This window comes from Scyliorhinus torazame, chromosome 15 (genome assembly GCF_047496885.1).
Source record: "Scyliorhinus torazame isolate Kashiwa2021f chromosome 15, sScyTor2.1, whole genome shotgun sequence".
Lineage (NCBI taxonomy): Eukaryota > Metazoa > Chordata > Chondrichthyes > Carcharhiniformes > Scyliorhinidae > Scyliorhinus > Scyliorhinus torazame.
The window spans coordinates 67,608,656-67,680,744 of NC_092721.1; positions in this window are offsets into that span (position 1 = coordinate 67,608,656).

The window sequence follows — 72,089 nt, forward strand, 5'->3', positions numbered from 1 at the left end:
ACCAGCCCTACATGATAGAGATCCAAGAAAATCCATATTCCCTTATTTTGCATTATGTAATGTTGGCAGGAAACTATGAGCAACATGTGTTTCCAATACACACTGCCAGTTTTAGATGCTCCCTGCTGCAAAAATATCCTCTCAAAATATGAACTGAAAATATTTTTTTTAAGCTTAGAAATGACTGTTGGATTTATAACCTTAGGTTCAATTGAATGTATTTACTATTCGAGAAGTAGCATTAATCCAAGCATTGTACACAGGAATTACCCAGTTTCCTTCTATTATCAATGACAATTATTTCCAGGTACAGGAATACTAGGTACAGGAGTCGGCCTATCTGCCCTTTGAGCTTTCTCTCCCATTCCGTTAGATCATGGATGATCTGAATAGAACTCCATTCTCTTGGCACGGCTCCATAACTGCTCATGCTTTTATTTTTTTTAAATTACTTTTTATTTGTTTTTAATAACTTTAGAGTACCCGATTCATTTTTTCCAATTAAGGGACAATTTAGTGTGGCCAATCCAACTACCCTGCATATCTTTGGGCTGTGGGGGCGAAACCCACGCAAACACGGGGAGAATGTGCAAACTCCACACAGACAGCGACCCAGAGTCGGGATTGAACCTGGGACCTCGGCGCCGTGAGGCAGCAATGCTAACCACTGTGACACCATGCTGCCCAACTCCACAATCTTTTAGGGGAGAGAATTCCAGATTTCTCAACAGGCAATAACCTTTCTGTGAAAAAGTGCATCCTGATTTTCCTCCGAAATCACTGAATTCTAATTTTACGATTATGTAGAAGAATCATTAAAAACAACTATGGGTGTGACTTAACCACTGCGTTGCACCCGGCGCAGATTTTGGCGCACCGATTAAATAGCAGGAAAGGGCAAAAATCATGATTCACGCCAGGTGCGAAACAGGTTGCTACCTAATGGGCCTGCTTCCGATGGCGAGTTCCAGATCTCACCCAAATATGACGAGCATATCATTCACCTTAATTTGCATTAATTCCCATCAAAAAGGTGGCGCAATGGCTGCTGAGGCGGTGAGTAGTCATTTCCACTTTCCTGCATGTAGGTAAAGGGCACCTAAGGTGTACAGGCGTTGTTGGTCCTTTGAAGAGATGACAGACGGTATGTGCCGCAGGAGAGTCCGTCTCAATAACAGAGACAGTGCGGCACCTGTGCCATGTCCTCGCGGATTTGACATCCCGTGGAGGAGGAGGACACCCACTCCCAGTCACCGCAAAGGTCACCCCAGTCCTGAACATTTATGCAACCGGTTCGTTCCAGGGCTTGAGCTGGACTTGTGCATCATTTCACAAACTACAGCCCGCAAGTCCATCTGTGAGGTCACAGATGCGTTGTAGCCCCGAACAGCAGACTATATTAACTTTGAGCTGGACCAAGCCCACCAAGATGCCTGGTAGCAGGATTTTCCGCCATCATGAGATGCCCTAGGTCCAGGGGTTAATTGATGGCACGCATGTCACCTTGCGCACACCAGGGCATCAGGGTGCATCAGGGAATGACCTTAATTTATAGGAAGGGATTCCACTCCATGAATGTTCAACTCGTGGGTGACCAGAGAGCATGCATGACAGCTACATCCTGGGACATTCGGAGATTCCCAACATCTTCAAAGACCACCCCAGGATGATGAGTTGGCTCTTGGGGGAGGTCCTGGATGATGACAATGACAACAGTGTGGAGGCCGGGGACTGATGCGGAGACCCGATATAACGAGGCCCATGTTGCTATCCATGCTGCAATCGAGCGATGCATTGGACTGCTGAAAATGCATTCTGCTGCCTGGACCGTACCGGTGATGCCCTGCAGTACACCCGCCAGAGGGTCTCCCGCTTTGTGATGGTCTGTTGTACCCTCCACAACCTGTCACTGCAGCGGGGCAACATGGTGGAGGAGGGGAGGAGGAGGTGAAGGGACATGCGGCCTCGTCTGAGGAGGGGTAGCAAGACCAGGAGGGCATGGTGGATGGACTCGAGAAGGAGCCGGAGGGTGGAGGACAGGCAGCGGCATGGATCCGGCATGCCTGGAGGACTTGGGAGGTGAACATTCCAGCCCGCATCTTATAGAATAAGGCTCTGTCTGTTACCTCCCTCTTCCTTCCCCCCATTCCCCTCCTTTCGACCCAATTCCCCATCTTCCTCCCCATTCCCCAACCCCCCTCCTGTGCTGTATTCTATTACACCATGATTCTACCATGATTCTATGTCCCAATGTCCTTGACGTAATCAGCAAATTAAATAGTTTATCTCGATCTCCATCATGCCTCCAGATTTTCCCGTCCCGTCCCTGATAAGCCGGTGACAGGGCTTGAAAGTTCCACCCGAAATACATTGGTGGGGCAAATGTTTACACGTCCATTGAAGCGAGTTGAGGTCATAAAATACAACGAGCCGTTCAAAACTCCATCGAGTTCGGCTGGCACGGGAATGCCACCGAGGGGAAGGCGCTTAAAATTCTGCCCATAAAATTCCTGACAGTTTGAAAATGGCAGCGTACACAGGAGATAGAAGGCAGCAAAAAAAAGTGAAGTGAAAATTAGGAGGCTGTTTGTTTCTGAGCTGCTCTCATACTCTTCTTCCTTCATATGAGACCTAAAGCAGCATTGGCTGACTCCGAGCAGCTGACCACGTATCCACCAGCTGTCTTCGTTACACTTGCTGTAAATCCCAGAGAAGAAAAATAAAGAGAAACGTACTTAGGTTAACACCTCTTGGGGGAAAGAAAAAACCCAATTCATATTTATGTATAAAATGGAACACAACTGAGGTTTAGGACCTCTCTCCGTCTGTGACATAAACTCAACTATAAATAGCAGCTTTGTGAAATGATAATCGAGTTGCCAATCATCAGTAGCAAATCTTGAATTTTTCCATCCAGGCTTGGATCTGCTCTGCTGTTTTTTCCACATTGCACTATTTACATAAGCCAGACAATATCTTACTGTACGGTATGCTGCTGAAATAGTCAACACGTTGTATGTTTTTCCTTAAGTGCAAGATCACATTGAGTAATAGCATTATCCACCTGTATAACATTTACAAAACAGTAACGTTTACTTCACCAAAGGCGAGTCGGTGAATGGCAATTTTGAAGCTCTTGCAGATTGGACACAGATGGGCCCTCCTCAGAAATACCACTTTTGACACATTCCTTTCTGTCATTTGCCCAGTGGTTATGGAATTCTGGCCAATATCTAAGAAAAGGAAAAGAAAGACTTATTCTAAGTCCAGTGTCTAATTCAAAGAGTTTGTATGAGGTTCAAAATCATGCACTCTGATGCTACATCAGTCAGTCATCGACAGGATGGATGGTCACACTGCAAGGACCGATATGTCATTATGCTCCCATATACATTTATGAAGCTAAAATGAGACCACAATGGATTTACTCCTCTTTCCCATAAAAACAGGTATCAAAACTAGTTCAAGACTTCTCAATTACTAATCTAGTGACACAACCACGAGGCAACCATATCTAACTGCAATGGGATGACTGGAACAAAGACTTAGGATGTGACTTAAATGAAACATTTCTAAATGTAATTTGGGCATGATTGGCAGGGTTTTTCTCGATGCCTGCGTTAGTGAGATAGCGGCCCATGTATAACGACAGTTTGTGCCGCCAATGAGCCCCTTCGAGCTTCTCGCCATTACTGGCTGTTTCATCGTCTGATTCAACAGACATCCACCTCAGTGTCTTGCTGCTAACACGAGGGAGCTGCTTTTGAACGCATCCTCACTACTCACTCCAGTCAACACACAAGCATGGCAGCAAGCAGACCTGCTCCTCGTTTTGGCAATGCCGACCTGGACAGGCATCTGAATGCCATGGATGTGAGATGGGATATCCTGTTCCTCCAAGGAAGACCAGCAGCAGGGTCACCAAGGAGGGCCAGCCTAGGAGGCAGTGGCAGTGGCTATCAATGCGACCAGCATGACCAGGAGGACCAGCGTTCAATGTTGGAAGAAGACCAACAACCTCCACGGAGCTGCAAGGGTAAATTACCACCTCTCTGCTGGCATTAGTTCCACCTGCCACCCTTCAAATTCTCAACTCCACCTCCCCCCCCCGCCACAAATCACTGGCTGACACCTCGTACCTTCCTCACATCTGACCTTTGTGCTTGTTCCTCAGCAACCCCTGGTATCCACCAGCACAACCCCTTCATGTCCAGTTGCGATGCCCACACATGTCACCTGCCATTGACCCCACCTGATCCATCAAGTGCACGGCTCACAAAGCCCTCCCTTTGTTCGCGCAGGAGAAGGTGGCTCATAACAAACAGGAATTAACCAAGAAGGGGGGCGGAGTCCCTGAGTTCCGAGGCCTCACCTCCTATGAGAAACAGACCCTGGAGATGATGGGGTTGACCGACAAGAGAGCAGTCACTGTCAGTGAAGTTTGTCTGAGCCACAGAGGTGAGCATCCACTGCCACTTCACCCAGATGGCCTGTTTCAAGTCAGTTGCTCATGTCAGACAAAATGATCCTTCCCTCTCACTGACCACATGTCCATTCTCTTGCAGGATGTCCATCTGATGGGGCCAGGCCATCCGGAGTCGTTTCCACTCCCTCTCCCCCGCTGCCCAAGAGACTACCTCGGAGGTGAGCTTCGAGGAGACCACCATCGAGGCATCACAGCTATCACCCCAACCTTCCAACATCGCAGAGACAAACACCTCGGTGGGCAAAATTAGTAGAGTAGCAGAGAATCCCATGACTCAACTGAGTCCCAATCAGATGCTTGGAATGAATCTCGATTGGCCATTCCTGCAACCTAACCCGCCCTAAAGTTATCACAAGATTATGATGAAGGCCAGAATTGGTCAAGCAAGTAGAAGGTAGATATGCAATGAGATATCACCAACTCCAGGCTACTGTCTTACTTACATAGGCAAGAGAAGGGACGGGGATTTAAAACAGGAATTTAGGGAGCTAGGGTGGAAGTTGAGAGCCAGGACAAACCATGTTGTCATCTCTGGTTTATTGCCGGTGCCACGTGCTAGTGACGTGAGGAACAGGGAGAGAGTGCAGATAAACACGTGGCTGCAGGGATGGTGTAGGAGGGAGGGTTTCAGGTATGTGGATAATTGGAGCACATTCTGGGGAAGGTGGGACCTGTACAGAGGGGCACCAATATCCTGGGAGGGAAATTTGCTCCGGCTCTTCGGGGGGGGGGGTTTAAACTAATTTGTCAGGGAGCTGGGAAACCGAGCTGTAGTCCAGAAGCCAGTGTCGAGAGTAGTGAGGTACTGAGGAGGGTATGAAGGTTGCAGGAGTGTACTGGCAGACAGAAAGGTGGGTTGAAGTGTGTCTACTGCAATGCAAGGAGCATCCAGAATAAGATAGGTGAACTTGGAGCGTGGATTGGTACTTGGGACTACGATGTTCTCCATTACGGAGACATGGTTAGAACAGGGACAGGAATGGTTGTTGGAAGTTCCGGGGTATAGATGTTTCAGTAAGAGTCGGGAAGGTGGTAAAAGAGGTGGAGGAGTAGCATTGTTAATCAAGGATAGTTTAACGGCTGCAGAAAGGCAGTTTAAAGGGGATCTGCCTACTGAGGTAATATGGGCCGAAGTTAGAAATAGGAAAGGAGCGGTCACATTGTTAGGAGTTTTCTATAGGCCCCCAAATAGTAATAGAGATGTCGAGGAAGAAATTGCAAAACAGATTATGGATAGGTGCGGAGGTCTCAGGGTAGTTGTCATGGGAGACTTTAACTTTCCAAATATTGATTGGAATCTCTATAGGTCGAACAGTTCGGATGGGGCAGTTTTTGTACAGTGTGTGCAGGAGGGTTTCCTGACACAATATGTGGATCGGCCGACAAGAGGGGGGACCACATTGGATTTGGTACTGGGTAATGAACCGAGCCAAGTGTTAGATTTGTTTATGGGAGAGCACTTTGGAGATAGCGACCACAATTCGGTGTCTTTCACTATTGCAATGGAGAGGGATAGGGCCATACAACAGGGCAAGGTTTATAATTGGGGGAGGGGTAATTATGATGCAATGAGGCAAGAACTAGGGAGCATAAGATGGGAACAGAAACTGTCAGGGAAAGGCACAAATGAAAAGTGGAACTTGTTCAAGGAACAAATACTGCGTGCCCTTGATAGGCATGTCCCTGTCAGGCAGGGAGGAAATGGCCATGTGAGGGAACCATGGTTCACAAAAGAGGTTGAATGTCTTGTCAAGAGGAAAAAGGAAGAGCATGTAAGGATGAGAAAACAAGGTTCAGTAGGGTCGCTTGAGGGTTACAAGGTAGCAAGGAATGAGCTGAAAAAAGGGCTTAGGAGAGCTAGGAGGGGGCATGAGAAGTCCTTGGTGGGTCGGATCAAGGAAAACCCCAAGGCTTTTTACTCTTAGGTGAGAAATAAAAGAATGACCAGGGTGAGGGTATGGCCGGTGAAGGACAGTAGTGGGAACTTGTACATGGAGTCAGAAGAAATAGGAGGTGTTAAATTAAGACTATTTTTCAGTGTTCACAAAGGAGAGGGGCCATGTTTTTGAGGATGAGAGTGTGATTCAGGCGGGTAGGCTGGAGGAAGTAGATGTTCTGAGGAAGGATGTATTAGCAATTTTGAAAAACCTGAGGATCGACAAGTCCCCTGGGCCAGATGGGATATACCCAAGGATTCTTTGGGAGGCAAAGGATGAGATTGCAGAGCCTTTGGCTTTGATCCTTGGGTCCTCGCTGTCTACGGGGATAGTGCCAGAGGACTGGAGAGTGGCGAATGTTGTTCCTCTGTTCAAGAAAGGGAATAGGAATGACCCTGGTAATTATAGACCACTTATAGGTCTTACTTTGGTGGTCGGGAAGATAATGGAAAAGGTCCTGAAGGATCGGATTTATGACCATTTGGAAAGATGCAGCTTAATCCGGGATAGTCAACACGGATTCGTGAGGGGTAGGTCTTGCCTCACAAATTTGATTGAATTCGTTGAGGAGGTAACTAAGTGTGTAGATGAAGGTAGAGCAGTTGATGTCGTACACATGGATTTTAGTAAGGCAGTTGATAAGGTTCCCCATGGTCGGCTCATGAAGAAAGTAAGGAGGTGTGGGATAGAGGGAAATTTGGCCAATTGGATAAGTAACTGACGATCACATAGAAGACAGAGGGTGGTGGTGGGTGGAAAATTTTCAGACTGGAGACCAGTTACCAGCGGTGTACCACAGGGATCAGTGCTGGGTCCTCTGCTATCAGTGATTTTTATCAATGACTTGGAGGAGGGGGCTAAAGGGTGGGTCAGTAAATTTGCTGATGACACCAAGATTGGTGGAGTAGTGGATGAAGTGTAGGCTGCAAAGAGACATTGATAGGATGCAGAGCTGGGCTGAAAAATGGCAGATGGAGTTTAACCCTGATAAGTGCGAGGTGATTCATTTTGGTAGAAAAAATTTGAATGCAGATTACAGGGTCAACGGCAGGGTTCTGAGGAATGTGGAGGAACAGAGAGGTCTTGGGGTTCATGTCCACAGATCTCTGAAGGTTGCCACTCAAGTGGATAGAGCCGTGAAGAAGGCTGATAGTGTGTTAGCGTATATTAACAGGGGGCTTGAGTTTAAGAGCAGTGGGGTTATGCTGCAACTATACATGACCCTGGTGAGACCACATTTGGAGTATTGTGTGCAGTTCTGGTCACCTCATTATAGGAAGGATGTGGAAGCATTGGAAAGGGTGCAAAGGAGATTTACCAGGATGCTGCCTGGTTTGCAGGATAGGTCTTATGAGGAAAGGTTGAGGGAGCTAGGGCTTTTCTCTTTGGAGCGGAGGAGGATGAGAGGCGACTTATTAGAGGTTTATAAGATAATGAGGGGGATAGAAAGAGTGGACGTTCAGAGACTATTTCCTCGGGTGGATGTAGCTGTTACAAGGGGGCATAACTATAAGATTCAGGGAGGGATGACCGAGTAGGTTCTTTATTCAAAGAGTGGTTAGGGTGTGGAATGGACTGTGATAGTGGAGTCGGACACTTTAGGACCTTTCAAGCGGTTATTGGATAGGCACATGGAGCACACCAGAATGTCAGGGAGTGGGATAGCTTGACCTTGGTTTTGGACAATGCTCGGCACAACATCAAGGGCTGAAGGGCTGTACTGTTCTATGTTCTATGTTCTATGTCCATCATTCCCACTGTTGATAAGTTGCTATCCTTGCCTCTCTAGTGTTTTTGTAAGTGTCCCTAAGGAGCCTCCAAAAATAGTCCAGCACCCGAACACATAAGCCTGAATCTTTTGGCTGTCGGGAGAGCTCACTTGGCTGGGCCTGGAAGCAGACGGTTGGCCCCGGAGCAAAGTTTCACACCGACTGGCCTATTAGCGGCCATCGAGCATGAAGCGCACTCTGTGAAAAGCTGGGCGATGCCCGTGAGGGCAGGAGGAGGGGGGAGGGGGCATGCCAAGGATCGGGAGAGTGTGGGCTCGTGTTTCAAATGTGCTCCCTCAGGGGTACAGCCACTGCAGTGTTGTCTCAGGGAGTTGCTGACCTGTGAAAAATAAATATTGATGTTAAAATAATGCCACGGCTGTCTAGGCAGCACAATCATACACAGATCTCAGTCCCTAGAGACATTTGTTAACTTTATTTGAGCCCTGTCAGTTCATACTCCCGTGGATACAGGTTGCAGCTAAAGCTTAAAGGCCGCCTGGTCAGTCAGCCGCCTGCCAACTATGAAAGCAGAAGGACCTCGTAAAATTGTGTTTCACTGGCTCCTTGAGGGGCTAAATTACCTGCTTGACTGTTGGCGGGTGCACTTCTGACTCCTGTGGGCAATCGGCGAACAAAATATTGCGCAATGCCAGGATGCACGCCCGATGCCTTCTCGCACGATTTTGCACGCTTCTGGGTCGGACGCACATCCACCCGAGCAACATAAAATTCTGACCCTCATTTCCTTCTCTCACTCCCAAAGGAACCACTGAAGTCCCTTTCTTTATTCTTTTGAAAATCTTCACCATTTAGTTCCCTGCCAGAAAGAAAAATGTCAATCCAAACAGGTTACAACACTTCAAATGCATTCTAAACTCCCTGGCACGCAAAATGTGAAAACAACCTGACAGTGATAACCAGAATTGTTTTTAAAAGCACGAGCAAAACAGGAAACCAATTCAGCGAGGAAAATACAATAAAATCCAACAGGGAGACACAGCAAAGACGTAACATAATCAGGCCCCTTCTATTTGTTTGAGTCACCACTGGTCTCCCACTGGAGTTACAATGGAAGACTGGCAGAATCGCTGTGAAATTTCAAGGCCTTTTATCTCACCAGTCAGGACTCCCAAAACTTGCTGGGATTTAAGGGCCTGGTACTGACCTAATAAAATCTCATAAAAACACTACATCGGCAGTAACATGGCCTAGGCACGTCCTCCTGATGAGATCATGACTGCACATAAAGAGGTCATTGTGCATTTGCCTTCTTCCTCCATATATCCTCTGCAAGGTGATGTCCTTGGCTGATAAGATCATGACCCAACTATATATTGCACAAGAGCAAAGGCAAATTGTCACAGTCACTTCACACTCCTGCCCCTTTCCTAGTGGTTCATGAGAAGGCTGGTGAAACAACAGAATGAGAAGTCATAGAGACAAGGTTAAATTTGAGAGATTTAGGTCAGAGAACAAGAGAAACAGTTTTTTTTAAAAACAGTGTTATCTATCTTTGGATTGCACTGCCAGTGGCAACATTTAAGAATAGGTTAAATAGGTGTTTCAAAAGAAAGGCTATAAAGAGAAATGGAAATGCATAGGCATGTTTGGCACTTGGATGACAGCTCTTGTGGAAAATAAAACTCAGGATATACTGTTCGGCCAACTGGACTATTGCCCTGTTATAATATCCGTATCATTCAAAAGCAAATTTTGGAAAAGAACATTATCAGAACACTTTCACTAAGACCTGGGATGATTATAAAAGACCCAAAAAAACAAAAAATGAATCAACCTGAAAACAATGGGTGCAGGCCAACTGAGCCTCCAACAGTGCTATTACAGCTCAGCATGAATAACCGCAAGCTGGCTAATCTGGCCAAAAGGCTGCTCACACCGTATTCACAGACTATGATGTCCCCTCCCGACTCTCTACTTCCCATAGTGGGTGTCATAACCTGGGATTAAGCAGATCAAGGAACACTAATGAAACCTTAAGCATGTCATGGGACACTTATGAGACTGGGGGATTAATTATGGGGAATACACACTCCCCCACTGAGGGCAGTGTAGCCCCTTCTACATCCTGTATATAATCGGAGGGCCATGAACTATGAGCTGACCCCTGTAGTAGAGTAACTGCTCTGGATTCTTGTTCTGTTTTTCCATTGACTCAGCCTGTTCGGCTCGGTGTGGACTCCTTTCCAGACTTTACAATAGCTGATTGCTTGCAAACCTCTACTGATGAAAGTGATCTCCAGGACAAGCAGCACAGGAGAGGAATTTTAGGGGCATTTAAAACATATATCATTTTTATTTAACTCTTTCATTTGTTACTTATAAATATATTGAAGGCAGAGAGCAAAAGCTGTTTTAAAGGATAGCTTTAAACCCCATAAATGAGTGAATGTGTAGGATGGATTCTAAACTTGAATTAACCCACCACAAAGTTGGTCACTTCCGATTTCAATAGAGTTGGTAAGGAGGTCAGGGAGCAATGAAAACACCTCCAGGTGGCACACTGCTCATTTAAACATTTTAATTAAGCTACATGCCTTTGATGTTATTTCTATCCCAGCTTCAATACTGTCTGGCTGGGTTTCTCACGCCTCAGAAAACAAGTCACCTAAAGGGAGGTGAGGACTGATGGGTGGAAGAGGAAAGTGCTTTCACAGCTCTGCTTGTGGGCCAGGAGGAGCAGGAGACAGGTTAGAGTGAGTGAGGGGAGTAGAGAAATTAAGATGGCCAATGTCACATTGACAGCTCTCAATGAGAAGATTAAGAGTGGGTAAAAGGCCAAAGGGTGGTGTCTCGGGAGGGGGGGGGGGGGGGGGGCGGGGGGGGGAGGTATTGGAAGCAGGTCAAAGGTTCCACTGAGCCAGAGAAGTCCTCCTGCCCTGTATACCTCCATCTACCATCAAGACTGTTGACTGCTATTCATTATAAGCCCATCGACTCCCAGGGCTACCTCGACTGTACTTCTTCACACCCTGCTTCCCGTAAAGGACTCTATTCCATTCTCCCATTTTCTCCATCTCTGTTTTGATGATGCTACCTTCCACAACAGGGCTTCCGACATGTCTTCCCCTGTCGTCAATTGAAAATTTCTCCCGCCTTCTCCTAGACATCCCCCCAACACCACTGCTCTTGACAGGTCCCTCAGCCATGCCTATAGACCGAATGTTACATGATGATGTGATGACGTGGCTACAATAGAGGTCACATGTTGGGAGCATGGGAGTTCCCCCCGAGAGTGCGGGCAGAGTCCAAGCCTGAAGTAGCTGCTCAGCTTGTGAATAAACTACTCTTCGTTATAACTCTTTGTTATCTGGATTCCAGAACCCAACACGTTTCTATAGTGTCAGGAGTTGGCATTATGGCACAAGAACTTTGCCGCATTGACCTGCTCGTCTTTGATAAAATATTGGGCTAGTTCAGAAATGTTCGAGAATGAGTGGCGTATTTCCTGCTGTGCTGCATTGTCTGACAAGTCAAAATGGCACCGGCTTATTATACCTTGGTAAATGTAATCGGCACAAAGGCCGTCAAAAAGTTCAAGCTATTTGTTTTCCAGGTGGCGAAGTAAAAAGATGACCCTGAAATAATCCGAAAAATGTTCGGGAGAACGGCAATGATCCCTGGGAGCGCAGACAGAGCACAAGCATGAAGTAGCTGCTAAACTAGTGAAGAAAGTATCCTCCATTAGAACTCCTTGTTATCTGTGATTTGGGAACCCAGATGAAATAACAATTTGCTTGCACTACTTTGAACTTGGTATACTGATACTGTATTTACTGCGTACAATGCGGTTTCCTCTGCAGTGGACAAAGCAAACAGAGACTGGATAATAGCTTTGCAGAACACTTCAGCTTTGGCCACAAGCATGACCCCGATCTAGAAACAGAAAATGCTGGATAAACGCAACAGGTTTGGTGGCATATGTGGAGAGAAACAGAGTTAAGGGGTGCGATTTAATGGGAAAAGGCCTAAGTGTAAATCAGGTGAGACTTCCCGAGTGCTTCCCCATGGCCAAATTGGCGCGACCACAGTCAGTATTTAATGGCACTTAATATCTTCACGGTGTAACTGGCTGACTTGCCAGCTAATTCACCTAGTCACTGAGGAGCTTCGCGAGGTCGTCAACATCATGGTGCAGACTATGGGGAGGCGCAAGGACTGACAGAGCCGGATGGCGCAGAGGCTTCGGGAACCCACTCCAGCTGCTTCTCTGTCCCACGGAGACCACCAGGGCCCTGCGGGCACCGTCCAGGAAGAAAGGACACTGGAGGCCGACCCAGCGCCTGCCACCATGGAGTCGACGGCAATCTCCACCTCACCCGAATCCTCCCCCCCCCCCTGACACCGGCGTGTCTCAAGGTCAGTGGGCAGAAGAGGGTGGAACTATGATGCCAGTGACACTGTAAGTTGGCAGGTTACCGCAGGCTCCAGCCCCTCAGAGGAGGCGCGCCCTGATGTGCATCCTGGGAATACAGCTAGACATAATGGTAGAGCACAGAAGATGAAGAAGATTGTGCAATGCATCACTGAATGGTCACCGGGGGAGGGGGAGGGGCACTGGGGGGACTCAGGTGGGTGCCATCAGTAACTCAGGAGATTTGGAGTTTTGAATGTTCACTATTAAAACATTTTACACCTGATACATAGAAAGCCTCTGGCACATTATGTTCCACAGCGGGCTTGCCCGCACCCCGACCCAAGCTTCCCTCTACTCCCACCACCCCCAGTACCCCAGGCACAGTGGTCCTACAGCAAGAGCCCCTGATGCAGACTCCGTGTACATGGTGGGTGTGAGCACGCTGTCTCCAGCTTCTCCCAAGGGTCCTCCTTGGGTTTGTCCTCCAACCCCTCCTTGTCCAGTCCCTCTTTATCCTCCTCAGATGAGACCTCATGCTCCTCTTCCTCCAGCATGTCTCCCTGCTGCTGTGGCAGGTTTTGGAGGGCATAGCACAAAGAGACCCTCTGGGGGGTGTGCTGCAGTGCACCACCAGATCCATCCAGGCACTGGAACCTCATTTAGAGCAGTCCAATGAACCGCTCATTGACAGCACGGGTGGCAACATGGGCCTCGTTATGTCGGGTCTCCGGCCACCGCAATGACGACATCAGACAGGACCTTAGCGGGTACCCCTTATTTCTCAGGAGCCAACCTGTTATCCTGGGGTGGTCCTTGAAGACGCCGGGGATGTCCGAATGTCCAAAGATGTAGCTGTCATGTACACTCCCTGGGAAGCAAGCACACACGAACATGATCCAGAGGTAGTTGTCGCACACGAGTTGAACATTCAGGGAGTGGAATCCCTTCCTGTAAATAAAGGGCATTCCCTGATGCTCCGGTGTGCGCAAGGTGACATGCGTGACATCTATTACTCCCTGGACCTGGGGCATCCTGGCGATAGCAGAAAGTTCTGCTGCCCAGGCATCTTGATGGCTTGGTCCAGCTCAAGGTTAATAGAATCACCTGCCTAGTCAAACAGGGATTCAGTGACTTCATAGATGTACTTGTGGGCTGTGGATTGGGAAATGCCGCACAAGTCCCTGCTCGAGCTCTGGAATGAACTCATTATATAAAAGTTCAGGGCTGCGGTGACCTTCACAGGCACCGGGAGCATGTACCCAACCTCCATAGGTGCCAAGTCTGCAAAGATATGGCACAGGTGCCGCACTGTCCCTTTGCTGAGACGGAGGCTCATGCAGCACCTGCCGTCCGTCATCTCCTCGAATGACCATTGAAATCTGTACACCTTGGGCTATCACTGGCATCCCCCTCTGAGTTCCTCCTTGGCCAGATGGGCGGCCAGGTCTTCAGGGTGTGCATCGGCCCCTGCATATTGGGTCCCACCTCCAGCCTGAGACAACACTGCTGCCTTCTCCTGCGTCTGGCCGCCTGGGCTGCCACCAGCACCATGAGCGCTGCCTCTGTGGGGTCAACAACACCATCCACCTTGGTTTCTGTAATGAACTGGAGAAGGAGGGAGACCAACAATCAGTTAGGGCCTCTGCCCCGGGACGCACATATCCTACAGGCCTCCCCCACCCTTACATGTCCCGCCTTCTCTCAGAGTGCCATCCTTTGTGCCAGCTGCACTGGAGGATCCCGCTCTGCACACTCACCCCTGGCCACAGCAAGAACCTCTCGACCCCTGCTGGGAACATTCGGGAAACCATGCTCTGGTGCCCTCCACTGCTCCACGCACTCACCCTCGGGTTGTGGGGATATCTCCAGTGCTGAAGCCTAGCTCTGGAGTGTTTGATTGTTGGCTGCTACCTATATGGTGCTGATGCCTCCAGTGATCAGGCAAAGTGTTGAGGCCTCACACTTTGAATGTTAGGTAATAATCCAAGTCTGAGACATGACTCGCGTACCCACGAGAATGCACTGGACTAATATTTCTATTCCCATAAATGGTAAACATTAACAAAGATTTAAAAATCAACTATGTAATATTCCACATATTACCATTGATCAACCAGGAAACCTCACCGTTCCAAATTGGTACCAATACAAAGCTGTATCAGCTAATTTTCATGAAAAAAGCAAACGCATGGTATCACTCCTCCCAGGTCCTCAACGCAAACTGAGAATAAGTCTGAGAATGTTTTATCATGTCCAGAACTTTGTCATAGAAATGATCTGTCCATCAATGTGTGACTTGATCTACATATCAGTGCCACTCTCCGTCCAGGAGCCACGCTATGCAGGCCCTCCCACATGGCCCAGTCTCACCCAAACCAAATCCTGGCATCCACATATTCCACTGTTGTTCAAGGTGCAATTGAACATCTTTGGCTTCCAATGTGTGTAATCTGCCAGTTACATGCAGCACTTACCACACAGCAACAAAAGCATCAGCAATATGTAAAAGCATTTCTTCAACATCTTCATCAGGGTGCTCATTTAGATCAATGTCATGCATCAGGTCCGGCAGAGTCTTCTTGCTTCAAACCTGATTGCCTTCTGGACTCATACCCCCCCCTGAGTCTGTGTTCCAGGTTCCTGATATCTGAGAAAAAAATGTCCTTCTTTCAAGCTACAGAAAAAGAAGAAAACAGCAGCAGCCTCCAGGCATTTGTAGCCACAAGCAGCAGCAAGCAGCAAACACAACCTTCAGCACCACTTGAGAGTATTTTGTTTGTTAAATGGTCAACAGTACCCTTGTACAAAAAGATGAAAACAAACTACATCACAGTCCATACATCACACAAACCATTAACCAACAGGAAAAAGGTACTGCAGCATGACGCATATATATAATTTCATGACAGAGTATCAGTACGAACACAAAGATACAGCAGTTCATATAAAAATGAAACATTCAGCATTACAATAGAGTCATGAGCAATCTACAGAAGCATTTCTTCAACATCTTCATCAAGTTACTCATTTGGATGAATCCACCTCTCTCTCCCCCTCCTGCAGCTCCCAGCAGTAGACTTACAGCAGTAAAAGTCACTCGGGGGTGCATAACTAACACCGGAAAGTCACACTGGTGCAGAACACACCAGAAGAGAGAAAGACTTCCCCTCCCCTTCTCCAGCACTGTCAGCAGGTCGTCTTACATCCTCCCTTTCCTTACTCCAGGCCACAGAAGCAAAAGAGGCATCAGAAAACAAACACACAACCTTCAGGCATTTTCAGCTCCCAGCAGGAGCAATCAGCAAACACAACCTGCAGCACCCCTTGAGAATATTTTGTTTATTAAATGGTCAACAGTAACAAAGATTTGAAAATCATCTACGTAACATTCCAAATATCAAACAAACCATTAAATAACAAGGAAACGTTACCGTTCCATATTGGTATCAGTACAAAGCGGTATCAGCTCATTTTCACAAAAAAACAAACATACGGTATCACCCCTCGCAGGTTCCTCAACAGAAATGAAGGATAAGCCTAAGAATGTGTTAACATGTCCAGAACTTTGTCGCAGAAATGACCTGTCCATCAATGTGTTTCTTGTTCCACGTATCAGTGCCATTCTCCGTCCAGGAGCCGCAGCTGTGCAGACCCTCACACAAGGCACAATCTCACCAGAATCAAATTCTGGCATCCACGTATTCCACTGGCGCTCAAGGTGCAGTTGAATATCCTTGACTTCCAGCATGTTTAACCTGCACTAACATGCAGCACTCACCACATCAGCAACAAAAGCACCAGCAATCTGCAAAAACATTTCTTCAACGGTGTTAGCAGGTAGCCCATTTGGAACAATGATGCGCACCAGTCTTCTTGCTTCCAATCGGATTGCCCTCTGGACTTACACATCCCTCTGAGCCCAGTGTTCCTGGACCCAGGTATATTTGAAAAAAATGTCCTTCTTTCCAGCTACAGAAAAGGAAGGGAACAGCAACAGCAGCCTCCAAGCATCTGCAGCCGCCAACAGGGACAAGCAGCAAACACAACCTACAGTTGTGAAGTGCTCTCACAACAATAATGCCAATTCCTTATTAGCACGACCCTTCAGCTGTGCAGCCAGAGGCTGCTCACAGCCAAATGGGGTTAAAGTGACCATTGGCGTATAACCCCAAACAAGCTCTGTCCTGGAAGTGTTTGGTAGGAGAGACAGGCAGCAGCTGCAGTTGCCCTAGTTATGGGTGTGCAGAATATTGGAGGATGTCTGTAGGCCCAAAGACGCCGGGCTTCTCACTCTTCGAGCCCAGGGGTGGCCCTGCCCAGTTCTGTCCCCCCCCCCTTAGCCCAGGCTCTGGGGCTGCAGCTCCAGTGCCTCTGGGCTGCATACAGGGCGTTGGAAATAGCTGCTCACCTCCTCAGCTCTCCTCAGCAGCCATTGCGCAGCTTCACATTTTTAAATAGGAGTGCTAAAGGGCGTGACCTCTCGTTGGAGAGCCGGTTAGTTCCGGGAGGCCGTTAGATTGGGCTTCCATCTCGTTAATGAGTTGGAGATTGCTCTTAATTGGTCTCAATTGGTGACTCGCTACGTCTGGAAGGATCTACAACCCGCCAACAGGAGTGGGCCAGTTAGATCGCAAACCAATTCACGCCTGTCGCAGATCACAATTTCGGCCTCTCCTGCCCATTTAACCACTGCACATGGATCCATGCCAGGCGCAATGAAGCCAGTAAATCGCGCCCAATGTTTCGAGTCCAAATTATCCTTCTACCGACCTTCCGGTAACTTGCCATTTTAAGTAACAACCTGCACTCGTTCACATTTCTTTTTTTAAATAGATTTAGAGTGCCCAATTATTTATTTATTTATTTCCAATTAAGGGGCAATTTAGCATGGCCAATCCACCTAACCTGCATATCTTTTCGGTTGTGGGGGTGAAACACACGCAGACACGGGGAAAATGTGCAAACTCCACATGGACAGTGACCCGGGGCCGGGATTTGAACCCAGGTCCTCAATGCTGCAGTCCCAGTGCTAACCACTGCACCACCGTGCTCCCCTCTCATTCACATTTCTGCCTTCGATATGCTGGAATGTTCCAGTGAAGCTCAACGCGAATATAACGCCTGATTGAATGTGTAAAATTAAAAAATAATTAGACAAACCAAATAAACCAATCAGAGAAAGGTCTCTCAGAGCCTTGGTTGCTGATAGGCTGTATCAGCATCCAGTGGCCCAAGGACCCTTGTTCTGATTGGCCCATTTGCTTTCTTTGATCTCACTGTTGCTGGACAGAAAGGTTAGTGGCCAACAGCGGAAGAGAGTCAGCGTGATGGGGCCTCAGAGCAGGAGGGTCTCGGATTGGGCGAGCCTTGGAGCGGGCGGGTCTGAGATTGGCTGGTGTGTCCTTGGATAGTGTGGGTGGGCCTCGGAGCCAGTGGGAAGGCCTCATAACGAGTGTTTGAGAGGTGAGTGTGTCTGAGAGAGGGGTGAGTGTAAGTGAGAGAGGAGTGAGTGTGTGTTTGAGAGAGGGGTGAGTGCGTGCATGGGAGAACAGGTGTGTGTATATGAGAGAGGTGAGTGTGTCTTTGAGAGAGAGGGGTGAGTGAGAGAGGGGTGAGTGTGTATGAGAGGAAGGTGAGTGTGTGTACAAGAGGGAGGGGTGAGTATGGAGATGAGAGAATGGTGAGTGTGTGTGAGAAATGTGTGAGTGTGTATATGAGAGAAGGGTGAGTATGTATGAGAGGACGGTGAGTGAGTATGAGAGGGGTGAGTTTGTGTATAAGGACGAGGGAGGTGAATGTGTCTATGAGATGGGTGAGTGTGTGTGTGTGAGAGAGGGGTGAGTATGTATGAGAGAGCGGTGAGTGTTTCTGAGAGGTGTGAGTGTGTGTGTAAGAGAAGGGTGAGTGTGTGAATAAGAGAGAGGGTGAATCTGTGTGTGAGAGAGGTGAGTCTGTGTGAGGTAAGTGTTTGAGAGGTGTTTGTGTGGAGAGAGATGTGCATGTGTCCAATATGAGAATCAACTTTCCAGCATCACTCCTCCCATTAAAAATGACAAAAGGTAAAAATTTATAATAATTTTAACAAGAGAACTTTTTAATTATTACATGGTTAGCCACTCCGGAAGTGGGTACCACTTCCTGGGGTTAATGTTAATTGGCCATGATAGGGTTAATGTGAGGGGGCCACATAGCTTGTGAATGTACCCTTTTTCATCAGCATAAAACCCATCACATTTCTACCACTCTCCAGTTCCAAAGAAGGTTCATACTGGACTCACAATATTAAACGTTTCTCTCTCCACACTCACAGATGCTGCCAGACTTGCTGAGGTTTTCCAGCGCTTCATGTTTTTATTTCATTATTTCTGACATTTTGATATGAACATTCCCTTCACTAAAAACATATGCTAGCTGCATTTCCCCAATTGCGAATAACAACGTAAACGTACATGAAAAAATTGTTTGTGGATGTGGTTTTGGATTTCAAATGAGGTAATCCAATCATATCAAACCCATAAGCTGTTACAATTATCTATTATTAAAGCACTCCTTTTGCTGAACGTCTTATTCATTAACTTGTTACCTCATTTTGTAATATCCATACAATCAAACAGGAATTCCTGCTTGATGATAAAACACGATACAAAACAAATGTTCAGAAACACGACTTTTCACTCAATCTAATTAGAATTTGGCTTACATCATGTCTGCCTTTGAGCCGGACATGATCATTGTGTTTGCCCCATCACTTTGATCTCATGTAGCTGAAGGCAATGTCACAAAGTTCATTACTTGGTTGGCAATATCTAATAGTCAGAAAAGTTCAGGTTTAGAAAAAGGTCTGGCAGAATTTATAAAAATGGGTTCAGAGGATCACCTCCATAGTTGTTATTGCTGTGTCGCAGGTGCAGCATGAAGGCTCCAGGAATACAGAATCCATTCAATACACATCAATGCAGAACTGCATGAGCTTTCAGATTTTACTTCTGCATGAGAAAAGAAGTCACCCCAAGGACATTCAAAGAAGAAAACAAGTTGTCTTATTGTTTCCAAAATACAGGGCGCAATTTAACTAAATGGGAACAAAGTTCCCTAGCCAGCTCATTTAGCTGCATGTTTGCCGCCGCTCACAGCGCCGAGAAACACAACGCCATCAAACGTCACTCAGTTTAGACACGGGGCCTCAGCAGGGAAAGGGTGGCCAAGGCAGCAACCAGCCCCATTTTCTGCACTGAGGAGCTGGACATCACAGTGTAGCGAGAGATCTGGACGCCATTTAAAAATGGTCATTTTGAGCGGGCGGCCAGATATCAAGGTCCAGGCAATACCATTGCCAGCAATGTGAAAGGAACATTATAATTTTACATTTTGAAAACACAGCAAAACAAAAACGTCTCCCTATATAATGCCTAGCCAGACCCCAGAATGTCTCAAAGAGATTCGCATCCAATGAGTTATCTTCATAGTGGAGTCACTGTGATTTTGTAGGCAAATACGGCCACCAATACAACCAGAGGATTATAGGAACAGCTGTAGGCTATTCAGCTCTTCAAGTCTGTTCTGTCACTTAGTTACAGCATGGCTGATTTCTATCTCAACTTTATTTCAGAGTCATAAAATGATATAGTACGGAAGGAAACCACTCAACCCACCATGTCGGATCCATGAAAGAGCCATTCAATTAGTCTCAATACCCTGCTATTCCCATATTGCACCACAATTCTTCTGCCTTTGCTTTATTGCCTTGGCCACCAAAAGGACACACCAAAGTCTGAAATGAACAAATGAGATGGAAGTTCAATTAGTTTGATTTTGATAATGTTGGTTAAAGGAAGACAGTTGTCCTTTTTTAAGTGCAATGGGATCTACATTAAGTTGAACAGGCAGAAAAGGCATGGCTTTCATGTTTCGCCCAGAAAACAGTATCATGAACAAGGCAACATTCCCCCAATATTCCATTCAAGTACCAACCTAGATTGTATCTTTAAGTGGGCTTGAAATTGCAATGTCCTGAGTCAAAAACGAGAAGGTGGCTGACCACCAAATTGACATGGTAACAATTATAAATGGAATATTTCATGTACAATTACTTATTTTGTCAAACTTTCAGTTTCTGTTATTCATTCACAGGATGTGGGTGTCGCTGGCAAGATTCACTGATAATGTACTCCAAGTTTAAATGCAATCCCTCTCTCAAAAAAATTTCAATCTCTGATATTCAGCAGAGCCAAAACCAAACTCTGGAAAAAGAGATTGCTGGATTTGGTGTATGTTCTTATTTTCAGATGATTGCGTTCATAATTATTTACATATTTTCATTGTGGTACAGTAAAAGAACCCGCAACTTTCTCAGATGACATTTTGTTAAGAAAATATAACAAGCAAACAATCAAGGGAAGGATTTTCCATCTGCCGACAGCAAAATCGGGAAAGGCGACTGGGCGGAGAATCGGCTTTGATGCCGAAATCGCGCAGGGCACCAGCCTCACGCCAAATTGCAATTCTCTGGTGCTTCGACAGTGGCGTTAATGCATTCCACTCTGCACGTACAATAATTTCCGTTGGCATATAGCGGGCCTGACCTGATATTCTCTGGAGCCATCGCAATTCTCCGTCTCCACCAGAGGGAATTTCCCAATGGCAACGTTCACTTGTGCTTTCAAAAATCATGGAACAGGCTGATGGGTGAGAGGGTGTATGGAAAGTAGCCAACATCACCATAGTATGCTGACAGTTGTGCCGCTTGTGGTGATATGCCTGCAAACAATATTGTGGACAGTTGGTGGTGCGGCCTCCAACCAACAGATGGCGATACAGATCCACCATGAGGGAGGTCTGCAGACGGTGGTCGTTTGACAAGAGACTCAGATATAAGTGAGGGCAGATCCGTTGATCCGGGAATGGTTATAAGATGTAAATGAGGACAGTCATGCATAGGGGAGTTCCATTGGAGTATAAAGAAACTCCACGAAAACTTGTTCTTCATCAGATCGTTACCTTACCACATGAGATTTAATAAAGATCCTGGTTTGGATAAGTCACAAGCAGTTCTGTGGATTTCTTGCTAGTCATCGAAAATTGAACAGAGGCTTCTGCCAGTACCAGGGGGTTTAGCGGGGGGTGTCCAGGAGGTGGGCTGTGGGGTCGGGGTGCACGGGCATGGAACACCATTGCCGCAGCCTGCAAGGCAGCCATGCAGCTACGCACGCCGCTGACTGCCCACTGTGAACTTAGTGTCATGGGTCATATGGTGTCCCTCCAGGCCACCTCTGGCCCCAGCAGATCCATCAATGGGATGGGTGCGCTCCACTGCAACCATTGCCATTTTGTTGACTGGGATGAATGTGTGTGGGGAGTGAAGTGCATATATGCGGCTGCAGCTTGTCAGCCTCCTGACAGTTAATCATGGACCCGGCGAATCAGACACTGTTTTTCATTGGAATCGTTCATGTTCCATGTGGCACTGGTGCTAGCCCCTCAACGGTTGCTGAGTAGGTCCAGGTGCGGCACCAGTTTTGCTGTCGTTGAAGTCCACAAATCCTACCCCGGCATCAACACTTAGTCTCAGGAACAGAGAATCTGGCCGCAAATGTAAGAGTTCCTCCAGAAAGGGAGCCGTTCTTAGAATGAGTTACCTTTTCAGTTTTGGGAAGGTTGTTTTGCGTAGTGAAAATTCCCATCCTAATTTAGATGGTTTCCATGTAGATTATCAGTGTATTTGGAGTGATAACAACCAGAGTGCGCCTTACTCCAAGGTAGACAGGCCAGAAGAGGAATCTTGAGCAATAGGATATAAGTTAAATCATTAAGCCATTGAAGAGACCGAGGAAAACCAATTGTGCCAACTGGTTGGAGCCACTGATTGGAGCCACCGGCCTATTCTTGCCATTTTGGGGGCCACCACTGCCCATGTACTTCAGGAATATGCAAATAGTTATCTCAGAATGGAGGCTTGGGAAAATGTCTCAAATCTAAAGAATAGAAAAGCTAATTAATTCATACCTGATTCTAAGGGTTTTTTAAGCTTAAATGCACTTAACAGTTAAATATATTTCAGTGCTGTTATGAAAGCAAGAAACTGCATCTAAATAGCTACTCTGACAGGCTCAAGATATCCATGAGTGCTTTACAACCATTTAAATTTGAAGTGTTCCAGACAACCAATCTTAGCCAGTCCCTCGAGAGTGAGTATGAGTTGATTCCATCCAGCCTGATAGGTTCTGAAAAACTGATCAGTCCAGTGCGTGTGTGATGGCGATCAGTCTAATGCACGATTTGCAGACTTTGCCACTTGCAGGGGAGTTGATGCTTGAAAGATGTGGATGAGTTGCTTGGAGGGATTTGTGTTCTCTCTGATGTCTCAACTTCACCTCCCCATGCCTCTGAACAAAATTTCAATTAGTTTGGTGCCTTCCAGAATGAACCTTCTCCAGTTTGGTCAGTCACAAACTGGAAGTTACATGAGTTGGCAGGAATGCTAACCTCACCCGGGACATACCTGAAGCATACCTGCTGTTATCCTAGGAGTCTTCTGCCGTGATTGAACTCCAAGTAGATGCAATTCTTGAGTAGTCTGGCGTCAGACTATGGGCGACATGTCCTTATCTGGTTTTGAGTGATAAGCACCTCAATGCTGGGCATGCTGGCTTGGAAGATAATGCTTCTGTGGAACCACCTATCATGCTGCCAGATTTGGAGGATCTTGCAAAGGCATCACTGGTCGCACTTCGCCAGGGATTTGAGGTACCTGCAATAAATAGTCCAGTTCTTCAAAACATATAGGAACATGAGACTCACTGCTGTCCAGCAAATCAATACATGGGTCTCAGGTTTGAGATTCTGGTCCTCAAGTACTATTTTCCTCAGTTGGCCAAATGCTGAACTGGGACATTGGAGGAGATGATGCATTTTGACTCTGTGTCAGCCTTCATCAGAGGAGATCTCCAAGATATGGAAAGTAGTTCATATTTTCAAAGAGCTTGCCATTAACTTTAATTGACAGGGGGAGGTATTGTGTTGGTACTGGTAGATGCTGGTTCGGAGAAGACCTTAGTTTTCTGAGAAAAATGTAACGGTCATCACCAACCACAGTAAATGACCTTTCTTGATCTCACAGGAGCCTTTGACCCTTCAACGATGGGAAATATAGGGAGTGTGCATGTGCTTAGAAGGGTTCCTCGGAATGAGTCAGTACTTGCAGGTAGTCAGGTACTGTTCCAGTGTTTATAGGGATTCCCTGGACATTAGTTTTCTGGGTGTTACATCCTAGACATGCCCTAGTCATCACTTTAAACACAAAGAGTGTTTGTGCTGAAGCTTCTGGAATTGTTGTTTATTTTTAAAAAATGGACATTATCAAGGTGGTTAGTATGGCCGGCAATGATCAGATGGCCTTCGTAACTTCAACACAGACTATCTCAAGCTTCCAGGAAATTATGAATTGAAATAATATGGATGGGGGAACTGAATTTGAATGAACAGTTCCAGACAGACCTTCTGTGGAATTCACGCCTCCCATTGTTTGAAGTTTACTCCAAACACAGAATCAATAATAATAATCTTTATTCTTGTCACAAGTGGGCTTACATTATTAACCCTGCAATGAAGTTACTGTGAAAATCCCCTGATCTTTCAGAATCAACACTTCCAACTTTTCAACTTAACTAACGAGAACTGCAGAAAACTAAGCAATCACAGGAGCAATCACAAGTGGGTATGAGGAGCCATCTGCTACCTATATTGCATGTCAATGGTTTTCTGATCATCCTGGGTGAAAAACAACAGTTGACCATGTGTCCAAAACTGACTTCTGATACCAAAAATGCTTTATTATCCAAAGGCCCAAAGAGACATGGGCAGTTTGTAAGGAACACCAACAGAAATATCAGCTGCAGATCAAAGCAGTTACACTGAACACTTTTCCACTTGGAAGTTGCTACGTCTTAAAAAGCCACCCAGCTAGATTCCTAAGCCTAGTCCACCTGTCAACAAATATAGAAACCATAAGTTCTTCACCTTGTGACCTGCTGAACATTTATTTCTTTGAGGAAATCAAGTAATAATCCTGATATCCAACTACTTGAACTTAACCACAGTACAAATCAAGAGTTTAAAAGATCCCTTTCTTTATCGGGCCCACAACAGCTGTTCTCTTACAATGAGCCAGATATGTGGGCCGGTGTTCTCCGACCCCCCGCTGGGTCAGAGAATCGCCGGCGGGCCGTGCGAATCGCGCCACGCCGCCCCGATGTCGGGACGCGATTCTCCGCCTTACCACTGAGGCCGGCGTGGTTGGCGCGGTGCCGGTCGGGGTATGTGGCGACTCTCCGTCCGGGCCGGCACGGGCTGGCACGCTGATTCTCTGGCCCGGATGTGGCCTTGCGGCCGTCAACAAAAAGCCGAGTCTCACCGGCGCCATTCTAACATCCTCTGAGCCGGAGGGACCTCGGCGTTGAAGGGTCCGGGGGCAGCCTGTGGGGGGTCCGGCCCTGGGGGGGGGGTCCTCTGTAGTGGCCTGGCCTGCGATCGGGGCCCACCGATCAGCGGGCCGGCCTCTCTGTTGGGGGGCCTCCTTTCCCCGTGCCGGCACCTGTAGTCCTGCGCCATTTGGCGTCGGGGCCGGCGTGGGGAAGAAGGCCACTGTGCGTGCGCTAGTTGGCACCGGGCCAACTGCGCATGCGCAGAAGATAAATGGGCCAATTATCCAGTCCCACAGAAAAGTTTTTCCTGAAAACTTGAAGGAAGCAGCGGGGGTGGAACCAAGCGGAGGCCGAGGCGACAGGCCCGAAGCCAGGGCGCGATGTAGGTGAGGTGTCCCCATCAGATGGCTCCCGCCTAGAATGTGGTAAGAAGACTGAAGCCCGGTCCCATGGAAATTCTGGAGGTATACAAAAAAAAGAAGAGAAAGAAGTTTTAAAGAAATTTGAGATTGAAGAAGGAAGGAAGAGTGAGAAAAAGGAAAAATAATAAGCCGTTAAAGGATGCGAAAAGCAGCATCGAGGAAGGGAGGAAACGCATGGTGGGGCCGCACTACTTACAGTGGAGAAGATGACCGATGGAGGTGGAGCTAGAAAAGCAGTTTGCGAGGCACATAGAGGCTTTGAGGAAGGAGATGGCGGTCGCATTGAAGGCATTAGGGGAGGAGGCAATCGCCCCGGTGAGAGTAGCTGTGGCAAAGACATCGGCCGAGGTGAGAGAGCAGGGCGAGAAGATGAAGGAAGTGGAGGAGGCTGTGTCGCAGCACAGCGACCAGCTCATCTCGATGGGGGATGTGCTGCGGAGGGCGGTGGAGGTCATCAGAGGGCTCCGAGCAAAGCTTGAGGACTTGGAGAACCGCTCGAGGCGGCACAATCTAAGAATTGTGGGCTTGCCCGAAGGGATAGAGGGTCCAAGGCCAACAGAGTACTTCGCTAAGAAGTTGGCGGAGCTGATGGGGGAGGGTGAGAACCCATCTCAGTACAAACTGAACCGAGCTCATCAGTCATCAAGGCCGAAGCCCAAAGTGAATGAGCCACCAAGAGCAGTAATCATCTGTTTCCATAAATACTGCATGAAGGAGAAGGTGTTAAGCTGGACGAAGCAGAAGCGCGAGGTGCAGTGGGACGGTGCCGGAGTTCGGATCTACCAGGATTTGACGATGGAGTTGGCAAAAAGACGAGCGGCGTTCAGGCGAGTGAAAGCAGCACTGTACAAGAAGGGGATGCGATTTGGTATGGTATACCCGGCGAAGCTGAGGGTGACGTATGGTGCCAAAGACTTTTAATTCGAGACAGCGAAGGCGGCTGAGGCGTTCGTGAGGGCAGATGGCTTGGGACAGACGTGAGGAGCGGAGCTGGAAGAGAGACTGTGGACTGTGATTGCGGAGCTGGAAAATGTATAAATGTTATCACTTTCTTTTTACTGACGTGTATTGTAATTTACTTCTCTTCACATTGTTACAGAGTTCAAGTTATTAGTTGGGTTGATTGGCATTCTGTGTTGCGACGGTTCTATCTTAGTTTAGTGAATTGTATGGGTTGGATTGTTGTATTTGTTGTTTCTTTCTCTGGGACTGGGTGGGAGGGGACGGTATAGAGTGGCGGGGGGAGCCACTCGCGATAGCTAACTAAAGTCGGCGAGTGAACGGAGGTGAGGTGAGAGGAGGGCTGCGGACATTGGAGCCTGGTTGGCAGGTTTTGATGGACCTACGAGGCGAGCGAGAGGGGGGAAGGGATTGATGCTGGGAGATGTTTTTTTCGAGAGGAAATGTAGGTGGGGGGGGGAGGGGTTTGGGAGGGGGGAAAGGGTTTGATGTTAATAATGGATAGGGGCGGGTCAGGCTTATGGGGCAGGGCCCGGTGGTATGGTGATGGTGGATAAGAAAGGTGAGGGGGGGGTGAGAGACCCCCAGTTAGGATAGTCACTTGGAACGTGAGGGGGTTAGGAGGTCCGGTCAAGAGGTCAAGGGTGCTTGCACATCTTAAAAGTTTGAAAGCAAATGTAGCAATGCTGCAGGAGACTCACTTGAGGGTGAAGGACCAGGTGAGACTTAAAAAGGGCTGGGTTAGTCAGGTGTTTCACTCTGGACTTGACGGAAGGGCTCGAGGGGTAGCGGTAATGGTCAGCAAAATAGTACGCTTCCAGATGGAGAAGGTGGTGGCAGATCAGGGGGGTAGATATGTGTGATGAATGATATCTGCATACACATGTACCTTTAATGCATAGGCCCCTTTAAGACTGGGTTTGGAACCCTGGGGGACTCCGCCTCTGCCCCCAGGGAACTGTATATAAGGTTACGTTCAGTGGGCAGCAGGCAGTAAGCACGCTTTTCGGCAGCTGTCTGGTTCTCTGGTAATTAATGCCTTTGAATTATCAATCTTCTCTCCTGAGTCGTAATTGAGGGTATCTCAGATACCAGAATTACCAGAATACATCAAGTTGGACAATGGTCTAAAACCGGAGAAGCTCAATTTGGACGCTCTGTCGCTGGAGGCCACTGAAATTTTTAAATACTGGCTCCGGTGCTTTGAGGCCTATCTGAATTCCTCAGAGACTGAAGTTGACGGACCTCGCAAGCTGAGCTTACTACATGCCCGGGTGGGCCACCGACTATCCTCCGTGATCGAGAAAGTTACGACGTACGAAACGGCGGTCAAAATCCTACAGAAGCGCTTCGTGAAGCCGATAAACGAGGTACACGCCAGACATTTGCTCTCGACCTGCCACCAGCGCTCCGGGGAAAAGCTAGATGAATACTTGGAGAGACTCACCGCGCTCGCCAGGAACTGCGACCATAAAGAGGTGACAGCAGAAATCCACATGAACTTACATATTCGTGATGCTTTCGTGTCCGGTATCCGATCCACGTACGTCTGGGAGTGGCTCCTAGAAGACGGAGCTAAGGACCTCCAAGGCACGGTAATGCGCGCCTCTTCCCTGGAAGCGGCCCACCATAATCTCCGCACGTGCTCCGCGGACCTTGCGAACCCCTCTCGATCCCCTCCAGACTTGGCCACGCTGCAGGCCTGCGCCGCGCGGCGACCCGCTCGCACCGGGTGCCCCCCATGCTATTTCTGTGGGCAAGGCCAGCACTCACGCCAGCGTTGCCCGGTCCGCTCCACTATCTGCAACAAATGCGGGAAAGAAGGGGCACTTTGCGAAGGTCTGCCTGGCTGGGCCCAAAGGCCAGAAACAAAAGTCTCATCGGGCCCAGAAATCGAACTCCCGAGACCACAGGCCCCGCAACGCGGCGGCCGGACACGCCTACTTCCGACGCATCATCGGCCTTGTGCGAGTCATGAGGGCAGCCATCTTGGCGGCGGCCACCTTCAAAACCCAAAACGTGCGACCGATGGTGGTGGCCATTTTGCGAGTCCGATTCAACTGAGGAGTGCCGGCAACTAGGAGCGATCACGCTCGATCAATCTCGGCCGAAGCACCTGCGAAACTCAATGATGCAGGTTCAAATCAACGGCCGCGACACCCCCTGCCTTTTTGACTCCGGGAGCACGGAGAGTTTTATCCATCCAGACACGGTAAGACGCTGCTCCCTGCGCACCTATTCCGCCTCCCAAACTATCGCCCTCGCATCTGGGTCTCATTCGGTCCAAATCACGGGGTATTGTGTTGCGAACCTCGCTATTCAAGGCGCCAAATACGCCCGTTTTAAACTTTATGTCCTCCCTCAACTCTGCGCCCCCCTGCTGCTCGGTCTGGACTTTCAGTGCAGCCACCGAAGCCTGACACTGAGGTTCGGCAGACTCCTGCCCCCGCTCACGGTATGTAGCCTGGCGACACTCAAAGTTGCACCTCTTCACGAACCTTACTCCCGACTGTAAGCCCGTCGCCACCAGGAGTCGGCGATATAGTGCCCAAGACATGACTTTCATCAAGTCAGAGGTTCAGCGGCTACCAAAAGAAGGGGTCATAGAGACTAGCAACAGCCCTTGGAGGGCACAATTACTGGAAGTCCGCTCCAGAGAAAAATAATGAATGGTGGTGGACTGTAGTCAGACCATAAACCGCTTTACGCAACTCGATGCATACCCACTTCCCCGCATAGCAGAAATGGTGAACCAAATCGCCCAATATCGAGTATTCTCCACAGTCAACCTAAAATCTGCCTATCATCAACTCCCAATCCGCCCAGAGGACCGCCCCTATACGGCCTTCGAAGCAGCCAGTCGGCTCTTCAACTTCCTCGGGGTCCCTTTTGGTGTCACAAACGGAGTCTCCGTTTTCCAAAGGGCGATGGATCAAATCGTGGACCTGTACGGCTTACGGGCGACATACCCGTACTTGGACAACGTCACCATCTGCGACCATGACCAGCAGGACCATGACGAAACCCTGAGGAAGTTCCTCCAGACCGCCCGGACGCTGGATCTGATTAACAAGGTTTTTGAGGAATTCTATGAGGGGTTGTACAGGTCAGAGCCACCCGGGGGAGATCGTGAGATGCAGGAATTTCTATATGGGTTGGAGTACCCGAGGCTAGGGGAGGGGGACAGGGCTACAATCGAAGGAGCGATTATGGAGCAGGAGATAAAGGATGCGATTGGGAGGATGCAGTCGGGGAAGGTGGCAGGGCCGGATGGGTTTCTGGTGGAATATTACAAAAAATTCAAGGATAAGCTGGCACCCCTGATGGTGGGGATGTTTGAGGAGGCGATAGGAAGGGGATGTTGCCATAAACCTTGGGGCAGGCATCGGTTTCCCTGTTGCTTAAAAAAGATAAGGATCCGACGGAGTGTGGGTCATTTAGGCCCATATCACTTCTGAATGTGGACGCAAAAGTATTGGCGAAGTTACTGGCTGGTAGGTTGGAGGAGTGCCTCCCGAAGGTGATAGGTGAAGATCAGATGGGGTTCGTGAAAGGGAGGCAGCTCTTTTCAAACATTAGAAGGGTGTTGAACGTCGTTATGGCACCGGCAGAGGGGAAGGAAACAGGTGGTTGTGGCATTGGATGCTGAGAAGGCGTTCGACCGGGTAGAATGGGGGTACTTGATGCCAGTTCTGGAGCAGTTTGGGATTGGACCAAGATTTGTGAATTGGGTAAAGCTACTATATAAGGCGCCGAGGGGGAGTGTCCGCACAAACATCAGCTCGAGATACTTTACTCTCCACCATGGGACTAGGCAGGGATGTCCTATGTCCCCCCTGCTGTTTGCACTCACGATTGAGCCGTTGGCATTAAGAAGTTCGAGGGTATGAAAAGAAATAGTGTGGGGGGGATAGGGCATAGGGTGTCCTTATACGGCGATGACTTGCTGTTGTACGTGTCGGAACCGAGTGTGTCGATAGGGGGAATATTGGAGCTGCTTCGAGTGTTTGGGTCTTTCTCGGGGTACATGCTGAATCGAGACAAGAGTGAGTATTTTGTGGTATCTCGGCCAGGTGTGGGAGCAGGGGTGGGGGGGCTGCCATTCCATAGGGCAGGGACTCACTTTAGGTACCTGGGGTGCAGGTTGCCCGGGAGTGGGGGTGGGGCTCCACAGGTACAATATTTCTAGTTTGGTGGGGAGAGTGAAAGCTGATCTGGAAAGGTGGGATGGTCTCCCTCTGTCACTGGCGGGTCGGGTACAGGTGGTTAAAATGAACATGTTGCCACGATTTCTGTTTATTTTTCAATGCCTGCCGATTTTCCTGCCAAAGGCTATTTTCAGAGAGATTGAAGGCAGGATTACATCGTTCATATGGGTAGGGAAGGTGGCCAGAGATAGAAAGGTGCTGCTACAGAGGGGAAGGCAAGCAGGGGGTTTGGGTCTTCCGAACCTGATGTATTACTACTGGGCGGCGAATGGGGAGAAGGTGCGGAGCTGGGTAAGAGGGGTTGATTCCCAGTGGGTCAGAATGGAGGAGAGTTTGTGCAGGGGGTCGGGATTGAAAGCACTGGCAACAGTGCCGCTCCCGATAGCCCCGGGGAAGTACTCAGGGAGTCCGGTAAAAATAGCTTCATTGAGAATTTGGAGGCAGTTTCGCCAACACTTCGGGTTGGGGGCAGGGTCAAGGGAAATGCCGATTCGGGGGAACCACAGATTTGAGCCAGGGAGGTGGGATGGAAATTTTCGGAAATGGAACGAGAAGGGGATTAAGACACTGAAGGATTTGATTCTTAGGGGTCGGTTTGCAGGATTGAAGGAGCTGGAAGTGAAGTATGGGCTGGATCAGGGGGAAATGTTTAGATACATGCAGGTTCGAGATTTTGCCAGAAAGGAGATACATTACTTCCCAGAGGAACCGGCCTCCACATTGCTGGAGGAGGTGCTGACGACAGGGGGACTGGAGAAGGGGGTAGTGTCAGTGGTCTACGGAGCTATTTTGGAGGAGGAGAAGGCACCGCTGGAAGGGATCAAAGCAAAGTGGGAGGAAGAGTTGGGAGAGGATATGGAGGAGGGGTTCTGGTGTGAGGTGCAGCAGAGAGTGAATGCCTCCACATCGTGCGCGAGGTTGGGGCTGATACAACTGAAGGTGGTATATGGAGCACACCTCACGAGGGCGAGGATGAGCTGATTCTTTGAAGGAGTAGAAAATGTGTGTGAACGTTGCGGGGCGGGGGGGGGGGGGGGGCGCTAACCATGTTCAGATGTTTTGGTCCTGTCCAAAGCTAGAGGATTACTGGAAGGAGGGTTTTAGGATAATTTCCAAAGTTGTGCACGTGAAACTGGACCCGGGCCACCGGGAGGCCATATTCGGGGTGTCGGACTAGACAGGGTTGGAAGCGAGTGCAGAGGAAGATGTTGTAGCCTTCGTCTCGTTGATCACCCGAAGGTGGATCCTGATGGGTGGAGGGCAGCCTCTCCACCCTGGTGTGGCGTGAGGATCTGTTGGAATTCGTGACTCTTGAGAAGGTTAAGTTTGAACTGAGGGGAAGGATGGAGGGGTTCTACAATTCATGGGCATTATTCATTATGCACTTTCAAGAACTGGATAACATCGAACATTAGTTGGGATGGGTGGGTGGGAGGGTTGGGGGGGAGTGGGGTGGTGGGTGTTAATGGTAGCCATGGGTGATTCCTGATTCCTTTTTGTCAGTTGTTTATGTGAGCATGTTGTCATGATATTCAGGTAAACATCATGGTGCAAACATACATACATACTGATGGACAGATCAGCGGACCAATCAACACACACACAACACCACAGCCAATCACAGGCAAGAGCATACACACTACAAAACAGGGAACACGACACTTCAGGGCAGTCCAGCAGGAGACAGCTCAGGGCACAGAGCTCACAGCAAGCCCCTCAGACATCCACCATGTGCTGAGTGCCACTCCAAGATAGTGTTAGGAATAGGTCCACAGATTCAAGCGTTATGATCGAACCTCAGTAACCAGTTTACCACTGTAAATACATGTTCGTAATAAAACTGAGTTGTACCATTCGCAACCGTGTTGGTTCGTCTGTGTAGCAGAGCACCCAACACATCATAGTACCAGGATTGGAACCCGGTAACTGTGGGACCTACCTACGGATCCTCAGTAATCTGCCATCCTGCGCCATGGACACAGTCAGCACGCCACAGCCGCTACAAGTCGCTGGAAACCTCGGCGTCAATTGGAAGCTGTTCAAACGGCGCTTCCAGCTCTTCCTGGAAGCCAACGAAAAGGAGAGCGCTTCGGACACCAGAAAAATCGCCGTCCTCCTCTCCACGGCAGGTCAACACGCCATCCATGTCTACAACTCCCTGGTGTTCGCGGACGGTGAGGACAAGACCAAGTACAAGACGGTAAGTCTCAAACTCGACCAACACTTCAACGTCGAGGTCAACGAGAGTTTCGAGAGGTATCTCTTCCAGCAGCGCCTGCAGGGTAAGGATGAGCCCTTTCAATCCTTCCTTACGCAGCTCCGTATCCTCGCGCAGTCCTGCGGTTACGGCACCCCTTCCGACTCAATGACTCAACACATCATAGTACCAGGATTGGAACCCGGTAACTGTGGGACCTACCTACGGATCCTCAGTAATCTGCCATCCTGCGCCATGGACACAGTCAGCACGCCACAGCCGCTACAAGTCGCTGGAAACCTCGGCGTCAATTGGAAGCGGTTCAAACGGCGCTTCCAGCTCTTCCTGGAAGCCAACGAAAAGGAGAGCGCTTCGGACACCAGAAAAATCGCCGTCCTCCTCTCCACGGCAGGTCAACACGCCATCCATGTCTACAACTCCCTGGTGTTCGCGGACGGTGAGGACAAGACCAAGTACAAGACGGTAAGTCTCAAACTCGACCAACACTTCAACGTCGAGGTCAACGAGAGTTTCGAGAGGTATCTCTTCCAGCAGCGCCTGCAGGGTAAGGATGAGCCCTTTCAATCCTTCCTTACGCAGCTCCGTATCCTCGCGCAGTCCTGCGGTTACGGCACCCCCTCCGACTCAATGATTCGGGACCAGATTGTTTTTGGGGTCACCTCGGGCACCCTATGCCAACAACTCCTAAAAATTAAAGGCCTCACCCTAGCCTCCGCAATCGAAGCCTGTGTCCTGCATGAAAACGTGATCAGCCGCTACTCACAATTTCAAGCGGCCGAATCGGCGCGGCAGGGGTCCTACGCGGCCGGATCGGTGAGGCAGGCGTCCTACGAAGCCGAACAGGTCCTCCCGGCCCGCGGCCCGGACGAGGGCGGCCATTTTGCGCGCTTTCCGAGGCCTCCCGCGCTTGTGTGCGCCAAAAAAGACGTCGGCACAGAGGGACGTGGTGCGCAGGCGCGCCCGGCGCAAGACCGAACTGCGCATTTGCGGTGCCGCAACGAACGCCATGACGTTACGACATGCGGCAACTGCGGAGCCCCACATTTAAAGCCGCAATGTCCAGCCAGAAACCAACATTGTCTCCGCTGTGGCAAGATGGGCCACTACGCTGCCTGCTGTCGAGCAGCTCAACCTGCCAATGTTCCCCAACTCCGACAACCTCGCAGGGACGTGCGGACCATTCAGCCTCCTTACTACGAGTCGTGCCCAGACGATATCCAGACCAGTGACAGATGACCGAGACGCCTTCCGTGTTGCGGTCATTGATGGGTCACTATCCAGAGGTCATACGCCTGTATGATTTGACATCGTCCGCTGTCATAAGGGCCTGCAAAGACACCTTCGCTCGCCACGGCATTCCGATTACTGTCATGTCGGACAATGGGTCCCGTTTTGCCAGCCAGGAAATGTCGTCCTTTGCTTCTTTGTATGGCTTCACAACCTCAGACGTCCAGCCCTCTGCATCCCCAGTCCAATGAAAAGGCGGAGAAGGGCGTTCACATCGTCAAGCGGCTCCTCTGCAAGGCTGCTGCTGCTGGATCGGATTTCTGCCTAGCCCTGCTGGCCTATCGCTCGGCCCCACTAGCCACTGGCCTCTCACCAGCCCAGTTGTTGATGGGTCGCGCCCTCAGGACCACTGTGCCATCCATTCTGGTCCCCACAACCAACCATGCTCCGGCACTACACAGGATGCAACAGCAGTGCGTTCGCCAGAAGATGGCATATGACACACGGGCAACTGATCTTCCAGTCCTGGCGCCTGGAGACAACGCCCGCATCCACCTACCAGAAGGTGGCTGGTCAGCACCTGCCAATGTTCTCCGACGCGTGGCTCCCCGCTCGTTCCTGGTTCGCATTCCGGATGGATCCATTCGCAGGCGCAATCGCCGGGCTCTTCGCCTACTTCCACGCTCGCTACAGGAACGTACACCGGTACCACGCCCTCCTGTTGTTCCTGATGTTGACTTCGTGGAGCTTCCTGACACCAATCCCGTTCTGTCGTAGCCAGTGGCCAGGCCCATTCCTCAGCCGGTGGATCCTGACCCACCCTTGAGGCGGTCAACCCAAATTCGTCGCCCACCTACTAGACTGGACTTATGAGCCTGTTTGTACATTGAACTCATAATACCACTGTGTTAATATGTTTCTGTTCTTCGTTGTCGTTACAGGAGTTTGTTTTGTCGTTCAACATTTCCCCGTCCTTTGTTTATAGTACAACCGCGTTGCTATGTCGCACCTGACATCGCCCCTTGTATATAGTTTAGCCCCATGTACATGCTGTAGATATTGCACACACACACGTTCAGCTGCACTCAGTACACATCTCTATTTATAACCACATAGGCACATGTTCTTGTAAAAAAAAGGGGGGATGTCTTATATTCAGGTAAACATCATGGTGCAAACATACATACATACTGATGGACAGGTCAACGGACCAATCAACACACACACAACACCACAGCCAATCACAGGCAAGAGCATACACACTACAAAACAGGGAACACGACACTTCCCAGGCAGTCCAGCAGGAGACAGCTCAGGGCACAGAGCTCACAGTCAGCCACTCAGACATCCACCATGTGCTGAGTGCCACTCCGAGATAGTGTTCGGAATAGGTCCACAGATTCAAGGGTTATGATCGAACCTCAGTAACCAGTTTACCACTATAAATACATGTTCGTAATAAAACTGAGTTGTACCATTCGCAACCGTGTTGGTTCGTCTGTGTAGCAGAGCACCCAACACATCACATGTGGGCGAATGTTTTGGGTTTAGTGGGAGGATGGGATCATTGTTATCGATATGGGGATTGACATATTTGTTACTGATTATGGTTTATTACTGATTATTGTTTATTGTTGGTGGGTGTAAATTTGGGAGAAAATGCAAAAAAGGAGGAGAATAAAGAAATATGTTTAAAAAAATTATTGCTCATCCTCAGTTGTCCATGAGGAAGTGGTGATACGGTACACACACACAGTGCAGTAAGGTGGGAGGGGGGTTCCTGGATTGGAATCAATGACAGTGAAGGAGTGGCGATATTGTTCCAAGTTCGATGATGTCTAACTTGGAGGGAAGCTGGGGATTGCATCACATCATGTACTATTTTGGCACTCTTTTTATTCAAGAACAAGGAAAATTCTTTCCAGCACTTCTAAAAAAAAATCAGGAAATTTTGGGACACAGATCTTGAACAGGAAACAGTGCACAATACCTTTAAGGAACCATCTATATTTCCTCTCGTAGTCTGCCCATTTCACATAGGTTTAAAAAGCTGTCTGCTTCATTCTCAGCAAGAAAAACCTGGGAAAATGTGATTGACAGCAACTGTCATGAATTTGCATAAATGTCAGAGATTTTATGAATGTTGACTGCAAAAGCACTTTAAACCCATTTAAAATCCCCAAAGGAAAACTATTCTTGGGAATCAGTTGAGAAATGAATCTAAAATCCACTCGCCCAATTTCCAAATCCTTGTACATCAGATCCCCACTGTTGCATGGAGTGGAAAATCTACCTATAAGGGAAATACTGAAACAGTCACTGCATATATCTACAGCGTCACAACGCAAGATGTTAATGTGCAGAAGCCATTAAAAAAAACAATATTTGATTTCGATTTTGCAGTCTCAAATTTTTTAAAAGATGTTGTTTTGGATTTTGGTATCATCCAACTATTGAAGGATGTTTTGCAGCTAAAGAATTGTGCAGTAAGGGATAGATGGGATGGGTCGCCGCAGCTACAGGAGAGTTCATGCTGCTCTTCCTGAAAGATCTTCAGATGTCTCACCAGAGGTCTAACTGTCAGCATCATGGCACAATGTAGAGAAAATGTGGCACGACCTCCTCATAGACCATCGGATTTCCACAGATTTCTCACTGAGATGGATATTGGGCAGTAAATCCGGAGCTCCCCAGCGTCGGAATGGGGAGGGGGGCGGTGTCCCAAAGATGCAACTTCAAGGATCACAGATACGGAGCGAAATTCTCCTACCCGCCCCGCCACATTTCTGCCCCGACCGGCCGGCGGGAGTCTCTGTAACACCGGCCGGTCAATGGGGTTTCCCATTGTGGGGCAGCCCCACGCCGTCGGGAAACCCCCGGGCGCCGGCAAAACGGAGACTCCCGCCGGCGGAGAATGACGCCCAAGATTTGCATGGCAATTGCCCAGGAGTATAAACTTCCACTGGACAATTATCTTGCAATGTGAACCATTTGAAAATGTAATTTAAATCACAAACTTCAGACGGTTCCGACTGGGTTATACCGATATTTATCTAGAAAGGTTTAAATAATTTATAACCGCTTCTAACTTCTGGTTAACTATTGTACATATCCTGACTGACACCATAGGGGAATTCCCTGATTCTGACTTCCCGAGGGGGTCTCCCACACCCCAACTATGCTCCCAATGGGATTCCCCCCACCAAGTTGGGACTCCTCATTACCCAACCAGGCTTGACTGGACCGGAGCCGAGGCCCGATGTTCCAGGTCCCCCCCCTGCATGTCCCGCAGAGGTCCAAGGCCCAACCCCTATGACACCAGATATTCCCCCATCGAGGCCCTACACATTGCCCCCCAAAGTCTGACACAAGGGTCAAACTGTCCCCTTGAAGCTCCAATCCTCTCCCTCGTGCCTGCCCTGAGGCTCGACCCTCCCCTTCAGCTCACCTCGAGGCCTGCCCCAACCCTCTCTCCCCAAGGCTCGATCAGCTTCCCACATCCACCAAAGGCCCAACACCTGCCTGTCTGACCAGACCCAAATCTGACCCCTCACCCCTCTGATCATCCTCCTGACCTCCGATCCCACCCGCACCTCAGAAACCGCTTCCAATGTCCTCCCCCACCCCCACAACTTCCGGACCTCTGCCCCCCGATCTCTGAGCCCCTCCGATGGCCGATCTCCCCCACCCCCACTTCCTGTTCACTTAGCTTGGCACTTAGCTGCTCGTGGCCTGCCAATTTCATTGGACCTTTAAACTTACTTGGTTTACAGCAACTAGTGCTGTAGAAATGGGGGGTGGTGACCTCTGTCATAATATACACCAGTATAGCATGGTGCAGACACACACTGATGGACACACAGCGGGACCAATCAACACACACAACACCGCAGCCAATCACCAGTTACAGCACACGCACTATAAAGACAGGGGGCATCAGAGTTCCCGCTCATTCGAGCTGCAGCAAGCTAGGAGGACAGAGCTCAAAGCCTGCAGCACAGACATTCACCATGTGCTGAGTGCATCGACTGGTTCGGACAAGGAAAAGGTCTTTAGTTAAAGCTAGTATCGTGTTAACCCACAGTAAGAGTATGTTACAACAGTTAACGATTAAATAAAATAGAACATAGAACATAGAACATGGAAAAATACAGCACAGAACAGGCCCTTTGGCCCACGATGTTGTGCTGAACCTTTGTCCTAGATTAGTCATAGATTATCATTGCATTTACAGTGCAGAAGGAGGCCATTCGGCCCACCGAGTCCGCATCGGCTCTTGGAAAGAGCACCCCACCCATAATCAACACCTCCACCCAACACTAAGGGCAATTTTGGACACTAAGGGCAATTTATCATGGCCAATCCACCTAACCTGCACATCTTTGGACTGTGGGAGGAAACCGGAGCACCCGGAGGAAACCCACGCACACACGGGGAGGATGTGCAGACTCCACACAGTGACCCAAGCCAGAATCGAACCTGGTACCCTGGAGCTGTGAAGCAATTGTGCGATCCACAATGCTACTGTGCTGCCCTTAAGAACAAATAAATCTACACTATATCATTTTACCGTAATCCATGTTTCTATCCAATATCTGCTTGAAGATCCCTAATGTTTCCGACTCAACTACTTCCACAGGCAGTGCATTCCATGCCCCCACTACTCTCTGGGTAAAGAACCTACCTCTGACATCCCCCCTATATCTTCCACCATTCACCTTAAATTTATGTCCCCTTGTAATGGTTTGTTCCACCTGGGGGAAAAGTCTCTGACTGTCTACTCTATCTATTCCCCTGATCATCTTATAAACCTCTATCAAGTCGCCCCTCAACCTTCTCCGTTCTAATGAGAAAAGTCCTAGCACCCTCAACCTTTCCTCGTAAGACCTACTCTCCATTCCAGGCAACATCCTGGTAAATCTCCTTTGCACCTTTTCCAAAGCTTCCACATCCTTCCTAAAATGAGGCGACCAGAACTGTACACAATACTCCAAATGTGGCCTTACCAAAGTTTTGTACAGCTGCATCATCACCTCTCGGCTCTTAAATTCAATCCCTCTGTTAATGAACGCGAGCACACCATAGGCCTTCTTTACAGCTCTATCCACTTGAGTGGCAACTTTCAAAGATGTATGAACATAGACCCCAAGACCTCTCTGCTCCTCCACATTGCCAAGAACTCTACCGTTAACCCTATATTCCGCATTCCTATTTGTCCTTCCAAAATGGACAACCTCACACTTTTCAGGGTAAAATAGTGTTGCACTATTTCAAGTGTTGGTGACCTGTATGTGTTCCACAGATCCAGAGCACCCAACACATCATGATACCAGGAGTTGAGGGATATTAGCACTTCTTAGACCTACCTGCAAGTGATCTGCCTTCCACCAACATTCCGTCATCCTGCAACATGGACAACATCAGCCCGCCGCCGCCGCTCCGCATCGTCGGCAACCTAGGGGCCAACTGGAAGATATTCAAACAGCACTTCCAGCTCTTCCTTGAGGCCACAGACAGGGAGGACACCTCAGATACCAGGAAGATTGCTCTCCTCCTCTCCACGGCCGGAGACCATGCCATCCACATTTTCAATTCTCTCACCTTTGCGGATGATAAAGCTAAAACAAAGTTCAAGACGGTCCTCCTCAAGTTTGACACTCACTGCAGCGTTGAGGTGAATGAAAGTTTTGAGCGCTACGTCTTCCAACAGCGTTTTCAGGGTAGGGATGAACCTTTCCAATCCTTTCTCACGCACCTCCGTATCCTTGCGCAGTCTTGCAGCTACGGGCCCACCTCCGACTCCATGATACGCGACCAGATCGTTTTCGGTGTTCAGTCGGACCCCCTACGACAGCAGCTCCTCAAAGTAAAGCAGCTCATCCTAGCGACCGCCATTGAGACCTGTGACTTACACGAAAACGCCACAAGTCGGTATTCCCACATCCAAGCAGCTGAAACGGCACGGCAAGGTCCCCACAAGGCGGAACAGGTCTAAGCGATTGAACAACTCCAGGGCCTCAGCCTGGATGAGGGCGGCCATTTCGCGTGCTTTTCGCGACTCCCACGCTTGTGCGCACCAAACAAGGGGACGGGGATGACGAAGAACGTAATGCACAGGCGCGCACCACGCACGACCGCACCGCGCATGCGCGGTGGCGCAGCGAACGTGCTGATGCTACGACGTGCGGCAACTGTGGCTCCACCCATTTAAAACAGCAATGCCCTGCCAAATCTCGACAATGCCAAAGATGTGGCAGACTTGGCCACTATGCTGCCTTCTGTCGAGCAGCTCAGCCTGCCAATTCATATCGCTTCAGCCAGCCTCGCAGGAATGTCCGGGCAATCCAACCCATGGTCACCGAGTCCGATGCGGACCTCCCACACAGCAGTGACACCGAGGACCCGAAGGCGCCTTTTCGAGTCGGTGTTGTGACAAAAAACAGGCTGTCCCTGAAGCAAAGACACCAGCCACTGTCGGTATACAGCATCGATCCAGACGACGAGTGGTGTGCCACCCTGACGGTCAACCGCTCCCAAACACGATTCCGCCTGGACACTGGTGCCTCCGCCAATCTCATTGCGCGGTCTGACTTCCAAAGCCTGCGTGTCAAGCCAGCCATCCTTCCATCAGCCTGCCAGCTACTGGATTCCAATGGCAATGTCATTGCTGCTAGCGGCTCGTGCCAACTTGAAGTGATTCACAGGTCACAAAAAGCCATCCTTCCTTTTGAAATCGTGGGCTCCTCAAAAGCCTCCCTGCTTGGCACGCAGGCATGCAAGCTGTTGAACCTAGTTCAGAGAGTTCACTCTCTCTCTCCTGATGACACGTCTGCCTTTCAGGACACTGACTTCAGGGTGCAACTCAACGCCATCATCGACCAGCACCATGATGTCTTCAAAGGCATGGGCACGCTCCCAGATACCTACAAGATCTTATTGAAACAGAATACCACACTTGTGGTGCACGCACCTCGCAGGGTCCCAGCATCCCTTAAGGACCGCCTCAAGCAGCAGCTGCAGGACCTCCAGGACCAAGGAGTGATCTCCAAAGTCACGGAACCAAGCGACTGGGTCAGTTCCATGGTATGTGTGAAAAAGCCTTCCGGCGAATTGAGAATTTGCATTTATCCCAAGGAGCTAAATCACAATATCATGAGGGAGCATTGTCCAATTCCCAAGCGCGAAGAGACCACACGTGAGATGGCTCGCGCCAAGCTTTTCACCAAACTCGACGCCTCAAAAGGATTCTGGCAAATCCAGCTCGATAAATCCAGCAGGAAACTGTGTACATTCAATACCCCCTTTGGTAGATATTGTTACAACAGGATGCCGTTTGGGATCATATCTGCTTCAGAAGTGTTCCATAGGATCATGGAACAAATGATGGAATCCATTGAAGGTGTTCGCGTCTATGTCGACGACATAATCATTTGGTCCACCACCATGTCAGCATGTCAGTCGCCTCCAGCGCATGTTCAAACGCATACGTGAGCAGGGCCTACGCCTCAACAGGGCCAAATGCTCTTTTGGCCAGACGGAACTCAAGTTCCTCAGGGACCACATCTCCCAGTTGGGTGTACGGCCGGATGCGGACAAGGAGGCTGCTATCACAGCCATGAAAACACCAGAGGACAAGAAGGCGGTCCTCCGATTTCTGGGCATGGTCAACGTTTTGGGGAAGTTCATCACGAACCTCGCCTCTCATACCACGGCTCTCAGGAACCTGGTCAGGAAGACGACAGACTTCCAATGGCTCCCTGCCCACGAGAGCGAATGATGAGAAGTCAAAACCAAACTCACCACGGACCCGGTCTTAGCTTTCTTTGATCCAGCAAAGGAGACCAAAATTTCGACCGATGCCAGCCAATCCGGCATTGGGGCAGTGCTCCTGCAGCGCGATGAGGCCTCATCATGGGCCCCCGTTGCATATCTGTCACGCGCCATGACCCCCACGGAACAGCGCTATGGGCAGATAGAAAAGGAGTGCCTGGGCCTTCTGACCGGTGTGGTTAAGTTTCACGATTATGTGTACGGACTTCCTCAATTCACCATCGAGACCGACTATCGCCCGCTGGTCAATATAATACAAACAGACTTGAACGACATGACGCCTCGCCTCCAGCGCATTCTTCTCAAGCTCCATCGATACGACTTCCAGCTGGTATACACCCCAGGCAAAGACCTCATCATTGCCGACGCTCTCTCCAGGGCAGTCAACACTCAGTGTGACCCAGTGGGATGCGTCTGCCAGGTTGACGCCCATGTGGCCATCGTGGCCTCCAATCTACCTGCAACGGATGAACGCCTCGTCCAAATTCGCCGCGAGACGGCGGCTGACCCTTTGCTACAGTGTGTCATGCGCCACCTAACAGACGGGTGGCTCAAGGGCCAATGCCCTCAGTTCTATAATGTCAGAGATGATCTGGCGGTAGTAGACGGGATTCTTCTGAAACTGGACCGCATTATCATCCCGCATAGCATACGTCCTGGAACAGCTACACGAGGGCCATCTTGACGTGGAAAAGTGCTGTCGACAGGCCTGAGAGGCAGTGTACTGGCCCGGCATTAATGACGACATCGCCAACACAGTGCTCAACGGCCCCACTTGTCAGCGCTTCCAGCCAGCCCAACCACGTGAGATCCTGCAGCCCCATGAATTGGTCACGTCACCTTGGACCAACGTGGGCATCGACCTGTTCCACACGCTGGGTGGAGACTATGTCCTGATTGTGGACTACTTTCCAAATTACCCGGAGGTGATACAATTGCACGACATCACATCATCTGCAGTCATCTGTGCCTGTAAGGACACCTTTGCTCGACACGGCACCCCACTCACGGTTATGTCTGACAATGGCCCCTGCTTCGCAAGCCAGGAATGGTCCAACTTTGCCAGGCAGTACAATTTTGCACATGTGACATCCAGTCCCCTGTACCCCCAATCCAACGGCAAAGCGGAGAAGGGAGTCCATATAGTCAAACGGCTCCTCTGCAAGGCTGCCGATGCTGGGTCCGATTTCTACCTCGCCTTGCTGGCCTATCACTCCGCCCCACTGTCCTCTGGCCTGTCGCCAGCCCAGTTGCTCATGGGTCGCACCCTGAGGACGACGGTGCCTTCCATTCATGTCCCAGCCCTCGACCACGGGAGTCATGAGCTGCCTCGACCATGTTCCGGTCCTTCAATGGATGCAGGTGTCTCGTGCACAGCACAAAGCGGCTCATGACTCCCGTGCAGCTGATCTCCCTGCACGGGCTCCAGATGACAACGTCCGCGTCCATTTTCCGGATGGTGGCTGGTCTGCAACCGCTGTGGTCCTTCGGCAGGTAGCCCCCCGCTCGTTCCTGGTTTGTCTACTGGATGGCTCCATTCTACGCCGCAATCGACGCGCCCTTCGTCTCGTTCCACACTCGCCACGTGACCCTCCACTGTTGCCTCGCCCTCCTACTGACCCTGCCATGGACTATGCAGAGATTCTGGTCACTCTGCATCCTCCTCACTCTGATGCAGTCCAGTCTGATCCTCAGCCGGCGGCTCCCGACCCACCCTTGAGGCGATCAATCGGAATTCGTCGCCCACCTCAGAGACTTAATTTGTGATCTTTGTGGACTTATGGATTTTCTGATTTGTTCTGTTCTTCCGTTTAATCGTTTATGTGGTTTGTCTATAGTGTTCATCTCGTTATTCTCGTGACATACTGTTTTTCTGCACCAGGCACCTTCCCATGTAAATAGTTTAGTTCTCATGTACATTGTCCTGTAAATATTTCACACACACTTAGTCAGGGACATTCTCACCATACACTATGTATTGCCACACAGGTACATTCTTTTAAAAGGGGGATGTCATAATATACACCAGTATATCATGGTGCAGACACACATTGATGGACACACAGTGGGACCAATCAACACACACAGCACCGCAGCCAATCACCAGTTAGAGCACACACACTATAAAGGGGGCATCAGAGTTCTCGCTCATTCGAGCTGCAGCTAGCTAGGAGGACAGAGCTCACAGCCTGCAGCACAGACATTCACCATGTGTTGAGTGCATCGACTGGTTAGGACAAGGCAAAGGTCTGTAGTTAAAGCTAGTATCGGGTTAACCCACAGTGAGAGTATATTCTGTAAGGTAAGAGGGGATGGAGGCTAGGCCAGTTACATGCTCCTCCTGTAGGATGTGGGTGGTGAGGGATACCACCGGTGTCCCCACTGACTATACCTGCGGGAAGTGCACCCAACTTCAGCTCCTCAAAGACCGTGTTAGGGAACTGGAGCTGAAGCTGGATGAACTTCGGATCATCCGGGAGGCAGAGGGGGTGATTGAGAAGAGTTACAGGGAGGTAACCACACCCAAGGTACAGGACAAGAATAGCTGGGTTACAGTCAGGGGGAAAAAAACAAACAGGCAGACAGTGCAGGGATCCCTCGTGGCCGTTCCCCTTCAAAACAAGTATACCGCTTTGGATGCTGTTGAGGGGGATGACCTACCGGGGGAAGGCCCTAGCGGCCAGGTCTCTGGCACGGAGTCTGGCTCTGGGGCTCAGAAGGGAAGGGGGGAGAATAGAAAAGCAATAGTTGTAGGAGATTCAATGGTTAGGGGAATAGATAGGAGATTCTGTGGTCGCAAGGGAGACTCCCGGAAGGTATGTTGCCTCCCGGGTGCCAGGGCCAGGGATGTCTCGGATCGTGTCTTCAGGATCCTTAAGGGGGAGGGGAAGCAGCCAGAAGTTGTGGTGCACATTGGTACCAACGACATCGGTAGGAAAAGGGGTGTGGAGGTAATAAACACGTTTAGGGAGTTAGGCTGGAAGTTGAAAGCCAGGACAGACAGAGTTGTCATCTCTGGTTTGTTGCCGGTGCCACGTGATAGCGAGGCTAGGAATAGGGAGAGAGTGCAGTTGAACACGTGGCTGCAGGAATGGTGTAGGAGGGAGGGCTTCAGGTATTTGGATAATTGGAGTGCATTCTGGGGAAGGTGGGACCTGTACAAGCAGGACGGGTTGCAACTGAACCAGAGGGGCACCAATATCCTGGGAGGGAGGTTTGCTAGTACTCTTCGGGAGGGTTTAAACTAATTTGGCAGGGGAATGGGAACCGGATTTGTAGTCCAGCAACTAAGGTAGCCGATATTCAGGACGCCCAAGCGTGTAATGAGGCAGTGGGGAAGGGAACAATGACAAAGGAGAGTATTTGCAGGCACGGAGATGGGTTGAAGTGTGTATACTTCAACGCAAGAAGCATCAGGAATAAGGTGGGTGAACTTAAGGCATGGATCGGTACTTGGGACTACGATGTGGTGGCCATCACGGAAACGTGGGTCGAAGAGGGGCAGAAATGGTTGTTGGAGGTCCCTGGTTATAGATGTTTCAATAAGATTAGGGAGGGTGGTAAAAGAGGTGGGGGGGGTGGCATTATTAATTAGAGATAGTATAACAGCTGCAGAAAGGCAGTTCGAGGAGTATCACCCTATTGAGGTAGTATGGGTTGAAGTCAGAAATAGGAAAGGAGCAGTCACCTTGTTAGGAGTTTTCTATAGGCCCCCCAATAGTAGCAGAGATGTGGAGGAACAGATTGGGAAACAGATTTTGGAAAGGTGCAGAAGTCACAGGGTAGTAGTCATGGGTGACTTTAACTTCCCAAATATTGAGTGGAAACTCTTTAGATCAAATAGTTTGGATGGGGTGGTGTTTGTGCAGTGTGTCCAGGAAGCTTTTCTAACACAGTATGTAGATTGTCCGACCAGAGGAGGGGCAATATTGGATTTAGTACTTGGTAATGAACCAGGGCAAGTGATAGATTTGTTAGTGGGGGAGCATTTTGGAGATAGTGACCACAATTCTGTGACTTTCACTTTAGTAATGGAGAGGGATAGGTACGTGCAACAGGGCAAGGTTTACAATTGGAGGAAGGGTAAATACGATGTTGTCAGACAAGAATTGAAGTGCATAAGTTGGGAACATAGGCTGGCAGGGAAGGACACAAGTGAAATGTGGAACTTGTTCAAGGAACAGGTGCTACGCGTCCTTGATATGTATGTCCCTGTCAGGCAGGGAAGAGATGGTCGAGTGAGGGAACCATGGTTGACAAGAGAGGTTGAATGTCTTGTTAAGAGGAAAAAGGTGACTTATGTAAGGCTGAGGAAACAAGGTTCAGACAGGGCATTGGAGGGATACAAGATAGCCAGGAGGGAACTGAAGAAAGGGATTAGGAGAGCTAAGAGAGGGCATGAACAATCTTTGGCGGGTAGGATCAAGGAAAACCCCAAGGCCTTTTACACATATGTGAGAAATATGAGAATGACTCGAACGAGGGTAGGTCCAATCAAGGACAGTAGCGGGAGATTGTGTATTGAGTCTGAAGAGATAGGAGAGGTCTTGAATGAGTACTTTTCTTCTGTATTTACAAATGAGAGGGGCGATATTGTTGGAGAGGACAGTGTGAAACAGATTGGTAAGCTCGAGGAAATACTTGTCAGGAAGGAAGATGTGTTAGGCATTTTGAAAAACTTGAGAATAGACAAGTCCCCCGGGCCTGACGGGATATATCCAAGGATTCTATGGGAAGCAAGAGATGAAATTGCAGAGCCGTTGGCAATTATCTTTTCATCCTCACTGTCAACAGGGGTGGTACCAGGGGATTGGAGAGTGGCGAATGTCGTGCCCCTTTTCAAAAAAGGAACTAGGGATAACCCTGGGAATTACAGGCCAGTTAGTCTTACTTCGGTGGTAGGCAAAGTAATGGAAAGGGTACTGAAGGATAGGATTTCTGAGCATCTGGAAAGACACTGCTTGATTAGGGATAGTCAGCACGGATTTGTGAGGGGTAGGTCTTGCCTAACAAATCTTATTGAATTCTTTGAGGAGGTGACCAATCATGTGGATGAAGGTAAAGCAGTGGATGTAGTGTACATGGATTTTAGTAAGGCATTTGATAAAGTTCCCCATGGTAGGCTTATGCAGAAAGTAAGGAGGCATGGGATAGTGGGAAATTTGGCCAGTTGGATAACGAACTGGCTAACCGATAGAAGTCAGAGAGTGGTGGTGGATGGCAAATATTCAGCCTGGATCCCAGTTACCAGTGGCGTACCGCAGGGATCAGTTCTGGGTCCTCTGCTGTTTGTGATTTTCATTAATGACTTGGATGAGGGAGTTGAAGGGTGGGTCAGTAAATTTGCAGACAATACAAAGATTGGTGGAGTTGTGGATAGTAAGGAGGGCTGTTGTCGGCTGCAAAGAGACATAGATAGGATGCAGAGCTGGGCTGAGAAGTGGCAGATGGAGTTTAACCCTGAAAAGTGTGAGGTTGTCCATTTTGGAAGGACAAATATGAATGCGGAATACAGGGTTAACGGTAGAGTTCTTGGCAATGTGGAGGAGCAGAGAGATCTTGGGGTCTATGTTCATACATCTTTGAAAGTTGCCACTCAAGTGGATAGAGCTGTGAAGAAGGCCTATGGTGTGCTCGCGTTCATTAACAGAGGGATTGAATTTAAGAGCCGTGAGGTGATAATGCAGCTGTACAAAACTTTGGTAAGGCCACATTTGGAGTACTGTGTACAGTTCTGGTCGCCTCATTTTAGGAAGGATGTGGAAGCTCTGGAAAAGGTGCAAAGAAGATTTACCAGGATGTTGCCTGGAATGGAGAGTAGGTCTTACGAGGAAAGGTTGAGGGTGCTAGGCCTTTTCTCATTAGAGAGGAGAAGGATGAGGGGCGACTTGATAGAGGTTTATAAGATGATCAGGGGAATAGATAGAGTAGACAGTCAGAGACTTTTTCCCCGGGTGGAACACACCATTACAAGGGGACATAAATTTAAGGTGAAAGGTGGAAGATATAGGAGGGATATCAGAGGTAGGTTCTTTACCCAGAGAGTAGTGGGGGCATGGAATGCACTGCCTGTGGAAGTAGTTGAGTCGGAAACATTAGGGACCTTCAAGCAGCTATTGGATAGGTACATGGATTACGGTAAAATGATATAGTGTAGATTTATTTGTTCTTAAGGGCAGCACGGTAGCATTGTGGATAGCACAATTGCTTCACAGCTCCATGGTCCCAGGTTCGATTCCGGCTTGGGTCATTGTCTGTGCGGAGTCTGCACGTCCTCCCCGTGTCTGCGTGGGTTTCCTCCGGGTGCTCCGGTTTCCTCCCACAGTCCAAAGATGTGCGGGTTAGGTGAATTGACCAATGATAAATTGCCCTTAATGTCCAAATTGCCCTTGGTGTTGGGTGGAGGTGTTGAGTTTGGGTAGGGTGCTCTTTCCAAGAGCCGGTGCAGACTCAAAGGGCCGAATGGCCTCCTTCTGCACTGTAAATTCAATGATAATCTATGATTAATCTAGGACAAAGGTTCGGCACAACATCGTGGGCCGAAGGGCCTGTTCTGTGCTGTATTTTCTATGTTCTATGTTCTATGTTACAACAGTTAATGATTCAATAAAATAGTGTTGCACTATTTCAAGTGTTGGTGACCTGTATGTTTCCCATGATCCAGAGCACCCAACACAACAACCTCTAACTTCCTTAGGCAGCGCCTTCCAAACCCACGACCCTACCATCTAGAAGGAGAAGGGCAGCAGAAACCTGGGAACACAACAATCTGGAGGTTCCCCTCCAAGCCACTCATTATTCTGATTTGCGATATGTCGTCGTTCCTTCAATGTCACTCAGTCAAAATTCTGGGACTCCCTCCCTGACAGCAGCACGAGTTTACCTACACCTCAGGGATGGAATCGGTTCAACTAACCACCACCTTCTGAAGTGCAACGAGGGATGGGCAATAAATGCTGGTCTGACCAGCGACACCAACACCACCGAAATGCCCTCCTGCACTTTAAAGCTGGGCCCCAGGGAAATGCACACTGCCTGGTTCTCACTCAGCGTCAGTCAAAAGATCAGGCAAGATAGTCTGGGAAAAAAATAACATAGGCAAGTGGGAGTTGCAATCCGACATGGTCTGCCCTCGTAGGCGCACATCGTTCACGACAAGATTCAGCGATCCGGAGATATTTGAGAGGTTGAAGAATGCTGTACTTTGCCTTTTGCCACAAATATAACTCCTTGTCACCAGTGCAGAACATCTCAAATATTTAACATTCCGCAGGCCAAGGCCTGGAGAAGGGTTTTCACATTATCTGCAATTGCATTCGCCTCTCTGAATAAAACCTCTCAACAGCTGTGAGGAACGTGCTCCGAGTTATAATTTCTGTTTGTACGTAAAGAGATTTATAAAAAGAAACAGGAGGAGGGGTGGTCATGGTGTAGCAGTACTGTGGCTGGATTAGTAATCCAGAAACTGAGGCTAATGCTCTGGGGACCTGGATCCGAATCCCACCACGGCAGATGTAAAAGCTAAAGGCAATAAAACATCTGGGCTGGATTCTCCAATTCAGCGGCTCAGTGCCGGCTGCAACGGAGAATTTGCGGGCATTTTATGACGCCAGAATCATTGCCAAACTCTGACTGATTCCGGGACCGGTGAGGGGCTAGCAGCAGCGCCGGGTGAAAATTCAGTTCTGGACAGCACGGTAGCACAGTGGTTAGCACTGTTGCTTCACGGCGCCAGGAACCCGGGTTCGATTCCCGGCTTGGGTCACTGTCTGTGCGGAATCTGCACCTTCTCCCCGTGTGTGCGTGGGTTTCCTCCAAGTGCTCTGGTTTCCTCCCACAAGTCCCAGAAGACGGGCTTATTAGGTGAGTTGGACATTCTGAATTCTCCCTCTGTGTACCTGAACAATCGCCGGAATCTGGCGACTCGGGGCTTTTCACAGTAACTTCATTGCAGTGTTAATGTAAGCCTACTTGTGACAATAAAGATTATTAAAAATAAATTAAACTCCTGGCGACCACGGCAAAAATTGCGTGAGAATGGCTGGGTCCATGACCTGCAGCCGTTGCGCCGTACAACATGGCACCGGACGCGCGTGGACACGACCTGCCATCTGCAACCCACAGGCCAACCCATAGCCACCCTCCACCAGACCCTGCAGCCCTCATGGAAGCCCTCACGGCCAGTGGCAGGGGTCCCTGCCATGTGTGGTGGCGCTGGAAAAAGTCCTTGGCTGCCACGCCGGGTTCCCGACCGCTTAGACCACAAGTTAACCCCACGATCAGGAACGTGACCCATGGGGGGCGGAGCATCGCGGGAGGGCCTTCAGATGACGTTCAGGTGGCCTTCAGCCACCGCCGTTACAATGGCTTGCGGCGCTCAACGCGATTACACCACTTCCGAGGGGGGCGGAGCATGGCTGACCAGCGACAAATTGGCGCTGGTCCCAATATGGGCATCGGAATGGATTCTCTGCCCGATCGCCGATTACGATATCGGTGTCAGGCAACGGAGAATCCCAACTCTGGAATTTTAAAAAGTTTTATTAAATTGATTGTGTCAAAACACAACTGTTTCACTAATGTCCAACCATCTTCAGCTGTTTCATCAATGACCTCCCTTCCACCATAAGGTCAGAACTGGGGATTTTCGGTGATGACGGCACAATTTTCAGTACCAGCTGCAACTTCTCAGATCCTGAAACTGTCCATGTCCAAATGCAGCAAGACCTGGACAACATCCAGGCTCTGGCTGACAAGTGGCAAATAACATTCATGCCACAAAAGTGTCTGGCAATGACTATTTCCAACAAGAGAGGATCTAACCATCACCCCTTGACATTCAATGGCATTGACATCACTGAATCCCCCATTATCAACTTCCTGGGACTTACCGTTAACCAGAAACTGACTGGACTAGCCAAATAAAAGCTGTGGCTGCCAGAGCAGGTCAAAGGCTAGGAATCCTCCAGTGAGTAACTCACCTCCTGACTCCCCAAAGCCTGTCCACCATCTACAAGGCACTTGTCAGGAGTGTTATGGAATACTTTCGACTTGTCTGGATGAGTGCAGCTTCAACCACACTCAAGAAGCTTGACACAATCCTGGACAAAACAGTCTGCTGGATTGCTAACCCTTCTGCAAGCATTCACCGATGAACAGTGGCAGAAGTGTGTACCTTCTGCAAGATGCACTGCAGGAACTCCTCAAGGTTCCTTAGGCAGCACCTTTCAAACCCATAACCATTACCATCTAAAAGGACAAGAGTAGCATATATCTGGGAATACCAACACAGGAATGCTCCAAGTCACTCACCATCCTGACTTGAAAATATATTGCAGTTTCTTCACTGTCTAACCGCACTGTGGGTGCACCTGCACCTATGGACTGCAGCGGTTCATGAAGGCAGCTCACCTCCATCTTCTGAAGGGCAACTAAGTATGGGCAATAAATGATGGCCTAGCCAATGATGCCCATATCCTGTAAATTAATTTTAAAAATACAGAATACAAACTATAGCCTGTAAGGCTTTCAAATTTGGTGATCCCCAAACAGATCAATCTCATCTGCATCATCATCCACATAATTACTGACAGGGTAAAATCCAATGCAGAGTCACACAGAAAGATCAATTGCATCGCCTTCCCCAACTTGAAACTTAAAATAAACTTAATATCACCACATCATCAAGAGCAATGATAATAACATAATAATATCACACTTACATAGCGCTTTTAAAACATCCTGGGCGTCATTCTCCGCCGGCGGGAGTCTCCGTTTTGCCGGCGCCCGGGAGTTTCCCGACGGCGTGGGGCTGCCCCACAATGGGAAACCCCATTGACCGGCCGGTGTTACGGAGACTCCCGCCGGCCGGTCGGGGCAGAAATGTGGCGGGGCGGGTAGGAGAATTTCGCCCTAAATGTTTCAAGACATTTCAACTGATCTTTATCAAACAAAATTGGGCATTCGCCACTTTAGGATGTATTAGGACAAGTGTGGGCAGCACGGTAACATAGTGATTAGTACTGTTGCTTCACAGTGCCAGGGTCCCAGGTTCGATTCCCGCTTGAGTCACTGTCTGTTCGGTGTCTGCACGTTCTCCCCATGACTTTGTGGGTTTCCTGTGGGTGCTCTGGTTTCCTCCCACAAGTCCCGAAAGATGTGCTTGTTAGGTGAATTGGACATTCTGAATTCCCCCTCTGTGTGCCGAACAGGCACCGGAGTATGGCGACTAGGGGATATTTACAGTAACTTCATTTTAGTATTAATTTAAGCCTACTTGACATTAATAAAGATTATTATTATAAAGAGATACATTTTGACTACCATCATAAAGGCAGAGGGAGATAAAGGTGAAGAGGCGGTGTAGCATGGGAGAAAATTCCAAAATTTAGACTGCGGCAGGGAAATCATAAACCTCCTACTGCCAGTCACCCCTGTCTCCTCTCCCCCCATCCCCCCTGTCCCCCACCACAGTCCCCATCCCACCCATTAATAGGGCAAAGGAAATTTATGATATACAAGAGACCAGAAAATTAGGGATCCAGAATTCGTCAATGGCTGCGTGTCTTAAGAGGTTAGTCACATATTGTTCTGTTTCTACATTTATTTTCAGGCAGTCTAGTTTTGTTTCCAAAGTCCCTGAGATGTGAGTGCCACTACAAGGCTATATTCATCACTGGTTGTCCTTCAGGCATTAGAAAACAACCAACAGTGTGGGACCGGAGTCATTGGTAAGGCAAACCAGGCAGAGAGGACAGTTTCCATTCCCTAAAAGAGTTAGTGCTGCTGTTGGACATTTTTGTGACAATTTAACATGATCATTTTCTTGTTTCTAGTCCACAAATGGCCAGATTTATTGATTTTACATTCACAACTCACTAAGAGAGAAGCTACATTTAAATAGTACCTTTCACAGTCTCCAGAAACATTTTAATGCCATGGTTGTAATGTAGAAAATGTTGCTGCCAATTTGCAGATATGGACCAGGTGATCCATTTTAACGATGTTGATTGAAGGATAAATTTCAACGATGTCATCAGGGAGAAACACCTGTTTTTCTTTGAAATAATGCCATGAGATCTATGCCCACCTGGGCTTAAGACTTTAACTGAAAGGCTGTGGGCGTGATTCTCCTGCCAGACCCGTTTTCTGGTGCTGCGCATCCTGCCGGCAGCGTGAATGTCCGTCCCAGCAGCCGGCCAATGGCTTTTCCCATTGTGGCCACCCCCACCACTGGGGAAATCTGCGGGAGTGAGTGCGCTGACGGCGAAGCAGAGGTTCCCACCGACGGAGAACCCACCTTGCACCTCTGACAGTGCAGCACTCCCTTGTACTACACTGGAGTTGAGCTTAGTTTATGAGGGACAATCTCGGGAGTGGGATTTGAATCCACAACCTTCTAACTCAGTGGAGAGGATTCTATCATTGAACCATAACTGACACCAAAAAGATTTGAATCTTGGTACCTTGGGCAGCAAGGTAGCATTGTGGACAGCACAATTGCTTCACAGCTCCAGGGTTCCAGGTTCGATTCAGGCGTGGGTCACTGTCTGTGCGGAGTCTGCACATCTTCCCCGTGTGTGCGTGGGTTTCCTCCTGGTGCTCTGGTTTCCTCCCACAGTCCAAAGATGTACAGGTAAGGTGGATTGGCCATGCTAAATTGCCCTTAGTGTCCAAAATTGCCCTTAGTGTTGGGTGGGGTTACTGGGCTATGGGGATATGGTGGAGGTGTGGACCCTGGGTAGGGTGCTCTTTCCAAGAGCCAGTGCAGACTCGATGGGCCGAATGGCCTCCTTCTGCACTGTAAATTCGATTACAACCTTAACTATTTGTCTACCATACCTTCATATTGTCCATCATGTAATTTGAGCATTTTCACTAGAAACAACTGCAGATACTGCACCAAAGTGTATTTCTAGAAATATATTAAACACTCGTTATGAGATGATCAACAGACTTAAAATATACAATAATGGTTCTTAGTGTTAGCTGTAACCAAACAAAATCCTCATCACTGGTTTAAAATCGTGGAAATCATACACAACAAGAACAAGAGGATTATAGATATGCAATAGATGTTGGCTTTGCAAAACAAGTTTATTCAAGCTAATGTGTCATATCTATAATCATCTCACACTTTATTTTAATAGTTGATCAGGGACTCCCATTTTGAACAACTTTGAATTTTTAGGTCTGATTCAAGATGGTGAACAATAATTATACATTCAACATATAAACTAATTGGAAGTGTGGTCTTTTCATTTTGCTTAATTGAGTCTCACGTTTCCTGGCACTTCTGATTTAGCACTCAAAGGTTGTTACTGTGTGCTCATCATCTATATTGGAACACCAAAATATCATTAAATATCAACTTTATTCTCAGGATACATTTCAAGCTGTCTGTACTTTCTGTTGGAATATTTCCTGTACTGATGAGACCTCAACTGGCATATATGTTAGGAGTCCATTCTTCAAATGGGATATTAATTTAGTTAGATGACAGCTTTCCTTGCCAATGGCCCCTTGCTTTCATCTTGACTTAACATTAATAACTGAGAAGACTCATGCATCAAAAGGTTAACTCAAAAATGTTTTCAGTCCTTGGGATTGTTGCATCTGCATATCTGAGTGGAGTTTCTTTTTGAACATGACTAATGAGCACATCCAGGACACTGGCTAAAATATCTTTTGATCAGATCCATTTTCTTTATTTATTCCACTTCCTTCGTCATTTAACCACTGAATACTTAAAGTTCTCAACATGGACCACCAGTGTCACTTTTGGATTTAACTTAAGTTTATTATCACCTGGTTATATAACCAAATGTATCCATCATCTCATAGTATTAAGGAGCACGTTTGCAACTGAAGCATTTGGGAGACTATGGGCAGGGTTCTCTGGCCGCGATCGTCCGTCGACTGCAAATTCCCACCCAAGGTCAATGGACCTTTACATATTCCGCCTCCTGCCCATGGCGATCTTGTGGTGGGTTTGTTTGGAGAATCCAACCCTATGGACTCGATTCAACTAAATAGGAACAAAGTGCCATAGTGAGCACGTTTAGCCACGTGTTTCCCGGTGCTCGCAGCGCCGAAGAAGCACATGTACTCAGCGGGGAACATGCGGCCGAGGCCGCACTTAGAACACTTCGAACACTGTGGAGTTCCAGCGAGTGGAGCTCCCCCAGTATAGCGAGAGATTGGGACACCATTTGTAAGTAGCATCTCGATCTCCAAGGCCTCTAAAGCAATCCCCGACACGCACTATGGGATGGTCCCCAGCAACCCCCCTTTGCACTCCCCCAACACCCATGCAGGGCACCCCCAGCCCTATCACACACGTACAAAAAATGCCAGATTGGCACCACCAACCTGGCACCCTGCCAGTGCCCATGCCAGTTGGCAATACCACCTGGAGACCTTGGCAGTGCTAGGCTGGCACTCAGATGGCACTGTCAGGGTGCCCAGGTGGCACCATCCATGCCAGGCCACCACCCTGCCCAGAGGGCACGCAGCGAGGGGCCTCCAATCCCCTGGGAGATGCCCATGAGTGCCATTATGTCTGGCCCCCATTTGTGGGGATCAGTGCTGAACAGCACTCGCCCGAAGTCTCCGAGGCAAAGGGAATGAATTCCAAAGCCTCGGGTACCTTGGGAGTCTGCACATTATTTTATTTAATTATTTATTTTTTAAATTTAGAGTACCAATTCATTTTTCCAATTAAGGGGCAATTTAACGTGGCCAATCGACCTACCCTGTACATCTTTGGGTTGTGGGGGCGAAACCCATGCAAACACGGGGAGAATGTGCAAACTCCACACGGACAGTGACCCAGAGCCGGGATCGAACCTGGGACCTCAGCAGCGTGAGGCAGAAGTGATAACCACTGTGCCACCGTGCTGTCCTTGGGAGTCTGCACATTTGAGTGAGACGAGCTGTCTCGCTCTAATATGTAGATTTGCCAAAAGGTGAACCCGCCCATAATGGGTAGGATTTACATCGCAACTTCTCACGAGAGCACATTGGATCTCGCAAGGCATTGCGAGCCGGGTAGATCCAGGGAGCGGGGTCTCCCGGCTTTTATCGGCCACGCTGCGCAGCAGTGCACTGCTTTTCTGCTGCAGCCTGGTCATTTAATCACACCTTGTGTTCTCCCCTCGGAGCTGAATTGCAACAGGAAATGACTCCCAATCCTTAGCTTTGCATTAACAGACCATCCTTTTGAATGGGCAGCCTGATAACAAATTCCCGAGACTGGAATTCCCCCCCGCAACGCAATTCAGCTCCCCTGCAACGTAATTTAGCACTCTTAACCACCCCTACCCTCCCGGAATGTTCTTATCACTCCCTGCTTCCCCTCTCCCTCGAGTACGCGGGTTGCCTGACTCTCCCTGCACCTCCACCCATCAGAGACCACTGAATTCAAGAGACCCCCTAATTAAAGAGAGCACCTTATTAAAGCAACACCCCCCCCCCCCCCCCCCCCGCATCCGTGACCCCCTGGAAGGAAGACTCCTGTGTGTTAGGTTGAGAGCAGAGACCAGACAGAGACAGTGCAAAAAAAAAATCACTGCTTTAAAACTCTCCAATGCAATACACCTGCTGGCTCAGGCAGAGGAAGCACCACCTCTCAGTTGCTGGAAAGAGAAAAACTGTCAGCTGGGTTTAAACCCCCTCAGTTCTTTGATCTGCAAGCCTTTCATTAATTTCTCTTTGATATTGATTTTACGAGGCTATGATTGACAGTTTACACTCTCACACACTTACACACACACACATAATCAGCTGTCTGCATTGTTCCATTCATCTCCTGTCACAATTGAGTGACTTTGAAGGTTTCAGCTGTGAAACTAACCACGATGCTTGTAGACCATATCACTGAGCAGTTTGCATGCACAGGCTTGAGTGATTGGGATGCACTTTGATGTGGTTGCTGTTTGTAAACATTGGGGTTTTCGCACTTAGAGGCACATAACCATGAAGGGAGATGAATGAATCAAGGATGCAGCTACTTTATGGAACCTGTCAATCATAGCCCACTAATATAAAGGAATGAATGGCTTGCAGCAATTGAGCTGAGGGCACAGCTTTTCTCCTTTGAGAAATAGACATTTGGTGCTTCCAGGTAAGTGTTACAGCTATAGTTTTTTTCATTGCCCCTGTTTGGACTGCTCACTAGCTTCCAGGCAGGGGTCTCTTTTCTGGAGCGGGAGGAGGATGCTGGGGGGATCTGTGGGGCAGGGTCAGTGGCAGAGGTTCATTTAGTCAGAGGATCCTTGTGGGGGGTCCCTTTAGTCAGGAGTGTAGCCATGTAAAATGGCTGCATTCCGATTAATCTGGCCAAAACCCAGTTTAAAACGGCTAACCCGAAAGACTGCTGGGAAAAGCAGCCAAGAAGACACAAGCAGGCAGCTGCAGACAGTTTTGCATATTCGGCTCTGGGAAGGTAGCCAAGGTCGATACTCAGGGCTATCAACAGCCCATCAACCCAGGTATTCACAGTTGCATTCAGGACTGTTTGCAGCCAATCTATTCAGATATCCACAGTTAAATCGGCTATCCCCGGGAACAATTGCAACATATTAGCAATTGAATACCGGGCCAGACCTGTCAGCGCCTGCAGTGGCCAAAACAAAGACAGGTGAGCGACCACCCCCCGATCGAGGAATCGCCTCACCATTGGACACATCGACCCCAGAGATTGGGGACAGAATCCAATCACTTGGGACTCAGGGTCAAGGGCCGCCCCGGGAGGCGGGAAGCCCCTGGGCCCTATAAAAGTGAAGGTCCAAGTTCAGATCTCCCTCTCTCTCCTCTTCGCCTGCTCGAGACCTTCGCAAGACCAGCCACCGTGTATCGTAAGTTTGAATCCAACGATCGCTATCCGGTAGAGACACCTAGCCACCGACCTGTAGCAGCCTTTTGAATCCCGCGGGCCAGATTTGATTGGACAAGCCATTCGTTTCCCTGACCTGGTGGGCTCTTCCTAAGTTAAGTATTGGCCAGTAGAGATAGGTTTATTACATAGAAAGTAGTATTAGGGTATTAATATTGCTTGTTGTATATAATAAATGACCATTGTTTTAATCCTTACTAAGCGGTGTGCTGTGTTATTAATCATAACCTGAACTTGAACCACGTGACGGTATCATAAAGATACCTGGCGACTCATGAGCAAAGGTGACCTAAACAGAGCAAATAGAGAAAAGCTAAAAAGAGCAACAGGAGGTCCCTGTGGAGATCCCTTTAGTCACGGGCTCCCTGTGGGGTCCCTTTAGTTAGGGGCTCCCTGTGGGGGGGGGGGGGGGCGTCCCCATTAGTTTGGGGATCTCTGGTCGGTCCCTTCAGTTAGGGGGGTCCTTATGGGTTCTCCCTATTAAGGAGGATCCTGGGTAGACCCCCGATTAAGGGGGTCTCTGGTGGTGGGTCTCCCTATTACGGGGGCTCCTGGGGAAAGCTCCCTATTAATGGGATCCCTGGGGGGACTTCATAGTTAGGGAGTCCCTGCGGAGTGGGGCGGGGCAGGTCGGGTCACCTCCATACTTGGGGGAATGGGGGCACCCTGGCAATTCGGTGGTGGGTGGCTGCTTTGCGGTGAAGCAAGGGGTAGTGGTGTGGGTGGGTGGGATGGGGGCGATTTGCAGTGCGGGAGGGTGGCCGGCTTCACTATTGGGCCGTCCGCTCAAAATGGTGGCCCAATTCCCTCGGGAATCCCTCGTATTCTTCGCCATGCGCATACATTTGCATGGCAAAGGATACGGAAATGCTTCCCAATTTGCGCTGTGGATGGGGATAGTAAAATGGTTGCAATTCTCCTCTAGTGGGAGAACATAACGGAGAATCAAACCCACTATTTCCTCAGCACAGGTGCTCAAGATCACACCGCTGACTTCAAAGTCAGATGTGGAAGTTTCCATTCATAGGTAGTCTCAGGGGTTAGGGAGACGGCAGTTCCCCCGAATCGACCTCTATTCTGATAGGTTGCCCATTCCATTTTGGAATTACCCAAAAAATGATATGAATCACACTGGACAGATAGCACGTTCAGCTTCAGTTCTTCATCAGAATGAAGTAATACAGCTTCACTGTGGTTGTTGTTCTTTTCCTCCACATTATGAATTTTCTTAGTTAAATTCAGGTGTTTTTGTCCTTTAAATGAGTTCTGCATCTTCCTTTGAGTGTCCTTCTCTGGAAAAGTTATTATACTCCAGCAAGCTCTTGCTGAGTGGCCAGTTCTGTCACAGTTTTTACATTGGCTGTCCTTGCTCCAGCAATCAGCCTGTAAATGGCCCAATTTAGCACAGTGATGACACACCTATTACTGAGGGAACAGCCAGTTTATCGATCCTCATGCTTCCTCCAAGCTGAGGAGCTTCCTTAAGTTGCGAGCTCCATTGAAACAGCAAAATCTAGGTTGTCTTCAGACTTAGATTTCATTCTGTCAATGATCTTCTCTGAATGGACTTATTTTTCAAACTGCACAGCAAACAATCTTTAGTTGCATCGTTTAAGGAGTCGCAAAATTCGCAAAACTCTGCAAGTCATTTGAGGGTTGCGATGCACTGCGCAATATTCCCCCTTCAAATTCCTTCGATTAAATTGAAACATTTCCGCAATAATTAACAGCTTTAGTGCATAATGGTCTTCAATATTTCAGCCATTCTTGATATGTCTTATCACATGGCACTTTGGCTATACTAAACTGCTTAACAAATTGAATGTTTTGTTTAGGAATGAGGGGCCTTAATATTTTTGAAAATCTTACTGGCTAGATTATAAAAATGGAATCTTTGTGGCTATGACTTCCAGTTCTCTGAGTCTTCATCAAGTGATCCCATCGCGCCAAAATCTCCTGCCATTTTTAACGGTAGCAGAAAGCTCTTCCAACTTCCAACTTCCAACTTTAATAAATTAAAGGGCACACGGTAGCACAGTGATTAGCACTGTTGCTTCACAGGGCCAATCTCCCGGGTTCGATTCCCGCTTGAGTCACTGTCTGTGCGAGTTTGCACGTTCTCCCTGTGTCTGCGTGGGTTTCCTCCGGGTCCTCCGGTTTCTTGCCACAAGTCCTGAAAGACGTGCTTGTTAGATGAATTGGACATTCTGAATTCTCCCTCTGTGTACCCTAACAGGGGCCGGAGTGTGGCATCTCGGGGATTTTCACAGTAACTTCATTGCAGTGCTCATGTAAGCCTACTTGTGACAGTAATAAAGATTATTATGATTATTATATTATTATTAATGGTCTAGTTAAATAAAGTACTGTACTGTGCATGGCGAGCTCTGCAACCTGAACACTTTGGATTGTTGGTTTAAAATTGGTACAGGCCCTTCTTTTGAATTTTTGCCCCAAAACCCTTACTGGTTCCAATGTCAGGTGTGATTTTTTACTTTCTGTTAATCTGCTTGCTTGATTGATCAGTTGAAGCTGCTCCACATTTCTTGAAGGTGGAATGCCAAATGAACATTTCCATCATTGTGCCATTCTCCTTACTTTTGTTATCTCTAAGGTTGAAAGATGTGAGATTATCCATTATCGTATCATTCCTGTGTTAAAGTATTCAGTGTATTTACCTAATTCCTTCTCTATCTACTAGCAAGACACAACAAAACTCCAAATGCTTTTTCCAGTTCAGTTATTTCTTAGGTTCGGAAAAATTAAATTACACATTGGAAGAGCCGTAGCAATATCAACTTTTGTTTGAAACTGAGCTACTGCATCACAGTGCCTGACATTATTTACATTGGAAGAAATCACTCAAGAGATGGGTGAAGTCAAGAGAGCCAGTATTAACCACGGCACAACAGGTGGGTGAGGGTGGTGTGGTTGAAAATGAAAAATGGCCAGACACACTCTGGAAAAATGGCCAACAGCCTGAATCTTAGGCCCAATACAGAATAGGACACTTTAAATTAAAAATTGGACATTTAAAGTTAAAGCCACAGTCAGAACAGCAAATAGGCCTGATGGGGAGTCAAAAAGCCAAACTCAAATACACTGGACAGAGACAGACTGCCAAAGCAAATCTGAGCCTCTCCTGGAACCAGGACATCGGAACATAATCGGTCCCATTCAAATGGATTGATTGTTGTGGATAGCCCAGATGAAGCCAGGCTTTCTGGCACCTCGATCATCGTATATGGGAAAAGGTTACATGCAGACAATGCTCCTGTGGATGGACATCTGGAGCGAGATCCTGGTGTCCTGCAGAGTTGCAATCGGCAACTCCATTGGATGTTGTCAGAGACCTCATTGGCTAAGGACCAAAGAAACTTCTGGAAAGGTGCGAAGAGGGGAATAAAAACAGGACACTCAGAGAACCTCCCCAGCGAAGGCTTGATGCAAAGACAGCAGAAAATACTCAACGGCAGACCAGAGGACAGACACAAGCAGCTTGTGAGACCCAGCTTCGCAGACGAGGCCCCTGAGATGACAGACTCAGAGGATTGGACCTGCAGCTCGATCCAATTCATCGGCGCGGGTTGTATTAAAATCTTGGGAATATTATAGTTGGGATAATTCCGGGGGGTAAGCACCCCCGCAACCCAAAGATCTGCAGGGTAGGTGGATTGGCCATGCTAAATTGGCCCTTAATTGGAAAAAAATGAATTGCGTACTTTAAATTTATAGAAAAAAGAGTTCCAGGGTTTTGACCCGAAACAGTGAAGGAAAGGTAATATGCTCTAAGCCACAATGGTGTGAGGTTGAAGGGGAATTTGCTGGTGGTGGTGATCCCATGCGCCTGGTGTCCTCGCTCCTCTAAGTGGGAGGAGTTGCATGTTTCGAAGATGCTGTCGTAGGAACCTTGGCAAGTTGCTGAGGAGCATCTTATAGTGTGCACTGAGTGCCAGTGGTGGAGATAGTAAATATTTAAAGTGGAGATATTGAATGTTTCAGATAGTGGATGGGTGCCTATTAAGTGCTGAATGATTTCAGCTTCTTGGATGCTGCTGTAGCTTCACTAATCCAATCAAGGAGAGTATTCCATCACAGTCCAGACTTGTGCCTTGCGGATGTGAATGAGTTTTGGGTAGCAGGAGGTCAGTTACTTGCAGCAGAATGTCCAGCCTCTGACCTATACTTCTATTTTTTGGCTGTTCCAGTTCAGTTTCTGGTTAACGGTGCTCCCCAGGATGTTCATTGCAGGGGATTCAGAGATGGTGTCAATGAGAGTTGGTTCGCGCCTCACTTGTTGGTAAAGATCATTTGCGTATATATGGCATGAATATTACTTGACACCTAACAGCCAAAATCTGAATGGCATCTTGCTGCATTTGGGCATGAAATACTTGCATATTTGAGAAGTTTAAAATAGTATCGAACAAAGTACATTCATCAGTGAATCTCCCCACTTCTGACTTCAGGATGGAGGGAAGGTCAATGACGGAACAGCTGAAGATGATTGTGTCTAGAGCACTGCTCTGAGGGACTCCTGCAGACAATTAGTCACCAATAATCACAAACATTTTCCTGTGTGCCAGGTATGACTCTAACCAGTGGAGAGTTTTCCTCCTGATTCCCATTGGCTTCATCAATTTTGCATGGACTCCTTGATGCCACACTTCGTCAGAAGCTGCTGATGTCAAGGACAATCACTCTCACTTCATCTCTTGAATTCAGATTTTTTTCTCCATGTTTGGACCAATGTTGTAGTGCGGCCTGGAGCTAAATGGGAGCTAAACCTGAGCCCTGGTGGGACCCAAACTCAGCTTCGAGGAGCAGGTTATTGCTGAGTAAGCACTGCTTGATAGCACTGTCAAGGACACCTTCCATTACTTGCTGATAATTGTGATCATACTAATCGGGCAGTAATTGTCCAGATCGGATTTGTCCTGCTTTTTGTTTACAGAACACACCGGGGTCATTTTCCACATGCTTGAGTAAATGCCAATGTTGTTGCTGTACTGGAACAGATTGACTCGGGGTCTGGTTTGTTCTGGGGCACAGTTTTCAGTACAACATCCTAATTTTGCCTAGGCCTTTGTTGTATTCAGTGCATTCAGCTGTTTCTTTATATCACGTAGGGTGAATCAAATTGGATGAAGGCCTGCAGACTTCAGGAGGAGGCTAAGATGTGATCCTATAATGGCAGTGGAGTGAGCGCATGATTGCACGGTGTGATAGGAATGCTTGTGAATGTGTAAATGTGTAGGGTAGAGATATGAGATCCAGGCTACTTAAACTCCAGGTGTTTGTCAGTATCTTGGATCTCTTGGAAGTGATGAGGTTGCCAGTAGATGGAGTTGCTCTGACAGAGAGGCAGCACAGACATCGAAAGTCAAACTGTCTCCTCTGCTGTGGTGATTCTGTGATTCTCTGAATCTAATTAAGATTTCATTCAGCTGCATTAAGGTGAGTCACATTGGTTGACATGCATGTGGAAAAGGTCCAAAACTTCTTGTGAGACCCAGAGGAACATCCTTGTTCCTCCAGAGCCACAAGGAAACACTAATAACATTGAATCTCCGCAGCCTCTTCTGGCCATGGTGTGGCCTGTGGCCAGGTTTCATACGAAGATAAAAGCAAATTGCTGTGGATGCTGGAAACTGAAAAACCCAGCATAAAATATTGGACAATTTCAGCAGGTCTGACAGCATTTGCCAATTCTGCCAACACCAGCATGATGCCATCATCAAACACGTCTTCCCCACACATTCCCCTTGTCAGCATTCCGCAGGGACAGTTAGATCCAGGATACCCTGGTCGACTGCTACATCTCTCCCAACAGCTCACCCTCTTCCCATACAATCGCAGAAGGTGTAACACCTGTCCCTTTACCTCCTCCCTGCTGATCATCAAAAGCCTAACCTTTTCAGCCGAGGCAGCGCTTCACGTGCACCTCCTTCAACCTGGTCTAACAGTATTCGCTGCTCCCGATGCGGTCTACTCCACATTGGAGAGACTAAACGCAGGCTGGGTGATCACTTAGCAGAACATCTTTGGCCACTTGCCATTCCAACACACCGCCCTGCTCTCACATCGACATGTCCGTCCTTGGACTGCTGCAATGTTCCAGTGAAGCCCAGCGCGAACTGGAGGAACAACACCTCACCTCCCGATTCGGCACGTTACAGCCTTCCAGACTTAACATTGAGTTCAACAACTTCAGGCCGTGAACTCTCTCCTCTACCTTCACCCCATTTCTATCAATTCATTTATGTTTCTTCCATCAATCTGTTTTTCCCTCACCATTATCCCCTTCCCCCCCATCCCACTTGGGACACCTGTTCCCTGTTCTTCTTTGTCGTTTGACACACTGCTTACCTCTGTTCTGCCATTAGCACATTTAATCACTTAATGTGCCCCTATCAGCGCCCTTCTTAGCTTTGATCAAACCCATTTACATTCCCTTTGCCTTTCTGTTCACGACATCTTTGTTAACCTTCACCTATCACTGCCCCTCCATCCAGCTCCACTGCTCCAAGCCCCTTCTACAATAGTATAAATCTGACCCTATTTCCAGCTCTCTATACCTTCCAGACTAAAAATTTTACCTCCCTTCATTTTCCACAGATACTGTAGACCTGCTGTGATTGTCCAGTATTTTCTGTTTTTATATCAGGTTTCATAAGTACCACGTCTGTGATCAGAAGTTCAAATTGTATCGGGATCTGAATCATTGCCCTGGCGTTTATTAAATATTAGCAAGGTCTCTGTTTGCCTGTGGCACACTGTCCAGCAGTCTAAATACCTCAGCCAATAATATAGCAGCTTGAGAAAACTTGCTGGGTAGCCTGATTACCACTTTTGCTACTTGCCTGCCCCAATAATGTCAGTGACCAAGTTTAAAATTACTCCTAATATTATCTTCAGCAGTAACCTCATGCCATCAACCTTTTTCTGACAATATTATTTCGTTCTTTGAAGCTTGGACCTGTTGGGGTCCTGTCTCTTGCTGGCACTGATCATGTGTGAGAACTACTTCATGTGCAGTTTGCCCGACTTGCCAAAGCATTCCTGTTACTGCTGGTCAGCAAGCAGTTCTGAAAAGACACATCCCTGTTGGATGTAGCTGCTTGAGTCTCCCCTTGGCTCCTGGATTTCCCAATTCCTGCACTCAAGGGTTTAGGGTCAATCAGTCAGTATATTATTGACATGTAAAGAATATAAAATATAGATTTTCACTTTAGTCACTGCATTTGTGTAAATGGGGAAATAGTTATTCAACAAAAAATTTAAGTGAGCATTCTTTTAAAAAATGACAGTTGAGGCACACTGTTGACATTCATGCTCCATGTTTACCTTTACTGTAGCAGAGTGAAAATATTATCAATGGTTGTAGTTTGATTTGGTTGATACCAGTCTCAGCAATTAAGCCAAAAGGATGGTAGTAACTTGGAAATCCGTTTTACACTCTGCTTCGTATTTTTTCACAGAAAAGAAAATTGCACAGAATGTAAGTGTTTCCCAGTTCTCTATTGCTCATTATGTGCCATCGCACAAGACAACATTCATCTCTCCCACAATCCCATTAAATGGAGACTTCTGATGCCTGTTCAATATGAAAAATGGCTGTTGTATTTTCCTGCATAATAACAGTCACTACAAGACAGAGTAATTAATTAAGTAGAGTCCCATGAGACATTTCTGAGAATTGTAGGAAGGCCCAACAAAAACACATTCTGTCCTCCGTAGCTCTTAGAGCATCTCATTATTTGCTTCAGCCCTTGCTTCACATTAAAATCTATCCTATAATCCAAGTTTGCAAAATATAAACTGGACTGAAGTCGGCAAGTATTTACTCAGATTCTTGAGAAGAATCCTGTTGATTTACATTGATTTTCTTTGCGTCTGCTTTGAAAGAGTTATAACTGCATGCTGCTGAAGGATATCTCTTATGTCTCATTGGACTCTAATATGGTTCAGTGAAATCTCTAGCCACAGTTGACAGACTGTGCATGATTATGTTATGTAACTCTGGACTGGATTTTGCCATTTGTGTGGAGGAACCAGTTGTGGGGCCATATCTGGGTTATCTGGCTGCATGGCTGAGTGGTAAAATTTCCTCGATGATCTTGCCAGGTAGAGCCAATAAATTGCCAGCAGGCAGGGCTGATTACAAGTAGCAGTTAGGAGCTAGTGCCAGCAAATTGCTGGAAAGCAGCATTTTAAAGTGCAATTTGCAGCCATCAGACAGGCTGTAGACACAGGGTTCGTGTGCTGAGCAAAGGAATCTGCGCAGGAAAAATATAATGTGAGGAAGGGTGACTGCAAGCTTTAGTGCTACCTCTCTGGAGGTAGCAAGGGGATGGGGAGAGAGGTGTTGCTTCCAACCTAAAGGAAGAGGGGGCCAGCAAGCCTCACAAAGAAGGAATGATTGGGGTCAGCTGGGCAAGTCAGCAACTGTGGGGTGGTTGGAAGAATATGGGGCCAGTGCCAGAAGAGATAGACAGACCTGGTGCATTTTGGAAAGGTGAGACTGGTCCATAATTGCAAACTGGCAGCCCAGCATGAATATAATGTGATATCAGGTGGTCAACCTATGCATAGGGGTAGGCCAGGCACCATGTTCCATATTGAGGCACTCAGGTTCCTTGCATCCAAACCCTTAGATAGTCAGGGATGAACTGTGCATTAATACAGTGGAATTTGCTACCGCACCCTGGGCAAGTGCACGGTCAATTCCAGCCCCACATGCCCCAGAGTCACAACACAAGTGGATTAACCAATAATTCTCATAAAAATTCCTGAAATCTTTAGTCATCAGCTACCCAATAATTACAGTCACCGGGTTTGTAAATTGAAACACAATTATAACATGATTAGTGGTGAAACATGCAGAAAATGCAACTGAATAAAAACAAACTAACCTACCACCCCCTTTAACTGTCCAACCCTCCGCTGATGGTGGGGATGTTTGAAGAGGCGATAGGGAAGGGGGTGTTACCACAAACTTTGAGGCAGGCATCAATTTCCCTATTGCTTAAAAGAGATAAGGATCCAATGAAATGTGGGTCGTATAGGCCCATATCACTTTTAAACGTGGACGTAAAGATATTTGCAAAGGTGGCAAGTGGGCTGGAGGAGTGCCTCCCGAAGGCGATAGGTGACGATCAGACGGGGTTTGTGAGAGAGTGGCAGCTCTTTTTGAACATTAGGAGGGTATTGAACATGGTTATGACACCGGTGGAGGGGAAGGAAACAGAGGCGGTTGTGGCATTGGACGCCGAGAAAGCATTTGACCGGGTAGAATGGGGCTACTTGATGGCAGTTCTGGAGTGATTTGGGATTGGACAAAGATTTGTGGATTGGGTAAAGCTACTGTATAAGGAGCCGTGGGCCAGTGTCCAAACAAATAACATCAGCTCGGAATACTTTTCTCTCCACTGAAGGACTAGGCAGGAGTGTCCTATGTCCCTACTTGCTGATTGCACTCGCGATTGTGCCGTTGGCCATCACATTAAGAAATTCGGGGGTATGGAAAGGGATAGTGTGGGGGGATAGAGCATAGGGTGTCCTTGTATTCCGATGATTTGTTATACCTGTTGTAACCGAGTGTGTCAATAGGGGAAATATTGGAGCTGCTTCGGGTGTTTGGGTCTTTCTCGGGGTACAAATTAAATTTAGACAAGAGTGAATATTTTGTGGTGTCTCAGCCGGGGATGGGGAGGGCTGCCATTACATAGGGTAGGGACTCACTTTAGATACCTGGGGGTGCAGATGGCTCGGGATTGGGGCGGGGGGGGTGGGGGGCTCCGTGGGTACAACATTTCTCGCTTGGTGGGGAAAGTGAAAGCTGATCTGGCAAGGTGGGATGGTCTCCCTCTGTCGCTGGCGGGTCGGGTACCGGCGGTTAAAATGAATGTGTTGCCGCGATTTCTGTTTATTTTCCAATGCCTGCCGATTTTCCTGCAAAGGCATTTTTTAGAGGGATTCAAGGAATGATTACTTCATTCATATGGGGAGGGAAGGTGGCCAGAATTAGAAAGGTGCTACTAATGAGAGGAAGGCAGGCAGGGGGTTTGGGTTTTCTGAACCTGATCTGGGCGGCAAATGTGGAGAAGGTACAGAGCTGGGTCAGAGGGGTTGACTCCCAGTGGGTCAGATTTGAAGAGAATTTATGTGGGAGGTCGAGATTGAAGGCGCTAGCAACAGCGCCGCTCCCGCTGGCCCGGGGAAATACTTAGGGAGTCCGGTAGTAATAGCTTTGTTGAGAAATTGGAGGCCGTTTCGCCAGCACTTTCAGTTTGGGGGCAGGGTCAAGGGAAATGCCGATTCGGGGGAACCATAGATTTGAGCCAGGGAAGGGGGATGGAAATTTTCGGAGTTCGGAGGAGAAAGGAATTAGGACATTAAAAGATTTGTTTCTTGGGGGTCGCTTTGCAGGATTGAAGGAGCTGGGAGTGAAGTATGGGTTAGAGCAGGGGGTAATATTTAGATGCATGCAGGTTTGAGACTTTGCCAGAAAGGAGAGACAGAGCTTCCCAGTTAGCTGGCCTCCACATTGCTGGAGGAGGTGCGGACGACAGGGGGATTGGAGAAGGGGTAGTGTCGGTGATTTATGGGGCTTTTTTGGAAGAGGAGAAGGCACCGCTGGATGGGATCAAAGCAAAGTGGGAGGAAGAGATGGAGAGGGTATGGAGGAGGGGATCCTGTGTGAGGTGCTCCGGAGGGTGAACGCCTTCCACCTCGTGCGCGAGGTTGGGGCTGATACAGCTGAAGGTGGTATATCGAGCACACCTCACAAGGGCTCTTTCAGGGGGTAGTAGATGTGTATGAACATTGCGGAGAGTGCCCTGTAAACCACGTTCATATGTTTTGGTCCTGTCCAAAACTGGAGGATTGCTGGAAGGAGGTTTTTGGGGTAATCTCTAAAGTGGTGCACGGAAACTGGATCTGGGTCCTCGGGAGGCCATATTCGAGGTGTTGAACCAGCTGGGGTTGGAAACGGGTGCAGAGGCAGACGTTGTAGCTTTCGCTTCGTTGATCGCCCAAAGGCAGATTCCATGCCCTGGCGTGGCGGGGGGACCTGCTGGAATTCTTGACTCTTGAGAAAGTCAAATTTGAACTGAGGGGAAAGATGGAGGGATTCTACAATTCATGGGCGTTATTCATTATGCACTTTCGAGAATTGGATTACATCGAACATTAGTGGGGGGTTGGGAGGAGGGGGACTGTCTGTGTTAATGGTGACTATGGGTGATTCCTGATTCCTTTTTGTTATTTGTTTATATACACATGCGGGCTGCTGTTTGATGGGAGGATGGGATTGTTGTTGTTGATATGGGGATTGACATTGCATTTGTTACTGATTATTGTTTATTGTTGATGGGTGTTAATTTGGGAGAAAATGTAAAAAAGGAGAATAAAAATACTTTTAAAAATTCCAACCCTCTCCCCACACACATGAGATCACTTATGTGATCTTAAAACACTTAAAATACGAAGGACTGAAATCAAAGGATAATAGTCATGGCAGCACATGGTGGTGCAATGGTTAGGTTCGATCTCGGCTCCGGGTCATTGTCCGTGTGGACTTTGTACATTCTCCCCGTGTTTGCGTGGGTTTTGCCCCTACAGCCCAAAGATGGTGAATTGGCCACGCTAAATTGCTCCTTAATTGGAAAAAATGATTTGGGCACTCAAAATTTATTTTAAAAAACGATAATAGTCTTTGCTTCCACTGGTGGTTCTGTAGCAGACTTTCCTCATGACATGCTGGTTGATTAAAGCCTCTGGTTTACAGCTGGTGATAGTCTTCGTGGTGAATCTTCTTGGCAGAGTCATTCATTCAATACTCACAAGCGGCAGGCTTTCTTCTGGATGGACATTTAATTTTTATCAAACTGGACCTTCAATTCGAAGGTTCACATTCAGACCTATTTCCTTCCTGCACCACTTAGTCACACAGAAAACCCTGCTTCCAACCAATGGTTCGACTTCTGGTCTTTGCAGTTCCAAGAGAATGGCACTCAGACATATTGGAGAGAATCAGCCTTCACAGTGGCCTTATGAAGAGTGTTAAGCTGAATCCTTCAGGAAGCAATTAGTTGGAATCCTCCACCTAGACTGCATAATCAAAATTTAAACTAAATTGTAACCTCATGACTCTGAGAACATTCCAGTGGAATCAAATCTAATCACCACCTGCTACCGGGCAGAGCACCACCTTTTGAACCCAGTCATTGGCCACCAGCCAAGTCAATCAAACCGAGTTATCACTGACATGGGCCAATCAGCAATCACCAGTTTCAGTCAGCATAGCATTCTGGATCCTGCTGTTTGAATTAAAGGTACAGACTGCTTTGCCTTAAAGTCACAGGTACATTAAACATCCATGGATCATAAATAAGAACAAAAATAGAAGAAAGGGGAGATAAGTGAATAAACAAGGAATAAACAGGAACAAACATCCTGACAAGGATCCTTACAAATTATAGAGTTGGGTCATGCCATAGGATTGACATTGTGTGAGTGCTTGCAGGACAGGCTCTCTCACAAATCAGAATTAACATAAACGATGGAGAGATGGAGTTCTATTCATTGCCATTGTGACATTGATAGAGGAGGACGTAGGAGCGGTTTCAAGGCCTGTGTATTGAGTCAGCTTCCACGTGGGCTTTTCTCCTGTGGCTCAATTCAGTACAAAGAGCAGACACATCAACAATCTGGAGACGGTTTAATATTCTACAAGCTTGCTTTCATGTACATGAGAGATAAGACCTGGAAAGCTCCCAAGGTCCTTCGACAGAACATATATACAACTCAGCATATATACAACATTCAAAAATCAATAGCCCTCCCCAGTTGGATATGATCCAATCCCTGAAGCTGCTATGTTTAAACTCACCCATGATAGATGCCAGGATCCTTATCTTGACAGCTATGTACAATCTCAACATCCTGTGCTGTTTGTTTGTGAGAAACAGAGCAACAGAACCAGCACCCTGCATTAATTATGTATTACTGCTATGTCCTAAAAATACATGTTTCATGGTTAATAATGATTATTCGGTACTCTTCCTATCATTCATCTCAATCCTTAATAAAGCAACCCATGCAAAACTACTCTAGTGGCATGCTAACTATTTAGTTTTAAGAGGTATCATTACTGAACCCACCCCTTCAATACCCCCTTTTGGCCCTTGGCTAGCTGAAGAACAGGCCATTAAAGAGACTTACTGAATTTGTTGGAGTCTGGCCTAGGTGTGGAATGGACAACAGTCAAGAGCCGTAACAGTTCCTCTTTAACTAGGGGGTGACAGTCTGTCTGCCATTCCCTAATGAGGCGCCTGAGGCAACAGAGCGTGATAAAAAAGACAAACAATATAAACAACTGCAGAATTACAACAACGTGCGATATAATACGTATCCATGGATGGATATTGGTATTCAGTCCGCAATTCCATTTTTAGAGAAAAAGTTCTGTCACTGCAACAGTTCCGCCGCCTTCTCGGCGTGAGTCTGGATGAGCTCCCACTCCTTGCTCCAGAGGTGGTCAATTTGCGTTGCCCCCTTTTTAAGTCCTTCTCAGTCGGCTCGCAAGTTCGGAATGCATGGAAGTCCCTCCTGAACGTATCGGTGAATCCATTGGTCATCGTCAGTTCACTCGAAGTCATCTGCTTCCATGATGGACACATCCCTGTATGGAGTCAGTTCATGTTGGCCAATGGTAATAGACTCGGAGATATTGGGTAGAACAACATTATGTCCAGGCAATTCACACACAATGCCACGCTTGGTATAATTGTGGTATGACGTCACAATGTAGTAGTTGTCCAAGTATTGAGCACGATTAAACACAGTCTGGTTGGTTAATTCAACTGCTAACGTGCAGTTCTCATACGTAGTATACCCGCAGTAATCTTCCGTACTAATTGCTCTCTGGGCGCAACCAGTTATTTCCCCCACCCCCTTTTCATACCCATAGGTCGATAGAGAATATACTACCTGCCCTTTGGTTTGCATGTGCAGGGGCATCCTTCAGTTTAACTAACACACCATTCCCATAGTGTCCCAAGTTGTTCACCTGAAGAAGTTCATGAGTACTGTACTCCCCTGCCCTGGGAATATGCACCGTCATTCCCACTAGGAGGGTGTGGTTATCATTCGCAAACGGAACGCAACTAGCCAATGTCAACTCCCTCAGGTGTTCAGGAGCTTGCTGGGCAGTTTTGACCCAAGCCTTCAATTGATCATTGCTCACCCAATTAGGTACTCGGTGTGCAGCCAGCTAGAGTAGGTTGGCCTGAAGGCTTTGTAATAAGTATGTTACATACATGATGTAGCCATCTC